The 72,089-nt window shown below is 42.4% G+C and overlaps 1 protein-coding gene across 1 annotated transcript; it reads right to left on the bottom strand.

The window, feature by feature from the left end:
- Positions 1-14,974: 14,974 nt before the first annotated feature.
- On the bottom strand, positions 14,975-66,959 carry LOC106589629 (heparan sulfate glucosamine 3-O-sulfotransferase 3A1). Its single transcript, XM_014179838.2, has 2 exons — positions 65,904-66,959; positions 14,975-17,053 (listed from the first exon to the last, which is right to left on the bottom strand). The coding sequence occupies exons 1-2, from the start codon at positions 66,548-66,550 to the stop codon at positions 16,432-16,434; spliced, it is 1,269 nt and encodes a 422-aa protein (XP_014035313.1). The 5' UTR covers positions 66,551-66,959; the 3' UTR covers positions 14,975-16,431.
- Between the last annotated feature and the right edge of the window lie 5,130 nt (positions 66,960-72,089).

The following is a 72,089-nucleotide window of genomic DNA, read 5'->3' as shown; positions in this document are numbered from 1 at the left end:
AAACCTCTCACTCGGGTTTAGGGAGCGTGAGACCAGATTGAAGGTTCTTGAAGACCCAATAGAGGGAATGGAATCTGTGTCAAGTATAACCCTCCCTGTCTGTCCTACTGTCGACCCCCTTCAACAATTTCCTGTCATGTTCTGTCTCATGTTCCTATGTCATGTTATCTTTATGTATGTTGTTTAGTTGACATTTAAGAGCAAGGGAACTAAGTCAGGCCAAATTTCTTTAACCTTGCCACGCAATTTTCAATCATCTTCTGAAAATATGATTTAATGATTGACTGAATATATCCATACAACATATATAAAAATGTAGATATCCATAAACATCATTGGTGTGTATTACAGATAGTCAAGTTCCCTAAGTACTGTAAAGTCCTAAAGCAAAGAGTGGGGCCCTTCATCTTTCAGCCAGGTGTTTGTGGAGGTCCAAAAGAAGTCCACACAGGGCCCCATACTCTGCTCTGCATAACAACACTCAAGGCTCCTGAATCCATGGAGCAGACATATCCCCAGCCAGCTACAGACATATCCCCAGCTAGCTACTTACCTATCCCCAGCCAGCTACTGTGTGAGAATGACACAGGGTTGACCTAGACTTAAACCTTAGTCAAAACCTCTGGGAGAGCCCCATTTGTTTCCTTCTGGTTTAGGGACGCCCATTGTGCAAGTCTGTTTTGGCCTCGGCTCTGCATTATCATCCGTCATTGTAGTGAGGGGCCTGGTAATGGGGAGTACGTGAGCTGTATAGTGGTTCACTGTGGGGGAGCGAGAGCGATGCAGCAGGCAACCAGGTTAGCCAGACTTCCGCTGTTGAAAGAGACCTCAGCATGTTGTTGGTTATGACAAGTTGGCCCTGGAAAATGGGCCAGATAGAGTGACTAAGGCCTATATTCAATCAGATCAAGCATTAACTGGCGATAGCAGACACCAGCATAGCGGATGTTTTGGCGGTGTTGGAGGTGGAACTGCTGTGTAGCAGTCAAATCGGTGAGCAGCTGCTCTTGCGATCATTGTCAAGAAGATATACCCGCCCCACTCACGCTAGAAGTTCAGAAGGAGAAAGTGTAGGCAATATACACATAATTACTCTCAACTTGAAAAATCATTAAATAATGAGGGTTTGTATCATCATAATGGAGGTGTAGATTACATCTCACATTCCACTGTTTTAACTTGTAAACGAGGCTGCACGAGATTTCTGTTAAATGCAACTCCGTGCAACCAATGGTAATGTCCGCTTTAGGTATAATGCCAGGAGCCACTTGTGGATTTGACAGCTCAAACACAGTTCCACCTCTACCACAGCCAAAACAACCAACTGAGACACCTACAAAACAACCGCTAGGTGGATGTCGGCTGAAGAGGATGTGATTGAATAGAGCCCTAAGTAAACACAGACGATGAGGGAACCAGAGAGTCATTGTCTGTGGGGAATTCCAAAAGGAACTACAACTCCTATTCCTTCATATTGGCCCGATCATGGCTTATATGGCCCAGGTTCTAGATTTCTTGCACACTACACATTTCATCACCGATTTAGCATGAGGTAGTTGGCAGATACTATCTTTGTCTACCAGGTCATTGTATAATCCATTCTGTCACATGATCAGTTATCATAGTACCTGACAGGCTGAATGTCTGTACTGTAAGTCCCGTGACAGGGACATCCATCTTTGCTCATCCATCTCTCCCTCATCATCACTAGAGCGAGAAAGGCCTCCATCCATTGCCCGCTAATTAAAAGAGCTCCATTGTCGTGTGGGCAAGCCGCTGCTCTCCTCTATGTGGCAGCGCAGATCAGATGACTATGATGACAGGCGAGGGTGGAGTGGAGCCATAGAGCCAGGGGGCTCTGTGACTGGGGGCAGGGGGGAGGAGGGGGGGGTCTACACTCACCACCTGTTCTCTGACACCAGAAACCCTTATGATCCACCTGGATCACTTACCTGGACTCACCTGCACCCGCCCCTTCTGACTACAAAGCTGATGTCCTGAACAGCCATTGTACAGTGTCTTGCAGTGTCTTGAAAAACGTAAACGGGAAAGAATGCGATAAATCCATTGGATTCACATACTCATACGGTATAGAATAGCAACTTAATACAACTTTACTGATTACTATGTCAGTCATTTTCAGAAAAAAAACGTTTCATCACTGGTCACATACTCAGAGCTAAAGAAACACACTCCTTTGGAAAGAAATAACAAACTGCCATACCTGTTGTATTTATGAGTCTGAGGCCTGAGTTGAGAACAGTCACAGCTAATGCATGCTTCTCACAATGACCCCCTCGGGACCCTCATTTGTCATAACGATAAGTCATAACTTACCATAGAACAGCGGAGTGAGGGAATGAAAGAATGAAAGAGTGGAGAACCTGCCCAGTACAACGTGCAGTGGGTGATCTGAAAGTGACGTTGGATAAACAAACATGGTGCCATACAATACTGGATGGGTGTGTGTATACGTGTGTGTGTGTGTGTGTGTGTGTGTGTGTGTGTGTGTGTGTGTGTGTGTGTGTGTGTGTGTGTGTGTGTGTGTGTGTGTGTGTACAAGACGTTGGATAAACACACAGAGCTGCACGTTGTGGCTGTATCTGGTTGCCTGACATGCTCAGTGTTAAACCCCACCACATTGACAGGGTGAGAGAGAAACAGGCTCATATACACACACACACACACACACACACACACACACACACACACACACACACACACACACACACACACACACACACACACACACACACACACACACACACACACACACACACACACACACACACACACACACCACCGCTACATAAAGCACAAAGATAGTAGTCATGGCTCGCTTTAAACACACCTGCTTTTCCCCCCATTGGGCTCAGTTCAGATTTCTCATGCTTTTTTCCTTCAATACAGCCATCAATCCATATATATGTCTTTTTGATCTATGCATTCATCATTCCGTATGTATGTACAGTAGGCTTATGTAATGTATGTCTTCATCTGGAGCCGTTTTATATGTATTTCTGTTTATCAAATAAATTGATTCATTTCATTTATGTTCCAACTCCAGCAATGTCCGGTGTACATGTGGGGAGTCATGCCCACCTTGAAGTAAACACCTCATCATATTCTCATTAATGCTTGTCTGTCCAGACTTGTCTCAAACTAGACGTAACATAGTAAATGTAAATCCGAGACTCACAAATGAGTATGATATGCTATGTTTGTTGTGGTTGCATGAGACAGATGGTTACTTAAGGCAAAAACAAAAGTAGTGTGGTTGGTCGGCCGTATATCACAAACGTCTAGCTAGTTCGAATCTCATCACGGACAACTTTAGCATTTTAGCTAATTAGCAACTCTCAACTACTTACTACTTTTTAGCTACTTTTCAAGGAATTGGCATGTTAGCTAACCCTCCCCTTAACCCTAACCTTAACCCTTTAACCTAACTTCTAAACTAACCCATTACCTCAACCCACCTGCCCCCAATTCTAAACTAACACACTACCTCAACCCACCTGCCCCCACTTTTAAACTAACACATTACCCCGACCCTCCTGCCCCACTTCTAAATTAACACATTACCTCAACCCACCTGCCCCACTTCTAAACTAAGACATTACCTCAACCCACCTGCCCCCACTTCTAAACTAACACATTACCTCAACCCACCTGCCCCCACTTCTAAACTAAGACATTACCCCAACCCACCTGCCCCACTTCTAAACTAACACATTACCTCAACCCACCTGCCCCCACTTCTAAACTAAGACATTATCCTGACCCACCTGCCCCCACTTCTAAACTAAGACATTACCCCGACCCACCTGCCCCCATTTCTAAACTAAGACATTATCCTGACCCACCTACCCCCACTTCTAAACTAAAACATTACCCCGACCCACCTGCCCCCACTTCTAAACTAAGACATTACCCTGACCCACCTGCCCCACTTCTAAACTAACACATTACCTCAACCCACCTGCCCCACTTCTAAACTAACACATTACCTCAACCCACCTGCCCCCACTTCTAAACTAACACATTACCTCAACCCACCTGCCCCACTTCTAAACTAAGACATTATCCTGACCCACCTGCCCCCACTTCTAAACTAACACATTACCCCGACCCACCTGCCCCCACTTCTAAACTAACACATTACCTCAACCCACCTGCCCCCACTTCTAAACTAACACATTACCTCAACCCACCTGCCCCCACTTCTAAACTAACACATTACCCCGACCCCCCTGCCCCACTTCTAAACTAAGACATTATCCTGACCCACCTGCCCCACTTCTAAACTAACACATTACCTCAACCCACCTGCCCCACTTCTAAACTAACACATTACCCCGACCCTCCTGCCCCACTTCTAAACTAAAACATTACCCCGACCCACACTTCTAAACTAAGACATTATCCTGACCCACCTGCCCCACTTCTAAACTAACACATTACCTCAACCCACCTGACCCACTTCTAAACTAAGACATTACCTCAACCCACCTGCCCCCAATTCTAAACTAACACACTACCTCAACCCACCTGCCCCCACTTTTAAACTAACACATTACCCCGACCCTCCTGCCCCACTTCTAAATTAACACATTACCTCAACCCACCTGCCCCCACTTCTAAACTAACACATTACCCCGACCCTCCTGCCCCACTTCTAAACTAAAACATTACCCCGACCCACCTGCCCCACTTCTAAACTAAGACATTATCCTGACCCACCTGCCCCACTTCTAAACTAACACATTACCTCAACCCACCTGCCCCACTTCTAAACTAAGACATTACCTCAACCCACCTGCCCCCACTTCTAAACTAACACATTACCTCAACCCACCTACCCCCACTTCTAAACTAACACATTACCCCGACCCCCCTGCCCCACTTCTAAACTAACACATTACCTCAACCCACCTGCCCCCACTTCTAAACTAAGACATTATCCTGACCCACCTGCCCCCACTTCTAAACTAAGACATTACCCCGACCCACCTGCCCCCATTTCTAAACTAAGACATTACCTCAACCCACCTGCCCCACTTCTAAACTAAGACATTATCCTGACCCACCTACCCCCACTTCTAAACTAAAACATTACCCCGACCCACCTGCCCCCACTTCTAAACTAAGACATTACACTGACCCACCTGCCCCACTTCTAAACTAACACATTACCTCAACCCACCTGCCCCACTTCTAAACTAACACATTACCTCAACCCACCTGCCCCCACTTCTAAACTAACACATTACCTCAACCCACCTGCCCCACTTCTAAACTAAGACATTATCCTGACCCACCTGCCCCCACTTCTAAACTAACACATTACCCCGACCCACCTGCCCCACTTCTAAACTAACACATTACCTCAACCCACCTGCCCCCACTTCTAAACTAAGACATTACCCTGACCCACCTGCCCCACTTCTAAACTAACACATTACGTCAACCCACCTGCCCCACTTCTAAACTAACACATTACCTCAACCCACCTGCCCCCACTTCTAAACTAACACATTACCTCAACCCACCTGCCCCCACTTCTAAACTAACACATTACCTCAACCCACCTGCCCCCACTTCGAAACTAACACATTACCTCAACCCACCTGCCCACACTTCTAAACTAACACATTACCTCAACCCACCTGCCCCCACTTCTAAACTAACACATTACCCCGACCCTCCTGCCCCCACTTCTAAACTAACACATTACCCCGACCCTCCTGCCCCCAAGGCCCCTACAGCCAGCTCAGGTAATGAATAATTACTCATAGAGGTCCTGACTTTTTTTCTGGCTTGTTTGCATGTTGCCCCATTGTGCAGCACTTTGGCGCTCTAATGGCATTAAATATTGATAACTTCCTTTGCCTCTGTGAACATTCTGTGTGTTTGGAGTCTAGCTGTGTACAGTGTGGGTGTGTAAGGCGGCAATAGACTGTGGCGTCATGGAGTCAATATAACTGTCTTGCACAAACGCTTTTGCGCAAGCACCTGGTTGTATGTGTAAATGTGGCTTGACAGGTGAATACACTGCAGGTGTGCGTTTGTCTGTTGCTGTTTGTGTGCGTGGGTGGGTAAGTCAGGGTGTATGTGTACATGTGAGGACAGTGTGAGTGAGTGTTTGTGTTTGGATGAGAGAAGGGCTGGATACAAGACACAGTGGTTTGTTGAATTGGTGTGTGTGTAGGTTAAGGGCAGTTGGCTGTAACAATGTCTGTGTGTCTGTGTACCTCAGAGCGCGGGGGACACAGTCTGTAATGGGAGGGTGGGGGGTTGAGGGGTGTTAGGGGGGTAAACAGCGTTCTCCTCATTTATTCATAAGGCAAATAGAAACTGCTCACTGAATAGGAAAAAGTGTTGATTATTAATTTACAGCTATTTGTTTCAGACCACCAAGACCTCCTTTTGGAGCAAAAATAATACAACTATAGTTGTCTCCTCTATGTCGATCTCTTTCACCTCATCGTTTTCTGTTGTTATACTTTCAATATATCAGGCAAGACCAGTGTACATTCAAATAACATACAATCTCAGTCTATGGTTGTCCTGAGCTATGGTATTGTTATGTACTTTCACTCTAATAGAAATACACATAGGAAAATGACCTAAGCAATCAAATAAAATGACATTCAACCATTTCAAAATCTGTCTTGTCAAAGGTAATTAATGAGAAAAGGAAAAAGAATAACATTAGCACTCCCTTACTGTGCTGTCACCAGGACCAGTGGGATGTCATGTCAGTCAGGGCCACAGAGGCTCCGGGGAGAGAGTGGCAGGGCGAGGCAGGGCCTGACTGAGCGTTCAGCTGGCAGAGTAGGGCCCCTCTGCCCCCCAGGCTTCTCTGGCCTACTTGTTTAGACTACTGTTGCCTTGGTTTTCATCCCAGGGAAGGAAAATGTGAGTTTCACATAAACACGCCTTTTATCAAGTGTCAGGACCGATAAAGCATCTTCTGAAGAAGAGCTTTTCTTGCTTAGGAAGGATGCGTGAAAATTACTACAAAAGTTGAAAACGCATATGTTTGGAAATTGTCCTGCTCCCCAGAAGATGTTAATTGCCCAGTTTATTGGTGTGCTGTCTTTTTTTAGGCCTACACAGGCACAGAAGTGGCAGATGAAAGTAAGAACAAAAACCTTTTTTCCCCACATTGCATGCAAACCATTTGTGAAATGTTCTTTTGATCATATCCAAACAATTGGTCATTTCATGAGAACCACCAATGCATCTTTAAATGCTAAACCAACAGTTATTTTGGCAGGGAAAGAGAGACATTTCTTATGTCTTTCACACCAGGCCACTATTCTTATTCTTCTCTTCTGTCACAATAGGGAAAATATGCTTGTGGTGGTGTCTGCTGCTCAGAGCCCGGTTTCCCAGAAGCATTTTAAGGCTAAATTCGTCGTTGGAACTTTGTGGGAGCATCGTTAAATATCTGAGCTGTTTCACAAAACCATCGTTGTTAACGCTGCACTCTTAATCTAACGCCTACCTCAGACCACTCTTAATCTAACGCCTACCTCAGACCACTCTTAATCTAACGCCTACCTCAGACCACTCTTAATCTAACGCCTACCTCAGATCACTCTTAATCTAACGCCTACCTCAGACCACTCTTAATCTAACGCCTACCTCAGACCACTCTTAATCTAACGCCTACCTCAGACCACTCTTAATCTAATGCCTACCACAGACCACTCTTAATCTAACGCCTACCTCAGACCACTCTTAATCTAACGCCTACCTCAGACCACTCTTAATCTAATGCCTACCTCAGACCACTCTTAATCTAATGCCTACCTCAGACCACTCTTAATCTAACGCCTACCTCAGACCACTCTTAATCTAACGCCTACCTCAGACCACTCTTAATCTAACGCCTACCTCAGACCACTCTTAATCTATTGCCTACCTCAGACCACTCTTAATCTAACGCCTACCTCAGACCACTCTTAATCTAACGCCTACCTCAGACCACTCTTAATCTAACGCCTACCTCAGACCACTCTTAATCTAACGCCTACCTCAGACCACTCTTAATCTAACGCCTACCTCAGACCGCTCTTAATCTAACGCCTACCTCAGACCACTCTTCATCTAATGCCTACCTCAGACCACTCTTAGCTTACAGTTTATTCGCCTTTAGTCAGCATCTCACCTTTACAAACTTTTACAGATGCACAATTGAGAGCATCCTGTCAGGCTGTATCATCGCCTGGTATGGCAACTGCACCGCCCGCAACCTCAGGGCTCTCCAAAGGGTGGTGTGGTCTGCTCAACGCATCATCCGGGGCAAACTACCTGATCTCCAGGACACCTACACCACCCGATGCCATAGGAAGGCCATAAAATATTATCAAGGACAACAACCACCCGAGCAACTGCCTGTTCACCCCGTTATCATCCAGAAGGCGAGGTCAGTATAGGCGCATTAAAGCTGGGACTGAGAGACTGAAAAACAGCTTCTATCTCAAGGCCATCAGACTGTTAAATAGCCATCACTAGCACATTAGAAGCTGGTGCCCTATACATGGACTTGAAATCCCTGGCTACTTTAATAATTGGAACACTAGTCACTTTAATAATGTTTACATATTTTGCATTACTCATCTCATATGTATATACTGTATTCTATTCTATTCTACATTACTCATCTCATATGTATATACTGTATTCTATTCTACATGACTCATCTCATATGTATATACTGTATTCTATACTATTTTACTGTATCTTAGTCTACGCCGCTCTGACATTGCTCGTCCATATATTTATATATTCTTAATTCCATTCCTTTACTTTAGATTGTGTGTATTGTTAGAAATAACTTGTTAGATATTACTGCACTGTTGGAGTTAGAAACACAAACATTTCGCTACACCCGCAATAACATCTGCTAAACACATGTATGTGACAAATAACATTTTATTTGATTTGATTTTCTACACAAAATAATTTTCTCTGGGTGTGCAGCAGCTCATGCTTTTTATTACAAATACAAAGTTGCCAATGTCTTTACAATTGATACAAACGAGTGACATATAAAAAGATGATTCAAATGAAAACCGAGGTGAATGCATTCAAATATAAACAGTAGGCTATAGGCATATTTATTCAATCATATTGAAATACATTTCATGTTAAATCATTTCAGATCTATTTTGCTACATGTAGGCTACTCTGTAATTTGTCTCAATACATTTCATGATGTGTAGCCAAACGTGTGCAATGATGTGCCAAATCCGTGATTTAGTGCATTTTTATTGGGTAAGCATTAAAATAAGTCCCCTCAATATTTGCTGCTGTAGGTGGTAATATCTCTCTAGGAGATGATCCGTCGTCAGTATTGCGAAATAATTATAATGTTAAGGTCAGACTTGAATGGAGAATGCTGATCCGAGAGCAGCGCTCCCTTTCTTTTGATCCTATCAGTATCGAAACGTGCTCCAACGACGCAGTTAGCGACCATTCTCCGTGCGTGGTGCTTTGGGAAACGCATGTTAAATCTTCGGCCGTTGTAGAAAAGATGCATCGTCAAAACACTCGTAAGCCTAAGTTCTATCGCTGGGCCCTTGTCCTTCAGACAGAGGCTTAGTCCCAAATGGCGCCATATTCCCTTTAGAGTGCACTACATTTGACCAGGGCCCATAAAAAGTAGTGACCTATAAAGGGAATATGGTGCTATATGGGACACATACAGAAACACCAAAGGGAACAGAACAGAGAAAACAGAACAGAACCCTGTAGGGACTGTAGAACCCTCAATCCCTTGCTGTTTTTATTAATGCTGGGTCTGGAGCATGCCTCACACAGATATTTGCTCAGACTATTAAAGGGATTTAGGGGCTCTTTCCTGACATCCAGAGAAAACAGAGGGCTGATCTCCTCCATGTCCTCTGTGGAGCTGGACCAAGCTGTGTGGCGGTGACTGTTGCACTGTGTGTGCGTGTCTGTGTGTGCGTACATATCTCTGTGTGTGTGTCTCTCCCATTCAGACCACCACGACAGACTCTCCTCCATCCTTCAAAGGGCTGTTCTTTGATCCGCCTGTCTCATCAGTTTATGTGTGGCGGCGTGGCGTGGCATATCTGATGCCCCCGGCATGTATTTCAATGGAGCGCCACACGCAGGACCCCATTTTTCTGGGGAGCCTGGACTGTTTCTGCTCTGTTGTGTGTAAAAACAGACTCTGTGCGTGCGGAGAGTGGAGGGTCTGAGTGATCAGAGAGGCTGAGAGGGGCGGGTGGCTTACTCCGGGTTCTGGGGGCTCTGAGGATAGAGGGAGGGTTAATTGTGCACAGGTGACTCTGTGCAGGTACTTCAACACACCAGCTGCTGCCCTGGCACGCACAGACACAGACAGATGGTGAGGAGAAGAGAGATGGTGTGTGTATTTGGAGTGTGGGGTGTGTGTTAGAGAAAGAGGGAAAAGAGAAAGACAGAGGGATAGTGAGAAGGTCAGAGTGAGAAGGAGAGAAGGATAGTAAAACAGAAATGTCTTTCTTTTTCGACAGCATTTCTCTTTCTGTCTGTTTTTTAATAAACCACATGCGGTCAAACTGTGGTCTTTATTTCTCTCTGTTCGTGCTGCTATTGATGTTGAGCTGAATATTCTCTGACCGGGGTGGTCTGTCTCTGTCAGTCTGTACAGAACATGTTTACATACAAAATGGCACTCTATTCCCTACACAGTGCACTGCTTTTGACCAGGGCCCATAGATCTTTGGTCAAGAGTAGAGCACTACGTAATAGGGTGCTATTTGTTCCACAGAAGATGTTACGCTTTCATTTCCTCCTTCGTTACCCTCTCGCTCATTCAGAAAGAGACAGGAGCATGGAATATGTGTCCCAAATGGCACCCTATTTCGCTATATAGGGCACTACGTTGACATATGGATCTGGTCAAAAGTAGTGCACTATGTAGGGAATAGGGTGCTACTTGGGATGTAATTCAGTTTATTTCCCTGATTATCTTCTCTGAAGAGGCTCGCTGATCCAGTAAGAGAGGAATAACAAACAACAACCAGAACGTTAATGATCTAAATCAGGGTTCCACAGCTGATGGCCCATCGGCCGAATTTGGCCGGCGGATGGTTTTATTTGGCCCCCCAAGTTTTCTTATGAAAAAAAACCTAAACAATTAGGAACATTTTCATTGTTGGACATGAAAAATGGTAAAAACACCAGGAAATGATATCCAAGTGATTTTAATTTTGGAAATCTGTTCCCAAGTATTCACAGTTATAATAGAGAGACATGTGATAGTATGCAAATGTAAGCAAGGTTTGAAATTATTATGTTTTAGTCAAACATTATATCTGTTTGAGCTTCTTGCAGTCAATTTGCAGTCTACAAATGATTTGTAATTATGTTCCGGCCCCCCGACCATCTTCTTGAAAAAGATCCTGTGCCATTAGGTCTTTTAGACTTTCAGGTCTTTTTCAATGACGATCAACACAGTTTAACTTCACAACTTTAGTCATACGCTTTGATGTCGAGAACTGCTCACATCTGCTAAGTGGTTCCCACAGTGTCAGACAGTGACATACTTTCATTATATATTCATCTCAATCAGAAGTGTCTTGAAGGTGTAGCTATTAAGGGGTTATTAACAACAGTAACATCTAGTAGCGCAGGAGAAGAGGTAGAAATAACACTATGATGCTGAGATTCCTTATGCATATGAAAACAAATGCATTTGGAGGAAAAATTTAAGAGAAATGGTAGCAGAGAGAGAAAGAGAGAGAGAGTGAGAGAGGGAAAGCTGGAGAAAGTGAGAAAGAGAGAGACCGAAAGAGAGAGAGAGAGAGGGAAAGACAGAGAGAGAGAGAGAGAGAGAGAGAGGGAAAGTGTGAGAGAGAGGGAAAGAGAGAGAGATTAAGACAGAGAGAGAAAGAGAGAGAGAGAGAGAGAGAGAGGGAAAGAGAGATGGGCCTAGTTTCAATCCACATCGCAGAAGATCAGCGCTATAGTGTGATTTAAATTTCAAGGCAATGTTCCCGCCTTCGCGGTGACTGCATTCACGGTAAACACTGAATATGTCGGCTCAATCGGGAATTACCTTTATATTTCAATGGATCTTCTGCGATAACGACTGAATCAACCCCAAGGTCTAAACTCTAGAGAAACTCCAATAAGTGAGGGTACCAAGCGATATAGAGTGGCTAGTGTCTCTCTTGAGAGAAGACAAAACCTTCCTCCCCTGGAGCGTCATCTGTGGTTGCCAGTGTGCCCTCTTAACCCATACACATTAGCAACCAGTTCACACTCAGCGTTTCAGAGCCAGGGGACATGAGGAGTGCAGTCACCACACCCTTAAGGCTGTGCTTTACAAGCCCTTTGGACTAGGTCCTCAGTCCTCACCCCGCAAGGGACGCCGCTGTCCAAAAATAAGGCTTTTAGATAGAAAGCATCTTTTAGCATCCTTGAAGCCTCCTTTGACATTCTGTCCTGGAGGCTTGGTAGAGATAAGCAGAGACAACGAGAAAGTGTAATGGGGGAGATGGGAGAGGGGCTATCAGCTACTGTGTTTGTACGCACTGTATGGTGGGAGAGACAGGGAGAGATGAACAGCACTCTAATGTTCATATTATTTTTATTACATTTTGATTTAACCTTTATTTAACTAGGCAAGTCAGTTAAGAACAAATTTGTATTTACAATGACGGCCTACCAAGAGGCAAAAGGCCTCCTGTGGGGACAGGGGCTCGGATTAAAAATGAAAATGTAGGACAAAACTCACATCACGACAAGAAAGACACCACAACACTACATTAAGATAGACCTAAGACAACACAACACAGCATGGCAGCAACACAACATCAACACAACACAGTAGCAACACAACATGGCAGCAGCACAACATGGTAGCAGCACAAACATGGTACAAACATTTTTGGGCACAGACAACAGCACAAAGGGCAAAAAGGTAGAGACAACAACACCTCATGCGAAGCAGCCACAAGCGTCAGTAAGTGTCCATGATTGATCCTTTGAATGTAGAGATGGAGATAAAACTGTCCAGTTTGAGTGTTTTTTGCAGCTCGTTCCAGTCACTAGCTGCAGCGAACTGAAAAGAGGAACGACCCAGGGATGTGTGTGCTTTGGGGACTTTTAACAGAATGTGACTGGCTGAACAGAACATTACCTTTGTTTTGGAGGTGTTCAGATCAAGGTTAATGGCAGAGAAAGCTTGTTGGACACTAAGAAAGCTTTGTTGTAGAGCATTTAACACAAAATCCAGGGAGGGGCCAGCTGAGTATAAGACTGTATCATCTGCATATACATGAATGAGAGAGCTATCTGAGCTATGTTGTTGATGTAAATTGAGAAGAGTGTGGGACCTATGATCGAGCATTGGGGTAATCCCTTGGTGATAGGCAGTGGCTGAGACAGCAGATTGTCTGACTTTATATACTGCACTCTTTGAGAGAGGTAGTTAGCAAAACAGGCCAAAGACCCCTCAGAGACACCAATACTCCTTAGCCGGCCCACAAGAATGGAATGGTCTACCGCATCAAAAGCTTTGGCCAAGTCAATAAAAATAGCAGCACAACATTGCTTAGAATCAAGGGCAATGGTGACATCATTTAGGACATTTAGGTTGCAGTGACACATCCATAACCTGAGCAGAAACCAGATTGCATACCAAAGAGAATACTATAGACATCAAGAAAGCCAGTCAGTTGATTATTATTTCACAGTTGATTATAACACTTGATAAACAGGGCAAGATATAAATTGGCCTACAACAGTTAGGATCAGCTTGATCTCCCACTTTAAATAAAGGACGCATCATTCTATGATCGGGAGTCATAGGACAAATAGTATAAATCACAAGAAAATAATAAAACGACTTGGGGCTAGCCATTGTTCAAAGAGTCACTCGTCCCAACAAGATAACTTGAGAGAGTAGCTCTCTATGTCCAGTAGGCTATAAAAGTGAGATAAAATAAATAAATAGTAGGCCTATAGTAGTTAGTTAAAGCGCTCACATAATAAGTTAACTAGCCTACACAAGTTAATTAGCCAGCATAAAATTCAATTCAGTCAAAAGTCTGCGGTGTGTGTGTATGTGCGTGTGGCTGGAGGCCAGCGTAAGCTATGGAGAGAGGGGGGATTGTGGCGGGGGTATCTGAACCAGACAGCGGGAGACAGGCCAGGGCAGACAGGGAACAGCCCGCCGGGTGGGATCCAAGCAGCAGTGCAGCAGGCAACGGGAGTAGGTGTCACACCCACTCGGGAGAAGCTTTTTTCGGGAGGCTGAGTAGGAGAGTAGGTGTTCAACCTTACCAGACAGGTGCGTGGTAGAGCAGATAAAAACGTCTGAAGCGAAAAGCTTGGTTCAAAACCGTGGTAAAGTTGGCTTGAGTTTCGATATTCGCCAGACATTCGGGCCTTCTAACATCACTAGTTCGCGAATGATTCCCTGAGATGTGGATATTCTACACACAACATGGTAGGGGGGTTCCCAGTCATTACAATTACCTCAACTATCTCGTAACTCACTACACACACCACTCATTATTTTTTCGCCTCACACAAGTCAACAAAGTCAGGTTTTTCTAACATCTGTTAAGCCTCATTTATGCCCTCTGTATGTATGTACACAATGCAGGAACTCAATTGGCTTCACAAAATGGCAATCCTGCATGCCTACTTGTGTCAAGTTTATAATTGAATGGCTAATCACATACTGTATTTTGCTATGAATCTATGCAGGATCGCCATTTTGCGTAGCTAGTTGTAGTTCTTGTGTTGCGTACTGTGTAAATGAGGCTTTACTCCACATCACTTTGAAGCAACAGTACATTACTCTAACACTGCCACCTCACAGGAATAAATCTGCATGTACTTCAGTCCATTGAATACCTGTTCTAAAGCATAAGAACAGGCAGAATGGTGATGATAAAAAAGCAGGATCAGGATTTCACAAATGTCACTCACCAGATGTTAATATAACTGTTATCTTTTATTAAAAGTGTGCTTTATAAATCCAACATGAATTCAAATTAAATAGACAAAATCATAACAGTATGTATGTATGTATGTATGATAAAGACGGGTGGCAGATTGCATAAAACCTAAGGATATGTTTCCCACTGAACTCCTATAGAAAACACTGACCATGATTAAGTGTCCCTTTGAGGCACATCTGCTTTGAGAGAAGAGAGGATCTTTTGGAAGCTTACAATACAACCAGGCAGATATAAATCAGAAACACAACTTCACCATTGTGCTACAGCTCTTTTTAACACAGAGAGAGAGACCGCCATCCACGGATGCCTCCGAGGCAAGGAAGGCAGACTGACATCAACTGTATTCAGTTCACAAGGAGGCATGTCGAAGAGGAAATTTGAGGGATAATTTGGATAGGCCCACTGGAGGTCTCGTTATAACATTAGTTGAGGAGTTGCTGTTGATGATACAACAGCTGACTGATTATCCATCCAAATGGCACCCTAATCCCTATGGGCCCTGGTCAAAAGTAGTGCACTAAATAGGGAATAGGGTGCCATTGGACACATCCAGTAAGTGCTATCTTTGCTCTGTCTCTCACTCTACACTGTAATTCAATTAACTCCATTAAATGAAGTTGGGGAAGCTACACTCGGAATAACAAACCCTCACAGGATTGGAATTGCAAGCTCAGCGGGAAAGGGTGTAGGAACCGCATCAATGTAATGTAAAGAATATACAAATTAAAATGAATAACTTGATAAAGCAAAAAATATGTTGTACAGAATAAAACAAATGTAACTCTCTAGAGGCATATACAACATAATATGAAAGAATATTATCAGTGATGAAAGTTATTCAAAATATGTATATTATATACTGCATGTGTACATCATCTTAAATAAATAACATGTATTTATTTTTTCAATATTTTCTAGAAAAAATGCAAAGCAGCTAGGTTTGCTTTAAAGTATGGCATAGAACCACTCAGACAAGACTTTATATCCAACGTCTCTCTGGGCCATTTCAAATAACATTTCAGAAACACCACTGCATATTTGTCTTTTGCAGCACTGGAAGGTTCCAAACAGAAAACACTACACTCTGATAGTGCTGGGGAAACTTTTTAGAGATGTAGAGACAGTACCTACAGTATCTTTCTGTATTGGAACCACCACATGTTCTATGAGGGACAATCCAGCTCTGCATTTTCTTCAACCAGCATCTTGTAGGCTGCTGATATTGGTTTTGGGGCAGTTCAGATGGAGGAATATGTAACACAGTGAAACATATTGCATATCTGGCTTGCCAGAAAGAGCAGATTAGGCTACTTTCTTCTCTCACATACACAAATATTGATTCTAGGCTTAGTATTGTGGATGTCGCACAGTCATTTGGTAGTGTCGATAGTCCTCAGTGTTCTCCACTGAACATCCAGTACTTGAGACCCAGTCAATCGTCCCAACCAAATATCTGTCCAGTCATCTGGTAGAACTTCATGTTGAAAGGTCTGTAGAAGTCCCGTAGCCTCTGCACCACCTCTGGGTGGATGTTGGGGTGGGTCCGCCCTTTGGTTTTGCCCAGGCAGTGGGGCTTGCTGCTGCCCTCAGCCTTCTTGAGGCAGGGGAAGCCCTTGGTCTGGTTGAAGTAGAAGTGTTTGTCAGTGATGATCCTCTTGAGCCCCAGGAAGTCCTGCACCCGGCCCAGCTCTCCGGCCGGGTCGCTGATCAGACGCTCCCCGCTCACAAACAGGATCTGACCCATGGGGAAGTACTGCAGCCAGTTGTCCAGGTGCTTGGCATAGATGCCGATCTGGATGGCGCTCCAGGACGTGTCGATGAGCCCCGTAGTCCTGTTTTTGAAGGTCAGGCTCTCGAAGGTGGGAATGTCGGGCTTCTTGGACAGCGTCTGTGTGTAGTCAGAGATGGCCCTGGTGACGGGGTCCCGCACCACCACGATAAGCTTGGTGTTCCGGGACATGGCGGAGATCCGGGCCGGGGCCTCTCTGGTCACAAAGTAGCTGGGGGTCTTCTCCATGGTGATCTGGCCCTCCAGGGTCTTGGGCATCAGCTCCCTGAGGAGAGGAGTGGAGAAGAAAGGAATAGGATAAGAAGACAATTCATGACTACATATAAACTTTGACAGTGATAACACAGCTCAAAACACACCAAACGTGAGACTGAGAAAATACAAAACACATGTAACACTTTATTCTTTAGCAGGCAGCTATAGTATGTTGGCAAGCTTTACTACTAGCCAGATAAGCAGGGGTGGAATGTACAGCATCACATCAGCACCTACACTCAACCACTTCTCTGAGAGTATTGACAGTTGTGTAGAGCGAGGGAACGGATGTCTCTCCAAGTGTTTCCCAATGCAGCCAAAGGGCTATGGAAACCCAGAGATCTTCTTCCTAGGGTCCATTTGAGGGAATCCCTCACTCTCACACACACAACACGGAAAAGCGTTAAGAGGGTCTCTGTCAATCTCCATCCATCTGACATACTAAGGATGAATATTTTCATGAAAAATTACCAACTTTCAATACCTGGAATAATTCATATTTATCCCGAGAGTCACGGGAAATACCGAAAAATCGTAATTGCCCATTTAAAGTGTTTAAAACCAATATATGGTCATTATGCCAGGGTTCACCCCAAATAAGATTGTCGTTGCACCACCTTGCCAGCTTCATGGCGCCACTATGTAAAGATTTCAGAGAAAATACAAATATTTAGTAATGATAGAGTAACTATCTTTGATCGCAAATGTCATTGTTGTGAATGGCTAAACAGGCCGTTCATAAATTCCAAGCTTTATCATCTTCCTTAATTAATTCAGCGCATGCCTAGTTAAATAAAATAAAAAATACAAAAATTCAGCAGTAGGCTATCTCGACACAGAGCGCACCCCGAGTACAGCGTTGTCAAATCATACAAACTTTGTAACGTCCATCAAACTAACTGACCAAAGTTGCCAAGCTTGCTAGATAAGCTCCTTCAACAAATGACAGAATATCTCCTATATTTGGCAAAATCGACTTGATGATCTATACAGATAGGTGATCAGCTCATGAAAAACTGGGATATGAAGAGAGGAAATAGTTTAAGGTATCTTAAACTAGACCAACTCTGTTTAAAAAAATATCCATATCTACTGTACTATCATCCTGTTTGTTGACCACACATTCTCTACCAAAGCTCTTAGAAGGATTACTTTATCCTATCCCAGGTATTCCTTAAAGAGGTGGGGTTTCAGGTGTCTCCGGAAGGTGGTGATTGACTCCGCTGTCCTGGCGTCGTGAGGGAGCTTGTTCCACCATTGGGGTGCCAGAGCAGCGAACAGTTTTAACTGGGCTGAGCGGGAACTGTGCTTCCGCAGAGGTAGGTTTCCTTACAGGGTTTATTAATTGCATTTGGGTCGTGTGTGCAGTCATTCAGTGTCAATTACACGTGTGCTTTGAATTAATGGTGACTTTGTGTGAAGTAAATATGCTAGGCTAAATGCTTCCATGCAAACAACCTGTTAGGATAATGTGATAACATTTTTGGCTAATCTGCTGCTGTGCATGTTATGTATTTTGTGGAATTGCATTAGTGCGACATTGGAGGAAAACATTTGAAGGGCCTAATTTCCCGGGTCCTGTCATTTCATTTGACAGTCCCGGGATCCGGTTACCCATGTTAATCCCAATAACGTACTGTATCGCTAGTAAAAAAAAATAACAACATTTCCTCAGCAGGAAAAAAACTATCCTTCTTTTGTGACAAGCAGCAGTGGAACAATATGCTTATAAAGCTTACCTGAATCAGAATTTGGAACGACATCTAATAAGAGTATTTTACAACCACCATTTGATTCATTGCTGCCTGGATATATTCACGCATTGTTATTCATTAGATATTGAGAAATTACAAGTGTTAGAATTGGAACGCATAACGTTGTGATAATTGTTTTGTTTTTGTTTCAATATCACATTTATTGGACACTTCATTTGGAAAAGAGAAACCTTATGTTTCAGGGCACCTTATCAACCGTCGCAGATGAGTGAACAGAACATTTCAGAGACATAGTAATCATAGCAACAGCAGTCGTAAAGGCACATTTTCCTAAATGTGTTGGACTATAGGGGTGTGTCCAAATGGCACCCTATTCCATCATTTGGAACACATTTTCGGAAATTAAATCCCGGCGATAAAAGAATATCCATAAATTCCACCTCAAATATTTATAGCAAAAAAGTTCAACTGGGCAGGCAGCTCAGCCATAATATTTGGTTTAACGTTTTCTTTGGCAAAAATGGCATCTGTGCGGGCGCGTTTTTCACTGAGAACTCACACACACACACACAAACACACTGAGGCGAGAAACAGGCTAATCTTTTCGGTCATGACACCCCACCTTTCCTGCCTCTCCCCCCTCTCCCCAATGCCCAGAGTCCCTTCAGGACAGTGACCTGAACCAAAGCAGATAAAAGCAGCCCATGAATCATTAACGTCTCCTTCTCTCCGACATTTACAGCCTCTGCAGAATACAGCTTTAAAATTCACCAAAGTACAGAATGCACACTTCAATTATTTATCCTAGCGCTCTCTATCTCTCTGCTGGTGCAATTCTGTTTAAAGCCCAGTGTATGTGTGTGTGTATGTGTGTGTGTTCGTGTGTGTGTGCTGACAAAGTCGCCTACCCGCGCAACTCCCATGGCAGGCGCAGTTTACTGGCCGTGACAGAACTACTGAGCTGTATGAGGGGAGGGAGGAGGGCTCAGCCACTCTCAGGTCCCCTGGCTGGTCAGAATGGGGAGGAGGGGAGTAGGAGAGGGAGTATGAGAGGAGAGGAGGACAGAATGAGGGTTAGGCTACTCATCTTTTCAATCTCAGGCTCTTTATAAAGCGACACATAGCAGCAAATAGGCCTCGGCTACCAACATATTGAACAAAATAAAAAATACACAGCTGCCCACCGCCAACAAACTTGTCCTTTTCCTAAAGAGATGGGCACCATCGTCTTTCTGCCTCACGAATACGCAGGTAAACAATCATGCTCCGTTTAACCTCCATGCAGCTAAATGAGACAAGAGGCATCTGAGATGCAACTAGAGAAATGTGTTTCTCAGAGGGAGAGGGCTTCTGAGAGACGCCAACTGTCAGACTGTGTACTGGATGAATTTTCTACGCCATTATGCTTCTCTCCAAGATTTTCTTCTTGCACTTATACTGGAAAAGTAGATATACAGTACCAGTCAAAAGTTTGGACACACCTACTCATTCAAGGTTTTTTTTTAAATGTTGACTATTTTCTACATTGTAGAATAATAGTAAAGACATAACAACTATGAAATAACACACATGGAATCATGTAGTAACCAAAAAAGTGTTAAACAAATCAAAATAATTTGAGATTTGAGATTCTTCAAAGTAGACACCCTTTGCCTTGATGACAGCTTTGCACACTCTTGGCATTCTCTCAACCAGCTTAATGTGGAAGTCACCTGGAATGTATTTCAATTAACAGTTGATGTTGAGATGTGTATGTTACTTGAACTCTGTGAGGTGCAATCTGAGGTGCAGTTAATTGCTGATTTCTGAGGCTGGTAACTCTAATGAACTCTAATAACTCTGGGTCTTCCTTTCCTGTTGTGGTCCTCATGAGAGCCAGTTTCATCATAGCGCTTGGTGGTTTTTGCGACAGCACTTGAAGAAACTTTCAAAGTTCTTGAAATTTTCCGGATTGACTGACCTTCATGTCTTAAAGTAATGATGGACTGTCGTTTCTTTTTGCTTATTTGAGCTGTTTTTGCCATAATATGGACTTGGTCTTTTACCAAATAAGGCTATTTCTGCATACCACCCCTACCTTGTCACAACACAACTGAATGGCTCAAATGAATTGAAAAGGAAAGAAATTCCACAAATTAACTTTTAACAAGGCACAGCTGTTAATAGAAATGCATTCCAGGTGACTACCTCATGAAGCTGGTTGAGAGAATGCCAAGAGTGTGCAAAGCTGTCATCAAGGCAAAGGGTGGCTACTTTGAAGATTCTCAAATATCAAATATATTTTTATTTGTTTCTACATGATTCCATATGTGTTATTTCATAGTTGTTATGTCTTTACTATTATCCTACAATGTAGAAAATAGTACAAATAAAGAAAAACTCTGGAATGAGTAGTTGTGTCCAAACTTTTGACTGGTAGTGTATATGTAAATATCCAGTCTGAAAACAGAGGATTTGGTTTCACTCAAAACATTACCACCTTCAATTTGGGCAATGTCTTCTGGGTTCCGCCATGATACCTAAATGTGTTTAAAATGTTCTTCCAAGATCTATACAGATGTAGGAACTTAATTTGAGCCAGTTTGCTAAAGCAGGAAAATAATCCTGCAGCAAAAGGAAATGTGAATTATTATGTGGATTATAATTAATGGACATTTTTGTAGGGGTTGATACAGATTCAAAATCTATTCTGACATTTTAAAGCCAGAATATGTCACTTTTTGGATGACCTGACCAAATTCACATAGAACTGTGTATTATAGATCTGTCATTCTCATTGAAAACAAGTCTAAGAAGTGGAAGATCATTTCTATGTGCACTATTTCTATGCTTCACATTCTTAAGTTTTGTTTTTGTGTCTTTTACTTTCGGTTTTGTACACCAGCTTCAAACAGCTGAAAATACAATCTTTTTCATGGAAAATATATTTCACAGCGGTTTTGATGGTACAATGATTCTTTACATGATACTTGCTTGTTTTGTCACATAAACTGAAATTAGGCAAACTATTAGAATTTTAACAACCAGGAAATGGCGTAGAGATTTCTGCATTTTTAAAGTGCCTTTCTAGGCCCAGCAAAGAAGTACAGGGGTGCAGATGCATCCAGGGCAAAGAGCCTGAGCATCCTGAGTGACTCTAACCTGGCAGCCTCATGTCACAAGGTCAGGGCTACCATGGTGACAGACAGAGAGACAGGAAATGGGTTGATAAGACAAGAAGTAAGCCAACACGAGAAGGAAGTGGTTGATGGGGGCAGGGGGCTACAAGGCTCTCCTGTGTTCTTACATTCGCACTGCACCCCCAACATTGACTGACACCTGACCCCAGTCCTCTCAGTGTCAGTGAGAGGCAGCACACCTACAGCTGTATCAGGGGGGGAGGAGGGGGAAGGGAGGAGGGGCTAAACTGCAGGGAACAAGCTTTCTTTCCATTCACATTATCTCTGGTCCATCTCCTTTACAGGCAGGGCTATCACCCTGGTTTATGGTCTGCTCCCCTTGGAGGTGCAGAGTACAGGAATGAGACTGTGGTTCATTGAGGTTATCCACCAGCTCCTCAACTGAAGCATCAGATATAGGCTGTGTCCATAATGGCACCCTGAGCCCTATTAGCCCTGGTCAACAGTAGTGCACAGTGTAATATAAAGAGAATAAGGGGGCATTTGGAATGCAACCTTTGTGGTGATTACAGTAAGAATAGTATAGGTCCCCTAACAAATATAGCCATGTGAACTAGACACCTATTTGCCATAACCATGTTCTTCTTCTTCTACAAAGCAGAACTTTCCAGATGTTCGGCTTCCATTAATATTTCAGAGTAAGGAGGATTTATATTTTAAATAAACTCTGCAATTCTAAAGAAATAAAGACATCTCTAAATGTATTCCCAAGGAGTGCAGACTGAGGATTGAGTGGGGAGAGAGTTTGAAGTTGAACCCAGATAGATCCATTCACAGGTCTGGGAGGACTATAAATCAAATCAAATTGTATTGGTCACATACACATGGTTAGCAGATGTTAATGCGAGTGTAGCGAAATGCTTGTGCTTATAGTTCCGACTGTGCAGTGATATATAACAAGTAATCTAACAAATTCACAACGACTACCTTATACACACAAACGTAAAGGGATGAATAAGAATATGTACATATAAATATATGGATGAGCGATGACTGTGCAGCATAGGCAAGATGCAGTAGATCGTATAGAATACAGTATATACATATGAGGTGAGTAATGTAGGATATGTAGACATTATTAAAGTGCCGTTATTTAAAGTGACTAGTGATACCTTTATTAAATCAATTTATTACATTTATTAAAGTGGCCAGAGATTTGAGTCTGTATGTTGGCAGCAGCCACTCTGTGTTAGTGATGGCTGTCTAATAGTCTGATGGCCTTGAGATAGAAGCTGTTTTTCAGTCTCTCGGTCCCAGCCTTGATGCATCTGTACTGACCTCGCCTTCTGGATGATAGCAGGGTGAACAGGCAGTGGCTCGGGTAGTTGTTGCCCTTGATTATCTTTTTGGCCTTCCTGTGACATCGGGTGCTGTAGGTGTCTTGGAGAGCAGGTAGTTTGCCCCCGGTGATGCGTTGTGCAGACTGCACTACCTACTGGAGAGCCTTGCGGTTGTGGGCGGAGCAGTTGCCGTACCAGGTGGTGAAACAGCCCGACAGGATGCTCTCGATTGTGCATCTGTAAAAGTTTGAGTGTTTTAGATGACAAGACAAATTTCTTCAGCCTCCTGTGGGTGGACCATTTCAGTTTGTCCGTGATGTGTACGGAGGAACTTAAAACTTTCCACCTTCTCCACTACTGTCCCGTCGATGTGGATGGGGGGATGCTCCCTCTGCTGTTTCCTGAAGTCCACGATCATCTCCTTTGTTTTGTTGATGATGAGTGAGAGGTTAATTTCCTGACACCACACTCCGAGGGCCCTCACCTCCTTCCTGTAGGCCGTCTCGTCGTGGTTGGTAATCAAGCCACGCAGTCATGGCCCAGGAGTGTGAAGGTGAACGGAAAGGCACTGGAAAAACAAACCGCCCTTGCTGTCTCTGCCTGGCCGGTTCCCCTCTCTCCACTGGGATTCTCTGCCTCAAACCCAATTACAGGGTCTGAGTCACTGGCTTACTGGTGCTCTTCCATGCCGTCCCTAGCAGGGGTGTACCACTTCAGTGGGTTGAATCACTGACGTGATCTTCCTGTCCGGGTTGGCACCCCCCTTGGGTTCGTGCCATGGGGAGATCTTCATGGGCAATACTCAGCCTTGTCTCAGGTTAGTAAGTTGCTGGTTGAAGATATCCCTCTAGGGGGCTGTACTTTGGCAAAGTGGGTGGGGGTTATATCCTGCCTGTTTGGCCCTGTCCAGTGGTATCGTCAGACGAGGCCACAGTGTCTCCTGACCCCTCCTGCCTCCAGCCTCCAGTATTTATGCTGCAATAGTTTGTGTCAGGTGGCTAGGGTCAGTCTGTTATATCTGGAGTATTTCTCCTGTCTTATCTGGTGTCCTGTGTGAATTTAAGTATGCTCGCTCTAAATATCTGTCTCTCTCTTTTCTCTCTCTTTTTCTTTCTCTCTTTCATTCTCACTACATTTTAGTCATTTAGCAGACGCTCTTATCCAGAGCAACTTACAGTAGTGAATGCATACATTTCATACATTTTTTTTTCTCCGTACTGGTCCCCCGTGGGAATCAAACCCACAACCCTGGCGTTGCAAACACCATGCTCTACCAACTGAGCCACACGGGACTATGCCTCAGCACTACCTGGCCTGATGACTCCTTGCTGTCCCCAGTCCACCTGGCCGTGCTGCTGCTCCAGTTTCAACTGTTCTGCCTGCGGCTATGGAACCCTGACCTGTTCACCGGACGTGCTATCTTGTCCCAGACCTGCTGTTTTCAACTCTCTAGAGAGAGCAGGAGCGGCAGAGATACTCTGAATGATCGGCTATGAAAAGCCAACTGACATTTACTCCTGAGGTGCTGACCTGTTGCACCCTCTACAACCACTGTGATTATTATTATTTGACCCTGCTGGTCATCTTTGAACATTTGAACATCTTGGCCATGTCTGTTATAATCTCCACCCAGCACAGACAGAAGAGGACTGGGCATCCCTCATAGCCTGGTTCCTCTCTAAGTTTCTTCCTAGGTTTCCGGCCTTTCAAGGGAGTTTTTCCTAGCCATCGTGCTTCTACACTTGAATTGCTCGCTGTTTGGGGTTTTAGAATGGGTTTCTGTACAGCACTTTGTAACATCAGCTGATGTAAGAAGGGCTTTATAAATACATTTGATTGATGGGTGAACAGGGAGTACAAGAGAGGGCTGAGAACGCACCCTTGTGGGGCCCCAGTGTTGAGGATCAGCGGGGTGGAGATGTTGTTTCCTACCCTCACCACCTGGGTGCGGCCTGTCAGAAAGTCCAGGACCCAGTTGCACAGGGCGCGATCGAGACCCAGGGTCTGAGGATGCGGCTAGCGATGCCGTCTGGGCCGGCAGCCTTGCGAGGGTTAACACGTTTAAATGTTTTACTCATGTTGGCCACGGTAAAGGAGAGCCCAGGGAAGAGAGCAGAGAGCGGCTCTGGTTTATGTGGACTATACAAGAGTATTTATTTCCATTCCAACAGGAACCGCATGCAGCTCTTTCTAATGAAACTTTATTGTCAACTTAGGTGATGTAACGAACGAGGCACCTTCCAAGTGCCTGAGATTTACTGCGGTTCCACAGCGCTGCTTTGATGTCTTCTTCGCGCTGCTAGAATACGACTACTCATACACACTGATGCATGACATACAGGCAGCAGGTTTCAACTCGTGAAACAACGCAACTACAGAGCAGAACTGAATAAAGATATACATTATGTAAGCCTAACCTTTTTTTTATATTTCAATTTTGATGCTAAAACTAACATAGGTATAGCGGAAAGTGGAAAGCAAATTGACGCTTTATGGTGTCGCCCCAAAATCCGATAATTTTTATGACAAAGGATGGAGGGGTAAATTTATGAGAGTGCAAACAAATAACCAACATTGTTTTTATGGAGAAGGTACAGTATGTGCAACAGAACATGGTATAAACTGTACTCTGAGAGAATACCCTCATATGGTTCTAGTAACTAGGCAATGTAGCCTGCCAACACTCATTGGGGGGACAATTCCCTGTTATATCAGTCAATGAGTCCTTTGTAGGTTGTCTATAAAAAGAGCACTTTGGCACAAGGAGTCTGATGCATCACGGCTTTCGTTTCCCCAATCCAATGTAACAAAACAACAAAACTAGCAAGTGAGCAAATCCCTCTGCTTTATCCCATATGAATCAGAAAGGTGCTAGGGAATGAAAGGGTCTGGGGTTGGACTGGGTCTAATGTCTGGCCCAAATGAATGTGTTTCTGGGGACCTGTGAAGAAGGGGGATCCCTCATTTACTTCTACAGATGTAGGATCTTACTTTGATTATTCTTTTGTTGCTGAGATTTACATAAATTCATTGAAAACCTGCTCTAACAACACACAGTTATATTAACAGTATTACAGTTTCACGTAGCCTTATTTTGACCAGCTAATAGCCAAACCACCAATATTATGGACTTTATTTAACTAGGCAAGTCAGTGAAGAACAAATTATTTTTTACAATGACGGCCTACCCCGGATGACGCTGGGCCAATTGTGCACAGCCCTATGGGACTCCCAATCACGGCCAGATGAGATTCAGCCTGGATTCAAACCAGGGACTGTAGTGACGCCTCTTACACTGAGATGCAGTGCCTTAGACTGCTGCGCCACTAGGAAGCCCTAAATGTTCAAAACCTGAAGGATTATTTTGCTGCGACAATACAGGTCAAATTAAGATCCTATATCTGTACATGTCTGTCAATGGAGGTATAATGGCCAAAAGGCTCGTGGAGTGGGCATCCCGGTCCACTTCTCCCCATGTAGAAGCCTTTGATTAATTATTCCCTTCCAGTGTGGAGGGAGGCTGACAGCCAGCCAAGCATGCTGTACATCCACTCATCCACTCCCAGAGTGTTTCCCACCCGGCCGCCGTGGCTGGTGTTGTGACCAGATAATCATCTGGTAATTGGCTGAATATTTCTGCTGTCTGCAGGGGAGGGAAGAGGAGGGGAAGCGTTTGGCTCTATGTCCGCAGCTCTGCTCAGCAGCCATTTTCCAGGTCACTGGTCTCGAGCTGAGGTCAGGAGGGGGATGGAGCTGGGGAGGGGGGGGGCAGTGATTTCGAGAATTGACTGCTGTGTGTGCTGGTATGTCTGCCTGCTCCTGTTCGCTGGGCCTGCTACTTTACAGCTCTGTCAACCCCTCCGGTAACAATGTAGCACCTCAACCGGCCCTGGGGCCAGCAAACGCCCCAGGCACTGGGACTGGGCTTGGCTGGCATAGGAGATGGGATGTGAGAGGGGAGTTAAAGTAGTAGGCTATGGTGTGAGATGGAGAAACAACTGTTTAACTTTATGTACTCCACTGAAACATCAGGGATTCCAACTGCAATCTCTAACGAGTGACAAAATAAAAGGACAGGCGAGCTAGCTATGTAGAATTACTCCCCGTTTCATTCCATCCCATGGTTATTTTTATATACTGTAGCTGCACTTGGTGGCAGTGGTTGGTGTAGAAAGTAAACTGTGGTACTGGGTAACGGTTGTCACGAACAGCTCCGGTGGTGAGAGATCCAGCCGTTTATCATGGTGGTTGGGGTCAGGGGATTACAGGTGTGAGACTAACCCCAAATCCTGCTCTCCGTTTGGGCTTAGTGTCCCTCCTCCTGCCCCTGTCAGCTCCAGAGCTCCAGGCCCCTGGAATCTTTCTGTTCACCTGCTCTTTATTCCCCTAGCGTATTTATAATCTCCCCTGTCCATTCCCCTCCTCTACTACTAACCCTCCTGTGATCTATATCTCAAAATCCCCCTGACTGTGTTACAATATCCACCCTATTCACTATATGGGCCCACAGGATTCTGGTCAAAAGTAGTGCACTATATAGGGAATAGGATGCCATTTGGGACACAAACCTTAGCTTCCCCTCCCGCCCGGGGTCCACATTGCCATGCAGTGTAGCTGTCCAAGCCACATAGCTATTACTGATGTCCCCTCTGCCCTTTGGTAAACAACTTGAGGAAATCGTACGTCATTAAAGACTAATTATCTCATTAGATTGCATTAGAGAGATATATTCTGCAGGCAGATACATCTGCTTCAAGGTGTGACACCTTGATTGTGGGTGGCTCAGTTCTAACAGATACGGTCCTTATATTGCTCATTTGAAACCAAATGTATTTTTTCATGCGACTGACAGGCACTTTGAGGAAAACCAAATAATCTACAAACAGGAAGAGCACATGAGTGATTCCATACGAAACCAGGACAAAAAAATACCATGATTTGGGAGGATTTTCACAAAATGTAATCCATAGAATGGTCCTTCGGAGAAAAGATTGTTGACTTTCAGTATATTTGATATTTGTATCTAAAATCATAATTGAGAATGAATTAACGTTTTACTGCAGTTGGCTAAATCAGGGTCACACAGAGTGATTATTGGCAGCCTTAAAAATCTACTTTGAAACAAAAGTATACACCTCACACACATGGTTATGGGCTTTAAAAAAAGAAGACACCTGTACTATCTCAGATATAGAGTTGAAATGTATTCAATTTTGAGTTTGCATCCCAATATTACACTTTATATACACTAAGTATACCAAACATTAGGAACACCTTACTAATATTGAGTTGCAACCCACCCTTTTTTGCCCTAAGAACAGTCTCAACTCATCAGGGCATGGACTCTACAAGGTGTCGAAAGCATTCCACAGGAATGCTGGCCGATGTTGACTCCAATGCTTCCCACATTTGTGTCAAGTTGGCTGGATGTCCTTTGGGTAGTGGACCATTCTTGATACACACAGGAAACTATTGAGCGTGAAAAACCCAGCAGCATTGCAGTTCTTGACACAAAACGGTGCACCTACCAGCTGCTACCATACCCCATTCAAAGGCACTTAAATCTTTTGTCTTGCCCATTCATCAAGTTGGCATATTTATGACATTTTGGCCTTACCCAGACCTCCTTTAAAACTCCATAATGTTTCATCAGTAGGTGCACTGCCAAAATACCGTAGTATCCCTTTTAAAAAATGGACAAATTCCCCCATTTCTTTTTTCATATACATGTTTATATTTTGCAATATTCATAAATTGTTCAAAACAATGTTATTGAAATCAAAATACTACTAATATTACAGAGTAAGCATTAAAGCTTAATATGACCCCATTTTTTGCTTTGTAGCACCTACAGATTATACATCTGAGGCCTGGGTAAGACCAAAATGTCATAAATATGCCAACTTTGATTATTTCTCAATTATGCTTTAAGATATAAATGTCAGACATATGTCAAAAATCCTTCCTCCAAAGGACCATTCGATGGATTCAGTTTAGTAAAAATATTTTGTCGTCCTTGTTACGTATGGAATCACTCACATGGGAATTGTGGGGGGGTTGGAGTGAGGCATGGGAATTTTAAGAGGTCGGAAGTCATTTTGGAGAGTGACACAATTACTAGATAAGAGACTCATCTCTTCCTGGAAAAAAGGGGAGGACAGGACCTCCGTTAGTCTTTCCTCTGAGAAAACGACAACAAGGTTTTGATAAAAACTATGTGTGGCCATGAAGGGATACCAGCAAGACTAGTGGGATAAAATGTCAACATACAGTATTAGACAGCAATAACTGCTGAGATAACTGGTAAAGGGAAACAGATTGGTACAGATGTAGGATCTTAATTTGATCACTTTTTTGTTGCTGAGACTTTTCCTGCACCACACGAAATGAAAATGAGCTTCATGATTTAGATAAATTCACTGAATATCCACACTAACACACAGTTATATTAAAAGCATTGCACTAACCAAAATCCTATTTTACTGTGACGATATAGGTCAAATTACCTGTAAGAGGTAGGAAGAAACAGTCTGAGCACAGTCAAGGCAATGTCCTTCACTTAAAACCTACAGCTGAACAAGCTGAGTCGTAGAACATAATTCTTTTTTTAAACTGTTGTTAATCCCTTTGGCCTGGCTGTCTGACTGTCAAATGAGCAAAAAATAAACAATGCTCAAGTGTTTTCGCTCCGTTTGTTCAGTTTGTCACCAAATTTAGAGGCATAACATAAACAAACACACACACAATCCAAGGCTCAAAGTACCTTCTGGTGTCTATTCCCTCAATGATGTAAACTACTGCTGTAATCAAATAAAAAGCCTAGTGAATCATTGGTTGCAAACCTGACACACTATACATTTTTTATTTAACAAGGCAAGTCAGTTAAGAACAAATTCTTATTTACAATGACGGCCTAAAGTGGGTTAACTGCCTTGTTCAGTGGAAGAACAACATTGATTCGATACAGCAACATGGATTCGATCCAGCAACCTTTCGGTTAGTGGCTCAACACTCTAACCACTAGGCTACCTGCCGCCCCTATTCAAACCACACCAGAGCAGAGAAAAGCACCATTGGAAAATCGCCATTATCAAATGGATTTCTGATTTTCTGCACCAGTTTAGCTAAACCTTTTTGGGTTGGGTTTAGTCTGGCTACCACCTGAAATAGAAGCAAGGAAAAATAAAAGAAAATGTCCCACCCTAACTCATAATATTAGAAAAGTCCTAAAGTGTGGAGGGATATGGAAGAAAATAGAACCCTAGCTGTCCTTGAGCAGGGTGTTAAAATAAAAACATACATTGAAACAAAAACAACCTACACTTAGTCATTTTTCTCTCAATTCGTGTGGAAATGCATTTCCCCGCTAGACGCTCTTTGTGCTGGTGAGAGCTGAGTGCTTTTTTGTCCCCTTTTTCTTCTTCCATATCAACTACCACCATGCGGTTTAGTAAATATTTTATAGTTAGCTTTGCAGTATGTTCTTCTAAATTCATCAACAGTGTTTTAAGCAGACCACTTTTCTTGGTGCTGAGTGTAAGTCCCCAGTTCATTGCGTAAGGGTGAAAATAAGGCTTATCTTTGCACAAACCTGCTAGTGAATTGTTCCTCACTATAACTGTTTTAGGAAGAAGATGAGAGACAGACTGAGGTGGGGAGAAATAGAACCTACATTATACACTAGAGCCATCCCATTAAAAAACTGTTAGACATTGAAAAACAAGAGAGGAGAGTCCACATCCCAAATGGCACCTTATTCTCTTTCTAGTGCACTTTTTGTTGACCAGGGCTCTTGGTAGGGCTTTTGATAGGTCTCTGGTCAAAAGTTGTGCACTACATAGCGAATAGGGTGCCATTTAGGACGCAGACAGAATAGAGGATAGAAGAGTCCCCCCAAGTTTAGTTCCTGTGGAGCGGGTCGAGAGTTTCAAGTTCCTTGGTGTCCACATCACCAACGAACTATCATGGTCCAAACACACCAAGACAGTTGTAAAGAGGGCACGTCAACACCTCAGGAAACTTAAAATATTTAGCATGGGTCCCCAGATCCTCAAAAAGTTCTAAAGCTGCACCATCGAGAGCATCCTGACCGGTTGCATCACCGCCTGGTTTGGCAACTGCTCAGCATAAGGCGCAACAGAGGGTAGTGCACCCAGTACATCACTGTGGCCAAGGTTCCTGCCACCCAGGACCTACAGTTGAAGTCGGAAGCTTACATACACTAAGGTTGGAGTCATTAAAACTCGTTTTTCAACCCCTCCACAAATTTCTTGTTAACAAACTATAGTTTTGGCAAGTCGGTTAGGACATCTACTTTGTGCATGATGAAACAAAAATAGAACGGTTTGGCCATAATGACCGTCGTTATGTTTGGAGGAAAAGGGGGATGCTTGCAAGCCGAAGAACACCTTCCCAACCGTGAAGCACAAGGGTGGCAGCATCATGTTTTGGGATTGCTTTGCTGCAGGACGGACTGGTGCACTTCACAAAATAGATGGCATCATGAGCAAGGAAAATTATGTGGATATATTGAAGCAACATCTCAAGACATCAGTCAGGAAGTTAAAGCTTGGTCGCAAATGGGTCTTCCAAATGGACAATGACCCCAGCATACTTCCAAAGTTGTGGCAAAATGACTTGAGGACAACAAAGTCAAGATATTGGAGTGGCCATCACAAAGTCCTGACCTCAATCCTATAGAAAATTTGTGGGCAGAACTGAAAAAGCACGTGCGAGCAAGGAGGCCTACAAACCTGACTCAGTTACACCAGCTCTGTCAGGAGGAATGGGCCAAAATTCACCCAACTTATTGTGGGAAGCTTGTGGAAGGCTACCCGAAACGTTTGACCCAAGTTAAACAATTTAAAGGCTATGCTACCAAATGCTAATTGAGTGTAACTTCTGACCCACTGGGAATGTGATGAAAGAAATAAAAGCTGAAATAAATCATTCTCTACAATTATTCTGACATTTCACATTATTAAAATAAACTGGTGATCCTAACTGACCTTAAACAGTGAATTTTTACTAGGATTAAATGTCAGGAATTGTGAAAAACTGAGTTTAAATGTATTTGGCTAAGGTGTATGTAAACTTCCGACTTCAACTGTATATAATAGGCGGTGCCAGAGGAAAGCCCTAAACATTGTCAAAGACTCCAGTCACCCAAGTCATAGACTGTTTTCTCTGCTACCGCATGGCAACCAGTACCGGAGCGCCAAGTCTAGGACCAAAAGGCTCCTTAACAGCTTCTACCCCCAAGCCATAAGACTGCTGAACAATTAATAAAATGGCCACCGGACTACTTACATTGACACATTTGTTTTGTACACTGCTTCTACTCACTGTTTATTATCTATGCATAGTCACTTCACCCCTACCTACATGTACAAATTACCTCAACTAACCTGTACCCCTGCACACTGACTCGTTACCGGTGCCCCCTGTATATAACCTCGTTATTGTTATTTTATTGTGTTACTATTAAATTATTATTTTTTTACTTTATTTTATTTGGTAAATATATTCTTAACTCTTCTTGAACTGCACTGTTGGTTAAGGACTTGTAAGTAAGCATTTCACGATAAGGTCTACACTTGTTGTATTCGGCGCATGTGACAAATAAAGTTTGATTTGATTTGTTTCCATTTGACTGGAGTTCAGCATCCACTGTAGAGAGAGAGTAAACTTGCCTAATGCACTGTCCAACTCAACCGAGGTCTCACACTGACCATTCTCTCCTCTCTCTCTCCTCTCTCTCATGGGGAAGCTGAACTAGGCTACAGTAAATGAACTGAAAGAGCATTCAACTGAGTTCAGTGTGACTGAGGACTGACAAGATCAATCCAGGTTTCATTCCTTTCAACTGTGACCCCACAACACCCTGAAAAACAAGTGGAACAAACAGGGATTGTTTGAATGGATGTGTATAATATCTGGGTCTGTGTGTGTGTAGTGTATGTTTTTAGCAGGTTCTAAGACATGGGACGGACACACGCACACACACACGCACGCACGCACGCACGCACGCACGCACCCACACACACAACTTTTTAATAGTGCTCTGACCCACTTGTTCAGAGTTGTGGGGAGTTTAAGATGGTTGAGTGGAGGGAGGCAGCGGTACAGAGCTATGGGGATCAACTTCAGTAACAGCACTACTCTTCTGTCTGTTTCTTTCCGCCAAGTCAGTTTTTAGGGTCTCAACGGCTTGAGAAAGATAAGACACCTAAAATGGAGGCTTAATGGCCAAGCTCATTTTCAAGGTATTGTATTTCCTCAGCGTCAGCTTCTAGGTGCTTCTTGTGCATGCGCTCAATTAAAATATAAGACGTCACTCTATGTATAGTCAGGTCTAAAATTATTGGCACCCTTGATAAAGATGAGCAAAAAATTATGTATAAAATAAATATTACAAATACTGAGCTATATTTTATGGTAAAAAATAATAATATTATATTTTATACTAATACATTTGCTCAGAGAATATATATATTTTTAACAAGGAATAAAAAATACTCTGAACAGTATCTGGAAAGATTCAGTATGGAGCAATGGTCTAATATCTCTCCCAATGACATTTTAGAAAACGTCTCAGTGTTGTTATCCTCGCAAGGGGAGGGTGCTGGAGTATTGATAACAGGGGTGCCAATAATTTTGACCCTATCTTTTTTATTTATTTGTATGTATTTATTGTTGCACAAAATACATTTTTCTGAGCAATTGTATTAATATCAAATAATTGTTAGAAAAAATTACGTGGCATGCATTTAGCTATAGTTCAGTATTTGTATTATTTATTTTAGACAGTCTTTTTTAGTAATCTTTATCAAGGATGCCATTAATTTTGGACCTGATAGCATATCTGATTCTTTCTTTAGCCTCTGGAATAGTAGCTGACATTTTTTGTGGAAACCTCACAGAGATTGAGTCCCTCAAATTGAGCCTGTTTCACAGAGGGAGAGTTTTAATTTTACGTGATTTTCAAATAAAGTTGTGTCAAACGCATGGGAGCATAATTAAGTGGGAATTTGTTCAGAGCCAAAATGAAGGCTTAGTAAAAAGCTGTTCCTCTATAATTACCCATGACAAAAGGACACCGCTTCTATCTCTTGGACCATTACCATGGTGATTTCCACCCCACTCAAATATTCAATCTAAACATTCCATTCCAGTCTTTGGTGAATGTATCTAACCGCCACTATAAGCTATCAGTGAAATACATCCTTTTTAAGCCAATTTTTTGCTAGCACAGATGGTCCATCCCAACCTCCATCCGTATGTTGCTGATGTTGACACTTGTGAGAGAGAGAGGAAGAAAAAGAAGCCGTAAAGCGTCGGGGAAGCCCCACAAAAAGCTTGTGATTTATAAATATTAGAGCTAACTGAAAGTCTGATAGGAGATTACGCCTCTGTGAGTCAAGCTCTGTTTTCTCTAAACCTCCCTAAGTGCATTTCTAGAATACAGCTGTAAATACAGCCGTAAAATGATGGGCTGGCAAAAAGACAATCCAATCCTCCTCCTCGTCCGTTTACAATGTGATGCACTCTGGCACTTTTACATCCACAGTAGATCTTTATATTGAGAAAACACAAGTCGTATCCACTGTATGTATGCTGCTGTTTACTTTGCTGCTGCTGGACGTTGTGTTGAATGTTGTTGGGGGTAAGACTTTCCAATCATCTCTCATAGCTTCCTGTCTGACTGTGGTGGGGTTCAGTGTTATGTTTTCAGAATGATATGCATCAGTGTGGTTCAGTATGATGTGTTTCAGTGTGGTTCAGTGTTATGTGTTTAGTGTGTTTCAGTGTGGTTCAGTGTTTTTTCAGCCTTTCAGCCTCTTTGATCATCTATGTTTTAGGAGGTTCACTGAATACATGACTGGGGCGTAAGAGAGTATAAAGGCTTGTTTGGAAGTTGAATCTCAGCCAATTCTGCTCCTTTTAATGGTTCAGTAGAGGGGTTTCTACCCTGGCCACTGCTCTGTGGTTCCTCGCTCCCAACCCCTTCCTCTATGATCTAATAGGTATTCCAGCGTATAGAGGCCCTATTAAATAAGGCCTTGTAAAATCCGAGATGATCGTTTCACTGCAGTTAGCAGCGCCAGGAAACGTGAGTGGACTCTAGAAGATGTCACACACAAAGAGCATTAGACGCTAGTTAAGTCTCTGGGATGTTCTTCATCTCAAGCGCTACGGCTGTGCTGACCAGGTAAACCAACTCAAGCAGGATTTTATTAGCCTGGGTACCAGACCTGTTTGTGCTGACATTCCACTCCTTGCCACTCCTTAGAGTGGAATGTCAGAATAAACAGGTCTGGTACCCAGGCTAAGACATTATTACCAGACAAGTATCATTCTGTATAAAATGCCTCAATCAATGGTACAAAAAGGGCACACTCTTCATTGATTTGTCCATGTTCATATACAGTTGAAGTCGGAGGTTTACATACACCTTAGCCAAATTCATTTAAACTCAGTTTTTTCACAATTCCTGACATTTAATCCTAGTGAAAATTCCCTATCTTCGGTCAGTTAGGATCACCACTTTATTTTAAGAATGTGAAATGTCAGATTAATAGTAGAGAGAATTATTTATTTCAGCTTTTATTTCTTTCATCACACTCCCAGTGGGTCAGAAGTTCACATACACTCAATTAGTATTTGGTAGCGTTGCCTTTAAATGGTTTAACTTGGGTCAAACATTTCGGCTAGCCTTCCACAAGCTTCCCACAATAAGTTGGGTGAATTTTGGCCCATTCCTCCTGACAGAGCTGGTGTAACTGAGTCAGGTTTGTAGGCCTCCTTGCTCACACATGCTTTTTCAGTTCTGCCCACAACGTTTCTATAGGATGGAGGTCAGGGCTTTGTGATGGCCACTCCAATACCTTGACTTTGAGATGGCCTTAAGCCATTTTGCCACAACTTTGGAAGTATGCTTGGGGTCATTGTCCATTTGGAAGACCCATTTGCAACCAAGCTTTAACTTCCTGACTGATGTCTTGAGATGTTGCTTCAATATATCCACATAATTTTCCTTGCTCATGATGCCATCTATTTTGTGAAGTGCACCAGTCCGTCCTGCAGCAAAGCAACCCCAAAACATGATGCTTCACGGTTCGGAAGGTGTTCTTTGGCTTGCAAGCGTCCCCCTTTTTCCTCCAAACATAACGATGGTCATTATGGCCAAACAGTTCTATTTTTGTTTCATCAGACCAGAGGACATTTCTCCAGAAAGTATGAACCTTGTCCCCATGTGCAGCTGCAAACCGCATTCTGGCTTTCCTATGGCGGTTTCGGAGCAGTGGCTTCTTCCTTGCTGAGCGGCCTTTCAGGTTATGTCGATATGGGACTCGTTTTACTGTGGATATAGATACTTTCTTACCTGTTTCCTCCAGCATCTTCACAAGGTCCATTGCTGTTGTTCTGGGATTGATTTGCACTTTTCGCACCAAAGTACGTTCATCTCTAGGAGACAGAACGTGTCTCCTTCCTGAGCGGTATAATGGCTGCGTGGTTCCATGGTGTTTATACTTGCGTACTATTGTTTGTACAGGTGAACGTAGTACCTTCAGTTGTTTGGAAATTGCTCCCAAGGATGAACCAGACTTGTGGAGGTCTACACATTTTTTTCTGAGGTATTGGCTGATTTCTTTTGCTTTTCCCATGATGTCAAGCAAAGCGGCACTGAGTTTAAAGGTAGGCCTTGAAATACATCCACAAGTACACCTCCAATTGACACAAATGATGTCAATTAGCCTATTAGAACTTCTTAAGCCATGACATCATTTTCTGGTATTTTCCAAGCCGTTTAAAGGCACAGTCAACTTAGTGTATGTAAACATCTGACCCACTGGAATTGTGATACAGTGAATTATAAGTGAAATAATCTGTCTGTAAACAATTGTTGGAAAAATTACTTGTGTCATGCACAAAGTAGATGTCCTAACTGACTTGCCAAAACTATAGTTTGTGAACAAGAAATTTGTGGAGTGGTTGAAAAACGAGTTTTAATGACTCCAACTTAAGTGAATGTAAACCTCCGATTTAAACTGTAGTTGCAAATGTATAAAGAGTATCCTTACAAGAGTTTATATGTTAGTAAATCCATACTATATGTGTATGGCATTCACTTCTGCACTACATTACATTATTTATTCAAAACATTATTAACCAACCATTATGTTAGTCTACTGTGGTCGCTATGAAACCTTGTGCACTCTCCCCATCCCCTTATAAACAGTAAACATATAATGATAAACTGCGTATCATTCAAACCCTGGCTTACCTACAATCAACAGTACTAAACTACTTTCTAACCTTCATTGGATTCGGTTTACACTTGCATCTGTTTGACATTCTAGAAGGACATAACAGCACCCTCGACAACTACTGTGATTATTATTATTTGACCATGCTGGTCATTTATGAACATTTGAACATTTTGGCCAAGTTCTGTTATAATCTCCACCTGGCACAGCCAGAAGAGCACTGACCACCCCTCATAGCCTGGTTCCTCTCTAGGTTTCTTCCTAGGTTTCCGGCTTTTCTAGGGAGTTTTTCCTAGCCACCATGCTTCTACACCTGCATTGCTTGCTGTTTGGGGTTTTAGGCTGGGTTTCTGTACAGCACTTTGAGATATCAGCTGATCTAAGAAGGGCTATATAAATAAATGTGATTTGAGTTGAACAGTAGAACCTGGAATAGATGGGCCGCGTCTGAAATGGCACCCTGTTCCCCTTAGGGATCTGGTCAAAAGTAGTGCACTATATATAGGGAACATGTTGCCATTTGGGATGCACATCATATGTCTTTATCACATTGGAGTAAGATTCAGTGAAGGTGAATTAAGAGTCTCGGGATCCCTCTCACAGAATAGAGAACATTGTTACAATATACTGTATCAACTGGGGATGACATGGATACCATGGGATGTAGTCAACCTTCCTTCTGTGAGGAATGAGAGAGAGACAGAGAAAGAGAGAGAGATATGTGTGCGTCCATGTGTGTGTGTGTGTGTGTGTGTGTGTGTGTGTGTGTGTGTGTGTGTGTGTGTGTGTGTGTGTGTGTGTGTGTGTGTGTGTGTGTGTGTGTGTCAAATCAAATTGTATTTGTCACATGCACCGAATACAACAGCTGTAGACTTTACCGTGAAATGCCTACTTACGAGCCCTTAACCAACAATGCAGAGTTAAAAAGTAAGAACATTGCAGAAAAAAATAGAAAAAAATGAACACAATAAAATAACAATGAGGCTATATACAAGGAGTACCGGTATCGAGTCAATGTGCAAGGTTATGAGGTAGTTGAGGTAATTGAGGTAATATTTACATGCAGGTAAGGGTAAAAGTGACTAAGCAATCAGGATAGATACTAAACAGAGTAGCAGCAGTCTGTGTGTGAAGAGTGTGAAAGTGTGTCTATGTGTGTGTGTGTGTGTGTGGCATCAATGTGCATGTGTGTGTGAGCGTATATAGTGTGTGCGTGTGTGTGTGTGTGTGTGTGTGTGTGTGTGTGTGTGTGTGTGTGTGTGTGTGTGTGTGTGTGTGTGTGTGTGTGTGTGCAGCTCCAGGTTATAAATTAGACAGGGCTTCAGACTGCACTTTATCTGTTAGTCACATATGGTAGAAAGCTCAATACATTGACTTCATCCATCATTTGAATCCTCCTTTTCTCTGCCACAATTGTGGTTTGGGCTACAGGCAAATCTGCTCATAATAATCAAGTAGTTGAACAATAAGTGTTAGCTATAAATAGTAAACACACACACACATCACTACTGTAGTTAGCTATTTATTTTATTAAAAAATATATACTTTTACCCCTTTTTCTCCCCAATTTTTGTAGTATCCAATTGGTAGTTACAGTCTTGTCTCATCGCTGCAACTCCCGTACGGACTCAGGAGAGGTAAAGGTCTAGAGCCATGCATCCTCCGAAACATCAGCCAACCAAGCTGCACTGCTTCTTGGCACAATGCCCACTTAACCCGGAAGCCAGCCGCACCAACGTGTCGGAGGAAACACCGTACACCTGGCGACCGTGTCAGCGTGCATGTGCCCAGGAGTTGCTAGAGCGCGATGGGACAAGGACACCCCTGCCGGCCAAACCCTCCCCTAATTCAGACGACGCTGGGCCAATTGTGCGCCGCACCATGGGTCTCCCAGGCGCGGCTGGCTGCAACAGAGCCTGGTCCAGGATCTCTAGTGGAACAGCTAGCATCTGCGATGCAGTGCCTTCGACCACTGTGCCACCTGGGAGGCCTGTAGTTAGCTACTTGACAAGAGGAAAGCCCCAGGGGTCCTGGCACCCAGAGCTCTGATTGCAAAAAGCCTGGGATTCACTAAAATAGCTCGGGTCTTGTAAAAGGAACCATTGTTCTCTTCAAAAGTTAGGAGAGGAGTCCAGAATTAGTCAGGTAGCATCCCAGCCTGGAGAGGTTGAGTAAAGGAGCTGCCAAGACCCTACTGGTAAAGTAGTAGGTTACAGTTAACGGCAGATGCATCCCAAATGGCACCCTATTCTCTATATAGTGCACTTCTTTAAAATAAGTGCACCAGATAATATATAGCAGGTCAGGGATCATAAACTAGATTCAGCCAAGGCCCAATTTTCTCTTGAGTGGATGGTCAGGGGGCCAGAACATAATTACAAAATATTTGTTGACTGCAAATTGACCTCAAGGAGCCGAAAGAGATATAATATTCTCTGTTACGAGTGGCAATAGGTCAACTTTGGAACAGATTTTCAAAACTAAAATCACTTGGAGCTGATGTGCTGGTGTTTTTACAACCTTTTATGTCCAAAAATAACCCTCTACCATCCTATTTTTGGGAAGATTTAGGCTTTCTGATAATGTATTCATAATATAAATATATATTTTTTTGTGGCCTCAGGGCAACACTGTGCCAATAGAGTATTGAAACACCAAGGAAAATCTGATATTTTCAGAACAATTATTCAGAAAATATTTCACTGCCTCTGATTCTGGGGTCCATTCTTCCTCACTGTCACTGTCCTCAAGCTCACTGTCCTCACTATCAGAGGGTATGATCCTAACTGCTCCATTAGGCTAATTTCTCTGATAGAATGTCCATATGTCCATTGCCTGTGAATGTCAGTGGATATGTTGGCAAAAACATTGACTAAGGCCATAATCTTACATACATGTATATGTCTTTCATTGAGCACAATATTGCCCTGAAAGGTAGCCTAACTGCAAACTACATGTTTGAATATAAATAAAAACAAAATATGTTCAAAACCTATCAAGTATGCTTCTTTAAAGGTTCCTACAAGTAAATCTATTTTTTTGTCAAGTTGTCTCTATTTAAACATGCATCTCACACTATGAGTTCATGTCGCTCCGCTTCCTGAAAGAACTTCTGCACCTCATCAGATTGTCATCAAGTCATCACATATTGTCATGTGTAGGAATAAATGTAGATTTTCTTTTGCTCAGAAAACTAGATTTTTTCTTTCAGGTTTTCTGAATGTTTCAATGCCACAGCAATCACAATGCAACAACAGATTCTAGATTTGAAGATAATATGATATTGATAAGTGAGCTTTGTAGATGTAGATGCTAATATGTATCTAGCTCAACGGAAAAACTGTTGAGATAACATATTGCACATCAGCCCATAGCCCATCTGATCGAGTTAGTGTTTATTGAGAGGGGGGGGGGGGCTTATGGATGAGAGTCAAGCATCAGGCACTGCACAGGAGTAAGGGGTGTTAAACTGATTACACTGTCTTCATGATCTCTCTGTTCTTTTTCTGTTCTCTTTCTGTTCGTTCTCTCTCTTGCTCTCCCTTTCTCCTTCCCTTTCCACCTCCATCTCTCTATCACTCTTCTCTTCTTCCCCCTCCCTCCCGCTGTTTCCCTCATCCCCTCATCCCCTCTCTCTCTGCCCCCCTTCCCCCTCTCTCACTCTTGCTCCCCCTTCCCACTCTCTGAGCCCTGAGAATACAAAGAGGAACTGGCAGCATCACATCACACTCCTCATCTGTGTGCCAAAACACAGCAGGCACCGCCAGCCCTTACCATCCCTCACCCCTCTCTCTCTATCTCTCTCCCTCCATCCTCCCACTCCTCAACCTCTATCCCCCCACTCCTCACCCTCCATCCCCTCATATTCCATCCCCCCACTCCTCACCCTCCATCCCCCACTCCTCACCCTCCATCCCCTCATATTCCATCCCCCCACTCCTCACCCTCCATCCCTCCACCCTCCCCTCCATCCTGCCATCACTCCCTCTAGAAGATGCTCTGGAGAGGGGTTCAGATTAGCATGTCTAAAACCGGCTTCTTATCGCTTCTCTCGATATAAACTCATTACACACACGACAGGCTTGTATCCTCTCTCTAGGTTTTCACCAAGCCACCGAGAGAGAGAGAGAGAGAGAGAGAGAGAGAGAGAGAGAGAGAGAGAGAGAGAGAGAGAGAGAGAGAGAGAGAGAGAGAGAGAGATGGGGTAATAAGAACGACTTACTAAAATGATTTATTCTGAGATGTAAATGTAGCTAGCATTGTATGGTGGGTTGCCAGTGGTGGGGGAGAAGAGAAGGGTTAACGACATGGTCGGATGCACGATTTCCATTCTGAGCCCCCTGCATTATCCATTAAGTAAATAGCCCGGGGAAAATGGAACTTAAAGCACCTCGTTTCTTTCTGTCGAGGCAATGGGAGCTAACGGCGCCGGCGCTGTGCATAACGAACAGGTGATTATGAAGTAAGAGAGAGGGGACTTTGCTTGCTATCAGCACAAGTTGCCCACAATCTAATGCTAACAGTAAGTCAAGTCAATAGAGGCAGAGGACAGGGAGGAGATGAGGGAGATGGTGTTGAAAGGAGCGGAGAGAGATGAGGTGCAGAACAAGTCTACTCTAGAATGTGGGTAAAATGACTCAAATGGCTAAAGCAGGGCCAGGCCAGGCAGTGGTTGACTGGGCTCCAGCCCAACAGACAGACTCAATCGACCCTGGTAAGAACCTGGAAGCCCCAGCGCCCTGTCGACATGCTAAACTGACCATGCATGCGTCCCAAATGGCACCCTATCCCCTATATAGGGCTATAGTCAAAAGTATGCACAATGGGCCCTGGTCAAAGTTAGTGCACTATATAGGAAATAGGGTGCCCCTTGGGGCATAGCCAACGTAACAGGAACAACACCACCGCCTCCCCAGACCAAACCTAGACTGTAGGTAACCTCAACTGGGAGTTGGGTTTGAAACTAAGAGTGTAAAATAATATGGAGTGTTAGTAACAGTGTGTGCAAATCGTCTGAGAAGCTGTTGACAATACGTGCTGATGTTTCAGCCTGTCAACCCGCTGTGAGATGGATATGGAAATAGAAGTGAATTATAGGGTAAAGCTTCATTGTTGTGTTCAGGGTTTAGGGACATAATGGGCATCGTGTAGAGCTGAGGTTTTTCTCTCTGCAAACAACAGATAGACAGGATTGTGAGTTTCCCTGCAGACCTACCACATAAAGAAGAACCCCCTGTAAAATAGCCACAAAAAACAAACCAAAAAACGTACACTTTAGCTCTCATGCCCTGCACCAGAATCTAAAGGGTTAACCCTCACAGCACAAATGAAATACAAAATGACAAGGTTCTAAACATGACCTACTAGGCTATAGGTGAACAGTTATCTGCATGAGGGATGTTTCCCTTCATTCCTATACCAGCAGTCCTGCTCTCTATTTCAGTACGGCGTTATAGAAGCAGCTAACCCCTGCAGCTGTCTGCCTGTGTTATCTGTCCAGTAACTAATGTCCTAATTCTCCCCAGGCTGTCTGATTACCAACCCAGCCCACACACACCCTGATCTCTGGTGAGCAGGTGATTGTATGTGCACGGACACACACACACACACACACTGCTCCCTATATGTTGCCAGGGGGATGCTTAATGAGGCGTTCAAGAAGGAGGGGGCAGCGTCTTGATGATTCATATTATCAATCAGAGTGTTAGTTTTCCATTTTCACATCGATGTAATCATCCTAAAATACATTAACATTGAGGAGAGTCATAATGTGTGAATATTTTCAGTGTTATTGAGTCAAACTCTGCCAGCCTTGAATGACTGATGCGTCTTCCATACCAAAAAGTATACTCCCATGCCATGAATAAATATGCAGCATCAAAACTGCTGTAAGAAAAAAAATGGTGTAGAAACAAAATGTCTGTGGATGAGCTGGGTGGTCATTCGAGGAAAATTAGGTTACCAAGTATAGCTGGGAAAACAAGAACAGAATGCATATTACCACTAACAGTGTTCATATTCATGATAAATGAATTGACCTTATGACAAGTTGCTTTCAATCCCATTTAGATATACATTAGTGTTCCATCCTTTAAATAGTAAACACTAGACATGCAGAATGCATACACAATTGGAAGAAGTGCTTCTGGATAGTACCTTGCATGGTAGGCTTTATCCGTGGTGTGCACCTCTCTGATTCAGAGGGGTTGGGTTAACTGCGGAAGACACATTTCAGATGAAGGCATTCAGTTGTACAACTGACTAACTCTAACTGGACAAATAACATCCAGGCCGGTGGAAAGTCTTTGGGATTGTGTGCTTGTGTACCTGAGTGTTTACGTTTGTGCTGCTAACTAGCTGTGCATGCATGTGTTTGTATAGTATGTGGCCCGAGTGTGTGCATTTGTGCAAGTGACTCAATGCATCTTTTAAAGGTCACTTCAGTTATAATGTCCATTGAGGTAATCACCAGGGAGAGATAGAAATGAACAGGGGCCCTACAACATGAGCAGGAGTACCCCTAAAGGTTTGTGGGATAGGGAAAGCCTGGTGGGTTTAAGCCCAGCAGACCTCTGTTAAAGTAGAAGCCAGTTGGATAGCAGAAAGAGAAACACCATAAACAGAAAGGAATTACTCACTGGTGCTGGCTAAGTGGAAAATAATATGATGTAATGAATGGTATGTCAGAAACACCCCGGCCCACTGAAGCACTTTGTGTGAGTAGGGGGTGAAGGAGTGGCAGGTATCATGCTTTGGGGACTACTACTGCATCTCTCTCTCTCTCTCTCTCTCTCTCTCTCTCTCTCTCTCTCTCTCTCTCTCTCTCTCTCTCTCTCTCTCTCTCTCTCTCTCTCTCTCTCTCTCTCTCTCTCTCTCTCTCTCTCTCTCTCTCTCTCTCTCTCTCTCTCTCTCTCATAATAACAGGCAAACTAATCAATGGTTGGGGTGGATCCCTACAACCTAATCAACTTAATCAATACTTCTCAGGGCGGACCGTCTGTAATGAGATAATGTACTTCATGGTGAACGTTCTGAATCTAAATAAACCATTGATTGGTTAATCAAAGCTCTATTACAACTCAATAAGGTGTGAAACGATACAAACACAATATCAAGGACTGACCAACCATGATTTCACAATTATAATTGAACCATTTTTTGAGGCTATACCGTATTTGTTTACATTTACATAGTTTACAAACATTGGAGTAAAACAAGCTTATATTTTGGGTTCTAAAGGGGGTATGACAGTTGAACTAACTGGTTTTAGTTCAAGTTAAAAACTTTAATTTATTGGTCCAAAAATGGATGTAGCAATTAAGGATTCTAGCTTTAAGGAGGTCCAACGAGAGGCACATTACATTTCCCAAGACCCTTACTGCTGATAAGCAATAAAAATAATCTCTCTCTCCAACCACTGTAATATAAATGTAATAACCAGCTATGAAAAAATCTGCTTCATGACTAAAGATAACAATGCGAACTCAACAATTTGATTAAAAATATTCCATTTATTATTGCAAAATAATTGGATTTACACTTTTTTTTTTTACTGTAAGCAATTCTACAGTTACCAAGGAAGTGAGAATAATATATCTGACCTCGGCCAAGTGATTTCCTGGCTTTTATTCAGTTACTCACTACTCACTCACTTTTAATTTCCCTTAGTTTCCAATATGAAACAACATATTGGACTTTCATACAGTGTAACTCTATGCTGTTTGGCACATGGGGAGTGTTTGTAAGACTCTTTCACCATTTCTCTCCTCCTTCATTCAAATTCCACAGAAAGGGGTACATTCCATTTACTGTCAGAGAGAAATACTTATCTAAGAGATAAATAGACAGACAAATAATGAGATTCCTTCCCTCCTTACGTTCTTCCCTCTGTGATAGGGAGTCGGTCATTAATGACCCTAGGACAAGGCCTTGCTGAAAAACCACATGAATTTCACATCAACACGTGAAGTGTTCCAAAAACATGTCTTCATGTGATCACATATGATCTCATGTGAAGTTAATGTAAAGCAACATGTGATATCATGAAACTACACATGTGAAAAAGCGATCACATGCGAAGTGAAAAAACAAAAAGCGTGAAATTTCATGTGAAATCATGCGATTTTCCACATGTGAAATCATGTGGTTTTTCTGTAAAGGAATGCAAGCAACAGTGCGGAATGGTGTGTGTGCGTGTGTGTCGACGTGAGGAACGACCAAGGCCCTCAACGTGTAGGAACAACATGGGAACAGCAGTGGGGAGCCCTGAACTCCCATTTGTGTTAATAAAACTTCTCTAAATTGTTTGTGTAATGAAATTAACGTCATCAGGGCCGGGGGGGGGCACCAATTAAACAGATAAGCAAATTAAAATAAATCACTTCTGATTGTGACCCGCCGGCCGGTTGCCGTCCAGTAAACAACAGGGAGGAAACAGGAAGCAGGAAGCCATTTTGCTGAGCGATTAGAGGGGTCATAAATCGTCATGACACCAACCAGCAGCAATAAATACTATAGTTTGTCTATAGTCTGTCCTCTCTTCAGGCCTCAGGACAAAGGGAGGACTGCTATCACTACTTCCTCATCTGAGATGAACAGGGGGGCCGTACTGTGTTGGTCTCGCACGTATCTCTACAACTTACTAGGCCTTGACTAGGCTGTGACCCATGAGGGCATGACACAATTAATGAGTTTACAGTACACAACATAATTATGAGGTAATGGTCTATGGACGGATGTAAATGTGTGAGTATACAGATTGATGTCCTGTCCCCACTGTTTTCTTAAGGTTTGTCCAAGTAGAGACCAAGAGGACGGTGGCATGTAGGACGGTGGCATGTTGTGACAGTGGCATGTAGTATGTGAAGTTTCCCCAAGGTATAGATCAATGATCAGTTTTCCCTCCCCCAATCCTAACCTTAACCATTAGAAGGGACAATTGTAAACTGACCCAAGATCAGTGTCTAGGACAACTTTACCCTACAATGTAGTATGTTTCCTGAGTGAGGAATTCTGAGATGTGTAGGAGGGAGTGGTGGACATGATCACAGCATCTAGTGAATGGGTCGCGTTCCACAGCTAAGGAGAGGCGACGCAACAACCTAAAGGTTGCATGCCACGTTATCGACTGTGTCATCGATTGACAGATTGCTATAAGATATGATGTGGCTAGCTGATACTTAAACAACTATCCAGGCGCTGTAAGATCTGTCAGGCATCAGCAATGTCTAAGCTCTGGAACATGGACAATAATGCAGCTAACCTAAGTGGCTGAAGTAATAATGGATGGTGGTGTGTTTGGGGAGGTGGTGGCGGGTGGAATTGTGGTGGGAGCCACCACAGATCAGAATTAGAGTTGATAGGCGGAAATATGTGAGATGAGAGAATGAATGGGACACAAGAGGGCACGTTTGCAGATTTTACTGCAAACCTGATTTATCTGTAATTCTCAAGGTGTCCAGTGTCAAGAGGATGCATAAAAACCAGCTCATAAAAACGCCCTCTCTTCCTGTCTCTAGGGGTCAGCACCTTAGAACCATTGTTGTACCATTCAAAATAATAGAATCAATATCAGCAGGGATATTCAAAGGATTTCCAGGCGGTTAAAAGCATTTGATGTCAAGACATATGGGGACAGGAAACGATGGAGGTCGAACACAAAAGAATAACAAAACTATGTTTTATTTCATGAGTAGGCATGTGTTCTCCATGTGTTGGCAAGTATTCTCCATGACAACCAACATATTATGGACCACACCAATAAGCCATGTTAGTGCTATAGTCAGTGCTTTATTAACTGGCAGCTAGTTTCAAAGGGACAACTAGCCTACATTTAATTTCGCATAATGATCATGCTCACTTGAACTATAGAATGACAATCTGTACAGAGATAACATTCCCCATATTCATTATTTTCCCTAAAGTTTTTTCTCTTCATTTCTCTTTCACAGCCAATCCAAGTCTTGCGGTCTGATCCCAGCTTCATTCATTAGCATGCAAATCCTCATCTTTAGGAGAAAGCAGAGAAGGAGAGAAGCTATAGCCCAATCACACTGGAGAAAGAACCTCTTTTGTTCTGGAACTTTGGAACATTGAAGATGTTCCTTCTCTCTATCACCGTCCAGGTACAGCTACATGCTCTTGTGACAGCAGCAATCTCCCCATGCCTCAGCCTAATGTACAGTCAGGGCTAGTTACATTAGCAATTACAGTGTTCAGGTTAAGATTAATTGAATTACTGGGTGGCTTCCCCCGTGCTTCACTGTGGGCGTATGAATCACTTCCTCGGAGCCAGATAGACCCTGAATCACCACACACACACACACACACACACACACAAACGTGCACACACACCCTCTATCCTACGATCCTCCCTGCTTCTTTATGCAAAATGGCCGGGCCGAGCTGCTGCACTCCATCTATCAATAAAGTGGTACGGGGTGGTACACTCATTTTCTAACACTTTCCATCTCTTTAATCAAGCAGCAGTACGACACCGGTGGCAGTCAGTAAAGAGAGGCCATATTTCTTTACTGTATATTGCAGAGAAATAAATAATACAAAGAATTAAGGAGAAACAGAGCTGTTGTGATTGCAATTTTGGTTGTGTGAATGAATGTATGAGATATTAATAGTAAACGTAGTCCTATACACAAAGCTCTAATATTCACTGACATACAGTGCCTTCAGAAAGTATTCATACCCCTTGACTTAGTCCACATTTTGTTGTGTTACCGCCTGAATTTAAAATGGATGAAATAGATATTTCTCTATCACCCATCTACACACATTATAGTGGTGAAAACAGAATGTATGCTCACGAGATCAAGATGGTTCATAAGAGGCTACACACAATACCCCATAATGGCAGTGAAAACATGTTTATATAAAAGTTTGGAAATTTATTGAAAATTAAATAGAGAATCTTATTTACATACACACCCCTGAATAAATACATGTTAGAATCACCTTTGGCAGTGATTACAGCTGAGTCTTTATGGTTAAGTCTCAGAGCTTTGCACACCTGGATTGTACAATATTTTCCCATTATTCTTTTCAAAATTCTTCAAACTCTGTCAAATTGGTTGTTCATCATTGTTAAGTAAATGTTGTTATGTAAATGTTTACTCCTGAACTTTTTTAAGCTTGCCATAAGAAGGTGGCTGAATACTTATTGACTCAAGACTTTCAGCTTTTCATTTTTAATGATTTTGTAGAAATATAGAAAAACATAATTCCACTTTGATATTATGGGGTATTGTGTGTAGGCCAGTGACCAAAAATCTCAATTGAATCCATTTTAAATTCAGGCTGTAACACAACAAGATGTGGAGAAAGTCAAGGGGTGTGACTACTTTCTGAAGGCAGTGCATCTCATTTTTACCTACAGTATAGTATTAGGGAAAGGGAAAGGGGGATACCTAGGCAGTTGTACAACTGAATGCATTCAACTGAAATGTGTCTCTTGCATTTAACCCAACTCCTCTTAATCAGAGAGGTGCGGGGGGCTGCCTTAATCAACATCCACATCATTGGTGCCCGGGAACAGTAAGTTAACTGCCTTGCTCAGGGGCATTATTACAAAGCACTCAATAGGGCAGGGTCCCCAACAAGTGGCCCGTGGGCAGCATTTGGTTTTATTTCTGAGCAAATGTCATAGTTGGACATAGAAGACTGTAAAAACACCAGGAAATCTGCTCCAAGTGATGTTAACTCTGGAAATCTATTCCCAAGTATTCCCACGCATAATAGAGAGACGTGATCGTATACAAATGTAAGCAAGGTTTGAAATGTTATATCTGTTTGGGCTTCTTGCTGTCAATTTGCAGTCTACAAATATCCGGCCCCCCGACCATCCGTTCAAGAACAAATCAGCCCGCGGCTGAATCTAGTTGATGAGCCCTACCATAGGGGACTTAAGACTGTCTCTTATACTAAGCAGATGTATTTTATTTCAGTTCCGTACAGTAATACAATACGTATTGTGTAAAACACATGTTTGAACAGCTGGGTTACTGCTTGAGAGAAACTCAGGTACCTCTTTTAGAAACCACAAATGTAAGGATTCTATGATGCTTCTGTTCTATGAAATGTCTTTCAGGACAGATTAAACTCCACTTCGTCTTTCTCTCCTCGTTCTCTTGCTACATTATTAGCCCATGACTGCATCCCAAATGGCACCCCTGGGATGCAGCCCGTATTAGACAATCTGCAGGGTTTCTGGCCAAGCAACGATAGCACTGCCAAACCCTGATCTCCTGCATGTTCTGTTTCTTTCACAAAAGTCCTCTCTACCGTTCTTTACTTGGCTTCTGTACACCAGACGATTGTAAATGAGACATCAATCAGTAAAACAGGCAGGATCAAAAGGTTCGCAACTGATTTGATGGTAGTCCAGGGTGAGCTGAATTTCAGTCACAATGAAAATAGGTTCATTGTCTCCCCAAGATGACACCACCAGTAGTTAGACTGATACAGCTAAGTACAGCAAGGCGAACCGGTTTGAGTGTGTCAAGAACTGATTTTTCACGCTCAACAGTTTCCCGTGCGTATCAAGAAAGGTCCACCACCCAAAGGACATCCCGGCAACTTGACACAACTGTGGGAAGCATTGGAATCAACATGGGCCAGCATCCCTGTTGAATGCTTTCAACACCTTGTAGAGTCCATGCCCCGACAAATTGAGGCTGTTCTGAGGACAAAAAGGAGGAGGGGTGCAATTCAATATTAGGAAGGTGTTCCTAATGTTTTGTAAACTCAGTGTATATACCTACAGTACAGGTTCTGTGACAAGACTTACTCAACAAGAGTCTTCCTTTAAGGTATATCTCTATTTGGCTTACACAGTAAGTAGAGGTTGTGCGGTGTCTGTCTGTCTGAGGTATAGAGAGTGTGTTCATCTTCTCTCCATGCTCTGGCAGAGTCTGGTCTACAGACAGGAGTAGAGGGAGATCTAGACTCTGCCAGAGAGCCTGTTTGGCTCTTCACATGCCCCTCTGGAGCAGGAGGGAAAAAGGAAGGTTGGTTTGGAAACATTCTATCGCAACATGGACGGCTGCAGATAACACACACATGGCAAGTGTGTCAGCATTCAGGCTGCCGATCGAGCAGGGAGGCTGAGAGCAGAGAGGTAGAGAGCAGGGAGGCACCAAGAAGAGAGTGTGTTGTTTTCATGTTTGAACAGATTAATAAGTAAAGTGGAGAGGAAGAGAGCAACAAGACTTCACTGCAGAGGTGGTTAAGGAACTGTGGACTTGTAACCTTTTGAGGAGTCATTATTTAACTGACCAAACCGCTGTTAATTTTGACAGGCACTCCAAAAACTGTGCCAAAAAGCTGGACATATTGGATGTGTGGCAAAGTCATTTCAGAGAAATATACTACGGTCAAAACGGAAAACAGAACACTCAAGAGTTGAGGGCTTCCTTCTTTTTATTAGTTCCCAGGCTTTCCAAAGATCTGGGTCCCCCCCCCCCTCTCTCTCTCTCTCTCTCTCTCTCTCTCTCTCATCCTCTTTTTTCTCTTTTGTGGAAAACACTGCAGACGGCTCCCTGTCCTGTGATAAAGCTGTTGCCTGTGTGATGGGAGAGAGAGATCCATCATGCTAAGGCAGAGGCTTTATTCCATCATTCCGCACCATTGAGGGCTGTAACATGCATGTACTCTGCATCACGCATCATTTAACCGGCCTTCTCTCTGCCCAAATAACATGGTTTTGACTCACCTCAATCTGCAACAATATTGTGGCTTTCATGCTAAAGCTCTAAAGAAATGATCCATCTGCATACATTTTTTCAGTACTTTAGTGATTTGTTTAGTGGAGAGACCGTAGAGACCATGCCAGTAGCCTAAAACTTGAACGCAACAGTTCTCAGTACCAAATGATAGGTTTTAGATTTCACTTTGTTTGTGGAAGAATAACACTTTACTCCCATCCCCCTTGGGCTGCCAGAAAAAACTGAAATAGCAAGTAGAAGGGGGGGGGCATAAATGGCAGTCAGTGAAATAACTGACATGGGTCCTTTTCATTCAGACTCATAGAAAGTGGATACACTAACTTATAAGAGAAGTGCCTTAAGGAGCAGTAGTAAAGCTCTATAATGTTAGAAAACATTACACGGCAAGTTTCCACAGAGGGAGCTCAAGGAGAATAAACAGCATTGACATTCACAAACATTCGTTGAAAACCGGTAAAGCACTATCGTTCTTTTTAGGCGTTAGACCTATTGCCTTACAGAGGAACAGTGGTGCAGACTTATAGGCAAAGGCTAGAGAGGTCTAATGTTGGGATATTGCATATTTGGCCTTAAGACATGATCAAAATTGCTTCAGTAAATTGCTTCAACTCTATAACATTTCAAATCATAGGGGAGAGTTGCAGGCCTTGTACGTTTGTAGCCCTAAACCAAATGGTTTTGTAATCTGAATCCTTGAGCGGATAGTGCTTAGTACTGTTACTAATACCCCATAAAACAAGAACAACAGCTGTTTAACGGAAGTGTTCTTAAGATAAGAAAGGGACAAACAGGTTGCTGCCTGACTAGTGTGGACGGAAACCTCCAGAGCAAATAAACAACAAGCAGAATGCTGCAACAAGAGTAACTCTATCCCCAACAATACCATCTGCTGTCTGCTGTAGTGAACTCTGAACTCTTTTGGGTGGTACATTCTGTGTGAAGCCCTCTAGGTGGCCCTCGATGATCTAACCCTAACCATGATCAATTACCTTTCTTTCTACAGGCTCTCAGTAAAGCTCAGCTCACCAGACCTGGGTTCAAATACTATTTGATATCATTTTAAATACTTTATCTGTGCTTGATTGAGCTTGCCTGGCTTAATGAACCAATTGAATAGTCCCAAAACAGCAAAACCACCCATCTAGCACTTCAGGCAGGCTCAAGCAAAATATCAAATATCAGGTCTGCAGCTCACCCTGGTCAGTGAGGCTTCGGCCATTTGTACCAAAGATACCAACTAGACCCCCACAGGAATGAACGACAGACCGATGGACAGACGCAGGCCAACAGACAACAAACAGGTTGTTATTTTGGGTGCCTTGGTCAGTCAGGTGAAAACATCAGGTGTGAGCGTCTGGGGAATTCAGGAGGTGTCTGAGGATCACCCTGCACCTGCTGCCTGACCCCATCCTCCCATCGGGGGGGATTCCCTGCATGCCAGGGGGCAGCTGCTGACAGCCAGTACCGTGGCCCAACCTACCGCACCTCCTCCCTCCCCAAACTACACTGGCCTCCCCAACCTTCCCCACCTCCCCAACCTGCCCTGCCCTCCCCAGCCTTCCCCACCTCCCCCTCCCCAACCTACCCCGCTTCCCTACTTCCCTGTATGGGGACCTCCTAGGGTCAGCTGCTGGGGTGTGTAAGGGTGATGGTGGGGATCAAGGACATGTGTGTGTGTGTGTGTGTGTGTGTGTGTGTGTGTGTGTGTGTGTGTGTGTGTGTGTGTGTCAAGGGTGAAATGAAATCTATTCATCAAAAAAAGATTTAGTAAACTGAAATATAACAATTAACAAACAACTTTTTTTAAACAACTATACTAAAACTATTATCTTTGACTCCAAAACTAAATTAAATAAATACAATACAAACCATTATGAATTATGTTAAGTTTTTGTTTTTTGATGGGCAAATCTAATGAGGTTTCAAGCTTTTATTTCTGGTGGAGTTTTCAAGCTTCTGAATCTGGCGGGTCACAGGGTCACACAGAGTGATTCTTGGTAGTCTTAAATAAATCTACTATGAAACAAAAGTATACACCTCACACACATGGTTATGGACTTCAAAAAAAGAAGAGAGATTAAATGTATTACATAAATTACAAAACTATGAAATAACATATGGAATCATGTAGTAACCAAAAAAGTGTTAACCTCTCGAGGGTAGGGGGCAGTATTTGCACGGCCGGATAAAAAACGTACCCGATTTAATCTGGTTATTACTACTGCCCAGAAACTAGAATATGCATATAAAGTTTGATTTGGATAGAAAACACCCTAAAGTTTCTAAAACTGTTTGAATGGTGTCTGTGAGTATAACAGAACTCATATGGCAGGCAAAAACCTGAGAAGATTCCTTACAGGAAGTGCCCTCTCTGACCATTTCTTGGCCTTCTACACTCTCTTTATTGAAAACTGAGGATCTCTGCTGTAACGTAACACTTCCTACAGCTCCCATAGGCTCTCAGAAGGCGGCAGAACGTTGAATGATGACTTTGCAGCCCATTGCTGAAAAACAGTAGCGCATTTGGATAGTGGTCGATCAGAGAACAATGAGACTGGGGGCGCGTGCACGAGATGACCCCATGTTTTTATTTTTTCGTCTTTGAACGAAAACAGGGTTTCCCGGTAGGAATATTATCACTTTTTTACGAGAAAAATCGCATAAAAATAGATTTTAAACAGTGGTTGACATGCTTCGAAGTATGGTAATGGAATATTTAGATTTTTTTTGTCACGAAACGCGTCGGGCGCGTCACCCTTCGTCACCCTTCGGATAGTGTCTTGAACGCACGAACAAAACAGAGGATATTTGAACATAACTATGGATTATTTTGAACCAAACCAACATTTGTTATTGAAGTAGAAGTCCTGGGAGTGCATTCTGATGAAGAACAGCAAAGGTAATCCAATTTTTCTTATAGTAAATCTGAGTTTGGTGAGTGCCAAACTTGGTGGGTGTCAAAATAGCTAGCCTGTGATGGCGAGCTATCTACTCAGAATATTGCAAAATGTGCTTTTGCCGAAAAGCTATTTTAAAATCGGACATAGAGATTGCATAAAGGAGTTCTGTATCTATAATTCTTAAAATAATTGTTATGTTTTTTGTGAACGTTTATCGTGAGTAATTTAGTAAATTCACCGGAAGTTTGCGGTGGGTATGCTAGTTCTGAACGTCACATGCTAATGTAAAAAGCTGGTTTTTGATATAAATATGAACTTGATTTAACAAAACATGCATGTATTGTATAACATAATGTCCTAGGAGTGTCATCTGATGAAGATCATCAAAGGTTAGTGCTGCATTTAGCTGTGGTTTGGGTTTATGTGACATTATATGCTAGCTTGAAAAATGGGTGTCTGATTATTTCTGGCTGGGTACTCTGCTGACATAATCTAATGTTTTGCTTTCGTTGTAAAGCCTTTTTGAAATCGGACAGTGTGGTTAGATTAACGAGAGTCTTGTCTTTAAAATGGTGTAAAATAGTCATATGTTTGAGAAATTGAAGTAATAGCATTTCTAAGGTATTTGAATATCGCGCCACAGGATTCCACTGGCTGTTGAGTAGGTGGGTCCCACATACCCTAGAGAGGTTAAACAAATCAAAATATATTTTATATTTGAGATTCTTCAAAGTAGCCACCCTTTGCCTTGAAGACAGCTTTGCACACTCTTGGCATTCTCTCTACCAGCTTCATGAGGTAGTCACCTGGAATGCATTTCAATTAACAGGTGTGCATTGTTAAATGTTAATTTGTGGAATTTCTTTCCTTCTTAATGTGTTTGAGTCAATCAGTTGTTTTGTGACAAGGTAGGGGTGGTATACAGAAGATATCCCTACTTGGTAAAAGACCAAGTCCATATTATGGCAAGAATAGCTCAAATAAACAAAGACAAACAACAATCCATCATTATTTTAAGACATGAAGGTCAGTCAATCCAGAAAATTTAAACAACTTTGAAGTCTCTCTTTGTGAGACGCAGAGTAGGTAAACGGATGATCTTCACATGTGTGGTTCCCACCGTGAAGAATGGAGGAGGAGGTGTGATGGTGTGGGGGTGCTTTGCTGGTAACACTATCAGTGATTTATTTAGAATTCAAGCCACATTTAACCAGCACGTCTACCACAGCATTCTGGAGCGATACACCATCCCATCTGGTTTGTGCTTAGTGGAACTATCATTTGTTTTTCAACAGGGCAATGACCCAAAACACACCTCCAGGCTGTGTAAGGGCTATTTGACCAAGAAGGATGATGGAGTGCTGCATCAGATGACCTGGCCTCCACAATCCCCCGACCTCAACCCAATTGAGACGGTTTGGGATGAGTTGGACTGCAGAGTGAAGGAAAAGCAGCCAACAAGTGCTCAGCATATATGGGAACTCCTTCAAGACTGTTGGAAAAGCATTCCTCATTAAGCTGATTGAGAGAATGCCAAGAGTGTGCAAAGCTGTCATCAGGGCAAAGGGTGGCTACTTTGAAAAATCTCAAATATAAAATATATTTTTATTTGTTTAACACTTTTTTGGTTACTACATGATTCCATGTTGTTACATAGTTTTGATGTCTTTACTATTCTTCTGTAGAAAATAGTAAAAATAAAGAAAAACCTTTGAATGAGTAGGTATGTCCAAAATGTTGACTGGTACTTTACATCGCAGACAACTGAAATACAAACAAACTGTTTGATATAGAAACATCGGATTTTCTGCATAATTTAAAAAAATGTTGATTAATTATGAAAATATTAAAAATATGAATAACATTCCACCCATGAAGCCACGAGGTAATTTGACTGCAGGAAAGGGCTACAGGTAGACTCAGCGAGATGACAATGCCCCGAGCAGCACCGCAGATATTGGGCGCGTTTGAATGGTAAAGACTTTAGACTAACTCTCATGAACTAACCTCATAATACACACTCACAAACTGAAATCCTAATTATAATATGTGTGTACACAATGTACAACCAATTAGTGAGAGAGAGCCTCAAATATATAATTTACATAAGTATTCACACCCATGAGTCAATACTTTGTAGAAGCATTTGTGACTTCGATTACAGCTGTGAGTCTTTCTGGGTAAGCCTCTAAGAGTATTCCACACCTGGAACGTGCAACATTTGCCCATTATTATTTTCAAAATTCTTCAAGCTCTGTAAAATATTTTTTTGATCATTGCTAGACAACCATTTTCAGGTCTTGCCATAGATTTTCAAGTAGATTTAAGTCCAAACTGTAACTCGGCCACTCAGGAACATCCACTATCTTCTTGGTAAGCAACTTCAGTGTAGATTTGGCCTTGTGTTTTAGGTTATTGTCCGACTGAAAGGTGAATTAATCTCCCAGTGTCTGTTGGAAAGCAGACTGAACCAGGTTTTCTTAGAGGATTTTACCTTAGCTTAGCTCAATTCTATTTATTTTTTATACTGGAAAAACAGCAGTCCGATTACAAGCATACACTTAACTATGTAGCCACCACTATGCTTGAAAATACAGAGTGGTACTCATTAATGTGTTGTATTGGATTTGCCCCAAACATAACACTTTGTATTCAAGACAAAAAGTTAATTGCTTTTCCACATTTATTTGCAATATTACTTTAGTGCATTTTTGCAAACAGGATGCATGTTTTGGAATATTTTTTATTGGCCTCATGGTGAAATCCCTGAGTGGTTTTCTTCCTCTCCAGCAACTGAGTTAGGAAGGATACATGTATTTTTGTAGTGACGGTGTATTGATACACCATCCAAAATGTAATAAATATCTTGACGATGCTCAAAGGGATATTCAATGTCTGTTTTTTTTCACCTACAGTATCTACCAATGAGTGCCCTTCTTTGCGATGCATTGGAAAACCTCCCTGGTCTTTGTGGTTGAATCTGTGTTTGAAATTCCCTGCTCAACTTACAGATAATTGTACGTGTGTGGTACAGAGATGAGGTAGTCATTCAAAAATCATGTTAAAACACTATGAGTCCATGTAACTTATTATGTGACTTGTTAAGCAAGTGTATATTCCTGACCTTATTTAGGCTTGCCACAACAAAGGGTTTGAATACTTATAGACTCAAGAAATTTCAGCTTTTAATTTTTCATGAATTATTAAAAAATTCAGAAACATAATTCTACTTTGACATTATCGGGTATTGTGTGTAGGCCAGTAAGCAAATATCTCAGTTGAATGCATTTTAAATGCAGGCTGTAACACAACAAGATGTGAAAAAAGTCAAGGGGCGTGAATACTTTCTGAAGACACTGTAGGTGCCAGTCTGACCATTTTTATCCCCTGAATGCAACACACTTAGAAAGGCCGTGACCAACGATGGTCACAGACTTGACAAAAGTGATCCACTTGAACGCACCCGTTGAGATGAGCATGATGCAAGACTTTGCTCTTACACAGTCACACAGATTATATGCACAGGTGCGCTTCACGCTGCTACAACGTGGTAACTACGGGACCGAAACAGTGGAAATGTTGAGCCTCGCGATTCAGCGCTCCTGGTTGACCCGGAAATTGACCCACTATCTACGTCATCTCACCGAGTCTACCTTTAAACCTAACCTATAACCTGACCCATCACCTTATGCATTACTGACCCACAGTGACAAGAAGTGACATTCCAAAAACACAACACCTATACAACTAATAAATGTCTCCTAGCCTCCCACACATTAGGCTACTTTCTGTCCCTAACACTAAAACGGAAACTAAATAATATCAAAACGAAAGAGAGATGTTTTTATAAAACTGAAACTGAATAAAACTAGTAAAGTAGATGTGAAAACTAACTGAAACTAAACATAATTTCAAATGAAAATCTTAGTCTAATAGAAATAAAAACACAAAACTATAATAACCTTGGTGTGTGTGTTTGTGTGTGTTTGTGTGTGTGTGTGTTTGTGTATGTTTGTGTGTGTGTGTATGTGTTTGTGTATGTGTGTGGTGATGGTGGGTTACATTCCTCCAGTGGAAGGTGAGGGGCCCCTTGTGTTACAAGTACAATTATACTCCATGATAATCATTTTCACAACCCTGAGGCAGTCAGGGTCTCATGCTCAGGAGCTCTCACTCTCTCTCACTCTCTCTCTCTCTCACCCTCTCTCTCTTTCTCTTTCTTGCTCTCTCAGGGGATCGGGTTACCACCCTGTCCAGCACTGTTCTGGGTGCTTCAATGCAGCTTCGTGTTTTCAGTAGTGCACCTTAAAGGAAAATCTGATAAATCAATTGGGCTCAGAGAAGCGAGTGTATTAAATGTACATCAAACACCTTGGTACCAGAGAGTTAGTGTACTGTACGTATGAGAGAGAAATAAAGAGACAGACCCACTGGGCACAGAAGTCAATTCAATCAACGTCTATTTCACATTGGTTCAATGTAATGTCATTGAAATGATGTGGAAAGAACGTTGATTCAACCAGTGTGTGCCCAGTGGGGAGAGACAGTGGATTTTTTTGCCTATTTTAACTCATTCGCTCCGTTTAAAACTCTGAGAGGAAGAACATGTCATAGCTGGACTCCTGGCCAAGCCAGATCAAAGCAATGTTGACTGCCTGTGGTACACTGGGGGGATGCATACAGCGTGGACGAATGCACACACACACACACACACACACACACACACACACACACACACACACACACACACACACACACACACACACACACACACACACACACACACACACACACACACAGGAGTCTCTTTGTTTGTTAGGGTTCTGCTTTCACATGACAACCAGCAGCACACACCACAATGAAGGCTAACTAATGAACTTATGGAATATGAGTAGTTGCAAAGTCATCTACTGTAAATGCATTGCTTCTGTGTGCCTGCATAAACTTTGCTATAATGGAAAAATACAGAAATTCCTCACACTACTCAAGGCATCCACAGTAATATAGCTAACTGCTGGGATGTTTCTCCTCCCTACCAATAAGCTGCCAGCCTTTCCTTTCCACGTGTCCTCCAGACCTCTTCACAGGCCCAATGACGAGTGACATGTCTGAGAGCAACAAACAAGGCAGCACTCTCAACTCTGCCACCCACTTAATTGACACCTAACCCTGCCAAAATATGAACAACTTGGAAGTGGTGCTCACGGAAAATGCTGGGAATTTAAACCACTTTTCACTAACAGTTCTGACGACTGAGTAAATTTATTTGCTTTGTGCAACTTTTCATACATGGAGCAGCATCAGCGAAGCTATTTGGCTGGACGACTAGACTCATGTAGGAAATAATGATAATCACAAAAGAGTTTGAAAAATGAATGTTTATGGTATTCATATATGGGACAAGATCCAAAATATTATTCCAAATGTTTACATCTGGATCTTGTAATGTATCCCTGGCATTTGGAGTACAGTAAAAACATACTTTGATAGTGTCTTCCCCTACATCTACATCTGACGGCCTCTCACCACAGGCTACTACAGAGACAGGGTTAGCCAGAGGAACAGAGAGCAGCACTACAGAAAATCCCCAAAGAACCGTTCTCTATGGGTCCCGACTGGGTCAATGCTTTTATTATCAGAACACTTTTAGTACCATTACTTCATTTCCTGTAAAATACAGCCAGTTCAATAAACAGGTAAAGGCCCTAATTTTACAGAAATGTCTATTTTTTGGAGCTGAGCTTTTTCATTCATAATTCACTCCCTTGTGTCTTGTTTTCGGTACAACATACTTTTGATGCAAACAACTGAACAAGACAATAACATGGGTTTCTGTAAATATATTATGTATAGGATGGATGATGGCAGGCAGGGACCTCAGACTGCTAGTCTGGTACAGGTCACATGTGTTTTTATGAAGGGCAATTAACTCATTAGATGGTTTGGTCTGGCCTAATCCAGCCAGTCTGTGATGTCAGACAGCGCACCCCCTCGGACCCCTGCAGACCCCACTCAACCTCCCCCTCACCCCTCCAAATCCCCTGGCCTTGACAGGTGAAGGCTGGGTTAGAGGGTAGAAGGCTGAGCTAGAGGGTAACCCTAGTAGGTCCCAGACATAACGCTAAACTACCATCAACATGGACCTTTCATTACATCAGAGTGTTGTCGGTGACCTTGTTCACTTGGAGTACATCACATTTCCACAACAATAGCGTGTCGGGTCAAGCATGATTGTCTCGGTACAAGGTAGAGAGATGGGTAGTGAAATGTAACACTGAGCCGCTGGTTTCCTGTTTAATGGCTAACAATGTAGACCTAGAACTACTTCCTGTTTAATGGCTAACAATGTAGACCTACTGTACAACTACTTACATTGTACAGAGAGAGGCAGATGCACACACATGTAAATGCATAAAACATACATTTTACCCAACGTATTACAAGACTAAAAGATAATGGTTTGTTGTACAAAACGCATTAGTACAACTTCGGTGTGGATCAGATTTCACTTTGTCAGGAGAAGGAAGATACACTGGGTATGCTGAATTCGACACTCCAAAAACTTGGTGAAAGTTATTTACAACTGTCCAGTGGCGACCCGTCAATCAGGACAGGTGGGGCAGAGACAACAGTTTTCAGCTGTGCTAGTATAATTGCAAAAGGGTTTTCTAATGATCAATTAGCCTTTTAAAATTATAAACTTGGATTAGCTAACACAACGTGCCATTGGAACAAAGGAGTGATGGTTGCTGATAATGGGCCTCTGTACGCCTATGTAGATATTCCATAAAAAATGTAACGTTTCCAGCTACAATAGTCATTTACAACATTAACAATGTCTACACTGTATTTCTGATCAATTTGATGTTATTTTAATGGACAAAAAAACTGCTTTTCTTTCAAAAACAAGGATATTTTTAAGTGACCCCAAACTTTTGAATGCTAGTGTATATATCATTGAGTTAAATAATAAAGCCGCATACGCACATGGTCTCTTTATTGTTTTCTTGAGTAAGGCAGCTCCAAAATGCAGGTGTTTCAGCCTAGCTCAGTGCCTTCTGTGGTGGTGGGGTGAGCCAGCCAAACATAGGAGCATTGCGCCATGATTGGCTCAGTGTTCTGTCACTCATGGGGACACTACGTCATCCCAAAGTTTATGTCCTTAGTAAGGGTAGACATCCAAAATTTCAGCCCTTTGGGTCCTGCCATAGAGTTATATTACAAGTGCCCTTCCAAGAAGGCTCAAGGTCATTGGCCACAGATAAAATGACGACAAATCACGTTATATGTACAGTACCTTTGATTGGACTGATCATGTCAACATCTTATTTTCAAAGTTTTATTTATCCTACGGTTCTGACTTGGTGTACAGGGAAAATACTGTAAGAGCCCATGTTCTGTATTCTGTCGCTGTATATTTCAAAAGTGCTGAACACATATATTGACTACTTCCGTCATCACTCGCTCATTAAAGTAATAAATAATAATAATAAATTACGGAATGCCTCTTATCTGCTCATCGTTCCCTTTATGCCATAGTTTGATCATCTCAATTGTCACATTTGTTTAAGCAAATCAGCCATATCAGCTTTGTTTTTTAAAAAGGCAGTAAACAAGGCAGAAGTAATTGTTTCGCTGCCAGACAAGGCTCTGCTGATAGCCAGGTGTAGTGGTGGTATGGATTCAATCCATTGTGCTGGAAAGAAAGCTCTGCTGTTGGGACAGCTTTATGTCGGCCCTAACAATTTGTGGGCGACGCTTATCGCCGTTATACTGCAATTAATATATTGTTTAGTGTTGTGTAGTGTCTTTTTGAGATTGCCCCACCAAGATTTACATACTAAAATCACCACTGCAACTTGGATATATTACATAGAAAATAATATTAAAAATATTATGCAAATAATGACGATATATCTTGGTAACTTCTACACAAACAGTGATAACTTTCCTTAGGGACTTGGGGGCTACAATATGTCTGTCTATGTTTCCACTGGGAAAGCAGGAAAACACAGACCGCTGGATGTTGTTGATGCCACGTCACATTAGGACTTCAAAGTGTTAAACTAATGTCTCCCACACACACACATTCCCATAGACACACACAAACACACCGGAAACACACACACGTACGTACGTACGTACGCTCGCTCGCGCACGCATGCACGCGCACACACACACACACACATTCCCATAGACACACACAAACACACCGGAAACACACACATGTACGTACAGACGCTCGCTCGTGCGCGCACGCACACACACACACACACACACACACACACACACACACACACACACACATTCCCACAGGGACAGACAGACAGGCCATAGTGATTCATGTTCAGTCCACATATCGGCCATTACTCTAAACAAAGACTCTAAGTCCCATGAGACGGATGCCTCTGCTCTCTCTGCCTTTAACTATTCACACACACACACACACACACACACACACACACACACACACACACACACACACACACACACACACACACACACACACACACACACACACACACACACACACACACACACACACACACTAATGAAAAGAATCACGTAATTCCAGGAAATTGGATGCAGTGATTAGCTATAGAAAACCATGGCCTTGTTTCCCTCTACCACCGAGACCGCCTTTCTAGAACCAAAACCGTTTTCTAGAATTGTGAAACAATACACAAAAATGACAAGTAGCATGAATGAATAGCGCCGGACCATTCTCTTGTTTGTTTTCTTAATGCTTAGCCATTTGCACAAATCCATCATATTGTCATGTGTGTTGTATAATCTGCAGATTTTTTTTTGCCATTCCATGCAGCAGTACAAAAGACCAAAGAAGAGAATGAAAAAAAATGTCCAGAACTTGACAGCTGAAGCCCAGATTTAGAGGGTTTTGACGTCAAGTGAATGAACTCTGAGTGCACTGCAGTTCAGAAACACCATTTCGCTTCCATTAGCGTTTGACACTTCTTGAATAGAGGGAAAAAGAAACTTCACACACTTCAATCAAACTAAGGCCTAGATTGAATCAGATCAAGCATTTACTGGCGATAGCAGACACCCGCATAGCGGTTCTGGAGGTTGAACTGCGTTGGATCCGTCAAATTGGTGAGCAGCTGCTCTTGCGATCATCGTCATGAAGCCACACCCACCCTACTCGCATTAGAAGTTCAGAACGAGAAAGTGTAGGCTATAAAGAAATGACGGTCAACTTGAAAAAAAATTCAACTAAATAATGAGGGTTTCTATCATCATAATGGAGGTGTAGATTACATCTCACATTCCACTGTTTTAACTTGTAAACGAGGCTGCATGGGATTTCTCTTAAATGCAACTCCGTGCAACCAATGGTAATGTCCGCTTTAGGTATAATGCCAGGAGCCACTTGTGGATTTGACAGCTCAAACACAGTTCCACCTCTACCACAGCCAAAACAACCACCTGAGACACCTACAAAACAACCGCTATGTGGATGTCGGCTGAAGAGGATGTGATTGAATAGAGCTCTAAGTCTAAATGAGAGGGCTACTTCCTATCAAAAGCATATACACACACAGAGGTTATTAACAGTTCAGCAACAGCGTTCCACTTCCATTTGCGTGTTCGACACTTCCTGAGTAAAACAACAACGTTTCACACACTTCAATCAAGCTCAAGTCTAAATGACTGCGTTAAAGTGTCCACACACAAAGACTATTAATAAAGGGAGTCTCTCTCAGACTTCCTGGAACAGAGTTGACAGGAGTGGACCTCTACACAGCAGATGCACTCCTTCAGGCTGACTAGTCAGTCACGTTGTTGTAACCCTTCTTTATTTCTTCTGCTCCGGCCATTTTAATTCAAGGGCCCATTCCCCATTTTAATGGAAGGCATTAAGTGTAACAGGCCCTGAGGTTGAGTTTGTTCGGCTAGTCCTTGGAGCTCATGGACCAAATTCCATGTACAAGAATCTTGGCAACTCCTCAGGATAGATGGAACCCTCATGGATATACACTCCCACAATGGATGAATAGGTAAACAGAAGGGTGTGAAAGAGTGATGGCCAAAAGAGAGAGTGTTCACGCTCACAGAGGCACAAAGAGGGAGGTGTCTGTGTGTGGGGAGAGGGTATGAGAGCTAGGGTATGAGAGGGGGCTGAGGTTGGATGGGGGGTTTGGGGGAGTTAGAAGGAGGGGGCCCGGGTGAGAGGAGAAGTTTCTCCAAGCTTTTAGTGTGAACTGCATAGTGTTAACTCAATCAAAAGGTGAATCAAATCTCCTGAGACACTCAGGTAACCCTTCGTTATAACCATAATCCTTCTTAAAAACAGAGCTACAGTGTCGGCAATGCCCCATTACACACAAGCCCACTGAGAGGGAGAGACATGAACCCCCGAAGAGAGAACACACACACGCATGGCGTACGCACAACCACACACACACAAACACATGGGCACGCATACAACCACACACAGACATGGACGCACGCACAACCACACACATGCACATGGGCGTATGCACACACAACAACGTGAACCTACTGATCACAAATCCATAGGCTTGAACACAGAGAGAGAGAAAAGTGGGATAAAATATGGTAACTCCCAAAGAAGAGAGGGGATTGAGGGGGAGAGAGTGTATGTCTGTATTTATGTGTATTTAGAGTTTGTTCAGAATATTTATTTTAGGTCAGACATTGACCCTACTCCCGCTGCATTTAAAGTGCTTGTCACTCTGGAAGCAAGGCTGTACTTTGCTTGTTATCTAAATCTGGGGCTTTTCCCTATAATACTTATTTGTATCTCCCCATTCAACTATTGGTGATGTTGAATAGGCCTATGAAGAACAATTCGATTTTTTATATATGTTTTATATTTGATATTTAATAATTACAAGACAGCAATTAAGTTTATTTTTTTACATGAAAAGTATTCACTTTATTTCATTTTAAATGCAATGGAAAGTGTCATAAATTACGTTAATACACTAATATATTTCTTTATGATTTTGAGGAGATATAAGGTGATATTGTGCTCTGCCATGAAATCTTGAGAGAAGCCAATTTGCCAAGATACATTTTGAGTAAATAAAATATGAACTTATTGATAAGGTTGGCGACTTAATCATGTAAACTATCGTTACAAATGAATCCCCATCATTGATCTTTGAAAAAGACAATAGCCTATATAATTGAGTAGGAAAAACATGTCGTTAGTCTAGTTCATAGGTCATAATTACGCAGTGTTAATTGTAGGCTACAGAAATACCTTTTTTAATCTTAAATGCGCATTTTCTTAATATAAAAAATTCCCCAAATAATCTGTAGTGAATTATAAGATATATTTAGGTGTTGTGAGAGCTCTCCCACAACTTTGACACTGGTTAAACAGTTGAATAAAGTAGCCTATAGGGCACCAAGTTGTTCATGATTTACATGTAAATATCTTTGTTTATATCCTGTATATTGTAATGAAAAAAAATGGACCATATACTGTAATTAAAGCCCCTTCAAAGACGAAAGGCAACAAAGTAATAGAAAAGAAGTGTGCTATAAAACTTGGTCCGTTGAACAAGTGTTGCCAGTGAGCAACTTTGAAAACAACACAACAGCACAACTTTTAAAACTTGTCACCAAACAATATTTCACTCTGCACTGATGAATTTGGGAAAAGTAGAGGCATAGGCTACACATAATCTAATAATAATAATAATAACAATAAGCCCACTACTAATAAAAAAAATAACAATAATAATAATAATTTCACTTATATTTAATGTATTTATTTAAACATTTACCTGTACCACTCCAGTCCATTCTCGTAGTTGCGGTCGAAGAAGTGCGGCTCGGCTCCCACAGCTCGGATGTCTGGATGCACGCGGAGGAACTCGAGCAGCGCGCGCGTCCCTCCTTTCTTTACGCCGATGATCATCGCCTGGGGCAGCTTCTTGGTCCCGTCTCCAAGCGGACTGACTTTACCTGTACTCCCCGTCTTCACCATAAACCGAGGTGCTAATCTCTTCGAATAAACTATATCACCCAAAGAAGGCGGCATATAATGCGACAGTTCTCGGTTCTTTTCGCTATCACTGTCCACCTGATGTCCCGGTTCGTACAAAACCTGTCCGGTATCAGCATCGTCGAACCGGGAGTACTCGGAGGTGCGTTTAGCGTCGTCGGCGCTCTCGTAGCTCAAGCCCGGCTTGGACCCCGTGGTCCATTTCTGTAACAGTCTTTTCCTCCTCAGCGACCTCAAGTCGTGTAGTTCCGAGGCGAAGAAGCCCACGACTTGGCTGGATGCTTTTACCGGCGTGGGCATGCTGCTGCAGCGGTCCGTGAGGCAGTGGAGGAGGTACAGGGAGGTGAGGAGAGAACACAGCATGACCACGAATTTCTTGAAAATGCCTCGGGACAGGGGGTCCGAATAGACTCGGCTAAAAGCCATAACGGTCCTTGGGTCTCCGGTTCAGAAGCCACAGCCATGCTAGGCAGACATTCTCAGGTCTTGCCATTAAGAAATAGAGGGGACAGCTCGTAGGCTACCGGAGCTTGCTCCGCATCCACCAGTGGATTAGACCTTGCACGCGGCTCACTCAAAAATAACCCTCACATGTGTCCCAGCGCTCGAGCTGTTAAAGTCCTTATAATAAATAATATTGTAAATCTACTTCAACGTCAGAAAACAGTTGAATACGCAGTGCAATTCTAAATGTCAATGGCTGGCTATCCCGCATTAAACCAATAATGTATTGTCAAAACAGCATTGTCAGTACTCTAGCCACGATTGGAATACAACATGTATGTTGTTTGGTGTTTAAATTAAATGACTATGCATAAATTCAGCACCTTAATTTCATTTAGAACACGTGGCAGTTGTATCAAACTTCTGTATGACTTCAGAGAGGAAGATGGGCATGTCTTCATCTAATTAGAGTGTGTAAACGTTTTGCAAAGGTATGTGAGAGGCATGTCATGATCCAATGAAATGGCAGTAGGGAGGGAACTTAGTCCCAAACCTGCCTTGCCTGTTGTCGCACACACACACACACACACACACACACACACACACACACACACACACACCTGTTTGATTAACTCATTGTTCAAATATTTCTTAGTATGATTATATTACTGTAGTTTACCCTTATTCTGAAGCTAAAATGCTTTTTCACTGAGTCAACCTCAGAGCCATCACTCTCCTTAGATATTCCGTTTCCCAACAGTCGCATATAAAGTCAACCCTCTCTCTGCCTCAGGCCACCTAAGAAGATGGCCTCCATTGTAAACATTCTTTCTCTCTGTTTTATAACACAGAGCGGAACAGCAGAAAGTAAAATAATGATAACGGGCACATTATTTCTTTACAAGTGAACAAGAACAGAACCAAATGTTTCCCATCTGCTGTCATCCTTTCTGTGTATTAGCATGAGAATGTCTGGGCAGTGCTTCAATGCTGCACAGCTCACTGGTTGAGAAAGAGGACAGAGACCACAGAGGCCTTTATCACAGGGCCGTACTGCTACTGCCAGATGTCCCCGTGTTGGGGACACAATACAGGGGGTACCCCACATTTAACAAATCACACCCAATGCCTTTCTACCTCCCTAAAAGACTAGAGGTGATAGGAGGGTTCTCTCCAGCCCCCTGTGCTGCCCAGCGGACCCCCAAGGGTCAAATATTTCACATCGATGGAGGAATGCAACGAGAAAGAGAGTAGAAAGATATGGGTCTCTTCCTCATTCATAGCTGCATGTCTTACCCAGCACAGTTGTTCCTTCCTTAGTCAGGAGTTCAGTCAAGAGTTAAACACACCGATTTTGTAGTGATTCATCAGAACAAGCAATCTAGTAGCTTTTCTAAAGTATTAGAGACTTAGTCTATGTGATCCGGGGTGTGTCTGTGTAACAGCCATTTGGAGAATGTTAAATGTTTGTGCAAGGAGTGCAGGGATACACATTTTCTTCAAACACAAAAAACAGCATTTAGAGTTTAATTATACACCCAGACTTCGGTGCTTTAGCAAAAATGTGCAAACAGTCTAGAAGGCATGTAAAAACGAAATCCCACTTTCATCTTCGCCATTTATCCAAATTACTGTACTATGGTTACATCGACGCAGCCTTGTTGGAATCTTGGATGCAGAGTTTAAAGGTAATGCAAAACACAAAGCTGTTTATTACCCTCAGAACAGAATTACACTTTACTTTGCATACTGAATCAATTCTAAGGGCACGGTGAAGCAAAGTTAACACTGTCCACAGAGAAGACAAATACCAAAATCATAAAATAATCTGTCCTTGATTGTTGTTATAAAGTTATATTGAAATATTTTTTCTAGCGCTGTAGATTTTGACGATGTTCCACTCAAATGTACTACGTATTAACAATGAAACTTTGGTTGCTCCAACATTTCCTTGTTTGAATTATTGAATTGGCCAAGTAGTCTGGGTACATAAGGAGACTAGGGTTGTGTCCAAAATGGCACCCTATAGTACACTACTTTTGGATGAGGGACCATAGGGTTCATGGTCAAAGGTAGTGCACTTAATGGGTCTTGGTCAACAGTAGTTCACTATATAGTGAATAGGGTGCCATTTCGGATGCAGACTGGGCGTCTCAGTACTGCACTTCATTGTCAGACAGCTTTATGCTCTGAGGTTTAGGAACTATTATTGCTGCAGTTTTCTGGACTTGGAAATTCAAGGCTGTAAAACAGGAATACTAATTTCATCAAAATGTTGGGACTCCCGGGTGGGATTCGGACGTGGTCAGAAGAAGTTTCCCACTATTAGAGGTTATGTTGTGAACTTGTGATACAATATTATTGACACACAGCATCGTTTAGTCTGAGGCCAACACAGTACACACATGGTTATATGAATATACTACCTTTAAAAACTTTTACAAATGGACAAAGTTGAATTCTGATTTATAATATGTTCCCTGGGGTGAGTTATGATTAACATAAAAAACTTTCCCCACAAGCTAATTTTTTTCTCTCTGGCTGAAACAGAGCAACTCTTTAAAAAACAGAGCAAGTCCTAAAAACGTCAAATTTTTATGTGAATTGAAGTGGCATCACCCACTTAAGAGCTCAATTAAGTAAGTAAGAGCTAAATAAAAGACAGAGTTAGATGCCACCCAGTGTGCAATGATGTCATACTCTCCTCAGCACCCAGTAAGGAACTACTTTAGATTCTCTGAGTGGTGGTTAAAGCAGACCTGGGTTAAAATACTATTTGAAATCCAGAGCGACTTACAGTAGTGAGTGCATACAGCTTTATACTTTTTTTTGTACTGGTGCCCCATGGGAATCGAATACACAACTCCGGCATTGCAAGCGCCATGCTCTACCTACTAAGCCACACGGGACGTCACAAGCCCAGCTAAAGTATTCGAAATGATTTCAAATAGTACTGGAATCCAGGTCTGGATTAAAATAATAGGCTTCAGGGAATAATGAAATCCATCTTTCCTGATACAGAACATATTTAGGACGTGATATAATACCAACATATATTTCACTGTGTGTCCTTGTGGGCAAGCCTGAAACGTTGCATAGTTGAATATTGTAGGATTAATTCAATGCTTTTTCTGTAGAGACAGGGAGAAAACGTATTTGGTTGTATATACACAGCTGTGGGCCAGTCATTGAGGTGGTGTTTTTAATATCATCATCCTGGCCTGAAGAGGAGGAAGGGTTCCTATTAAGTAACCACGGAAACACAAATAAATCCAACTCTTAATCAGATTAATGCTCAAGTGAAGTTGGTTGTTCTGCCGTGGATTTTTCGAATGTCTAAACAAACATTTGTATCCGTGAACATTTGAACAATACATCAAAAACAATATTATTAATCTGTAAGTGAGTTATCTTGAAAGTTTGTTAATGTTTGCTGTGTGTGTGGGGGGGCGGTAGGCACTAGGCAAGGGAGTATAGAGAGGCTACTTGATCAGGAACATTCATTTTTAGATTGGAAGGATATGATGGAGTTCCGTGTCACAACGGCTGTGTTTACCACTTAAGGATCCACCCCTTTTAAAAAAAAATGTCACCTAAAATGACATACCCAAATCTAACTGCCTTAACTCTGGTCCCGAAGAAAGTATATGCATATTCTTGATACCATTTGAAAGGAAACACTTTGAAGTTGGTGGAAATGTGAAAGGAATGTATGAGAATATAACACATTAGATCTGGTAAAAGATAATACAAAGAAAAAAACTGTTGTTTTGTATTTTTTTTGTACCATCATCTTTAAAATGCAAGAGAAAGGCCATAATGTATTATTCCAGCCCAGGTGCAATTTAGATTTTGGCCACTAGATGGCAGCAGTGTATGTGCAAAGTGTTAGACTGATCCAATGAACCATTGCATTTCTGTTCGAAATGTTGTATCAAGGCTGCCCAAATGTGCCTAATTGGTTTATTAATAACTTTTCAAGTTCAAAACTATGCACTCTCCTCAAACAATAGCAATGGTATTCTTTCACTGTAATAGCTACTGTAAATTGGACAGTGCAGTTAGATTAACAAGAATTTAAGCTTTCTACCAATATCAGATATGTCTATGTCCTGGGAAATTTTCTTGTTACTTACAACCTCATGCTAATCGAATTAGCCTATGTTAGCTCAACCGTCCCGTGGGTGTGACACCGATCTGTAGAGATCCTTAAGAGGTTTTATACAAGCAGCCCATTTCTGATTTTTCACTAATTGGTCTTTTGACCAATCAGTTCAGCTCTAAGAAAGATCTGATGTGGAAAGATCTGATGTGATTGGTAAAAAGACCAATAGTGGTAAAACAAATCAGAATTGGGCTGTCAGTGTAAACACAGCCTACTTCCCATGGACTATAAAGGACCATAGTTCATCAATATGAAGGAGACATTGATAAAGATCTAGAATGTGTAATTTACTTGTGTTTGCATGACCTGTATCACAGTGTCACGAATGCCCAGAGGAATCAAAATAAATATTTTATGAAGCAAAGTACCCAGCAAACTTTGTCAAATGAATAAGGTTAATTCATTTTTACCCAGTGTTCTGATTGGATAATATCTGTATAATATCTACCTCACTCTTGCTTTTTCAAATCTAACATTCAAATCTCAGTGTGTGTGGAGTGTGTGCGTGTGTGTCACATTCCTTCCTCTAAGAGGCAGCAGGATGCAGAGAGAGAGAGAGAGAGAGAGAGAGAGAGAGAGAGAGAGGAGGGTGCGGCTTAGGGAGTCTTTGCAGCACGGAGGGCCTCCATATTTCCAGGAAGCAGGACACGGTTGAAAGACAGGCTGGTTTGAGTCGCAGAAGGTTAACAACACATATGGTATGTTATATATCAAAACAGGACAACAATCGTCAAAACCAATCTCCAAATGCACTCTGCAAATCACGGTCCAAACATCACGGTGACTTTGACTTTGCTGTCTCTCTCTGCAAAGTGCGAAACATAAACACATAAACTTAAAACGTTCCACGTGGGAGTTCCTAGAACATCACTGAAGCTGAATTACAATATTCTAAACAACTAGCCAATACTTAGAATAACAACCTATTACCTAGCCTCGTAGCATTGCCCCCAAAATATTCATGATCGAAATGGTATATGCACAAACCAGGGTGACTCGCCTACATTTGGCCCCTTGTCAAAAGTAGTGTACTATATAGGGAATAGGGTGTCATTTGGGATGCATTCTAGGTCACTGCCCTGCTTGGCCCAACTCAGCAGGGCTAAAGACAGAGATGCAGAGATGATTCTTGTATCATTAGATAGATTGCACTCCTACTTAAACAAATACATCAATATAAAATGTCCACTCTAAGACTGCTAAATAGCTAATCAAATGGCTATCTTCTGCTGGTACTGAGTATTATCTATCCCGTTGCCTAGTCACTTTAACCCTACCCTACCTACAGTATATGTACATAGCTACCTCAATTACCTCGTACCCCTGCACATCAACTCGGTAATGGTACTCCATTCA

The sequence above is a fragment of the Salmo salar genome, chromosome ssa28 (assembly GCF_905237065.1).
Source record: "Salmo salar chromosome ssa28, Ssal_v3.1, whole genome shotgun sequence".
Taxonomy (NCBI): domain Eukaryota; kingdom Metazoa; phylum Chordata; class Actinopteri; order Salmoniformes; family Salmonidae; genus Salmo; species Salmo salar.
The sequence above is the reverse complement of the archived record's forward strand: the minus strand, read 5'-3'. Positions and strand labels throughout refer to the sequence as shown.

Bases quoted from the DNA above. Each gene is read 5' to 3' on its own strand.
- LOC106589629 (XM_014179838.2), bottom strand. From the start codon at position 66,550: ATGGCTTTTAGCCGAGTCTATTCGGACCCCCTGTCCCGAGGCATTTTC. The intron at 17,054-65,903 runs GTAAATGTTTAA...TCCTCTCCTCAG, and splicing joins AATGGACTGGAGTGGTACAG to GGAGCTGATGCCCAAGACCC.